This window comes from Mustela putorius, unplaced genomic scaffold (assembly GCF_011764305.1).
Source record: "Mustela putorius furo isolate JIRA1106 unplaced genomic scaffold, ASM1176430v1.1 tig00000127_pilon_pilon_pilon, whole genome shotgun sequence".
NCBI lineage: Eukaryota > Metazoa > Chordata > Mammalia > Carnivora > Mustelidae > Mustela > Mustela putorius.
In genome coordinates, this window is record NW_025421288.1 from 7,670,672 (window position 1) to 7,739,666 (window position 68,995).

The following is a 68,995-nucleotide window of genomic DNA, read 5'->3' on the forward strand; positions in this document are numbered from 1 at the left end:
CACAAGATACCACCCCAGGTCCACCCCGGGACTCCTGGCCCTTGCTAAGAATCTGTCGGTGAGCAGGCCAGAGCCACCACATCTATCCCTGCCCGTGCCGCTGGCAGACATCGCCAGTAAATCCTGCCACCGTCCAGCACTCGCTAGGCAGCCTCCTGGTTTTGACTCTGAACTCCAACCTCCCGTTAGATGGACACAGGGAGACCAGCAGGGGATCTGCCCAAGGTGCCCCCAAGACAGCATGAGAGGCAGGCTCAGCACCGCTGCTCCCCCCTCAGCGGGCCCCTCCGCAGGGGAGAGGAAGCCAGGCTCGGCCCTGCTAACCCACATCCCTGAGGACCGCCAGAGAGGCCTCAAGGGGTGCTCCCCACAGCAATCCCTCCAGGATTTGGGCCTAATCCCAAGCACGAGGGCTGGCTGGGGAAGGATTTGGTTTCATTCCTTCAGCTGCCCAAGCCTTGGCCCGAACCCCAGGGCGCAGGAGTGAAGGCGCGTGGCTGCCCAGCCTCGACCAACAAAGCCTTCCTTTATTAAATAGAGATCGTGTTACATTCCATTCAAAGGAGGAAATCAGCTGTGGTGAGGGATGTGTCCAGGTTGGATCCCGGTCCCCAGTGGGCTTTGAGGGGTGAGGAAGGAGGCCTGGGTCCTGCCTACCCTATCCTGGTCCTGTGTGCAGGGCTTGGCGGCCGCGGCCCCCGTTGTCTAGATGGCCACCCACGGCCAAACAAGACACGGGTATCCTGAGGCCCTGCCTGAGTTTTACTTTGGGAGAAAAGTATCCTAATCCTTCCAGTGGTGGTCGGGGCAGGGCCTCCTGGAGCACGGGGCTCAGATGGGGGGAGGAGGGGGTCAAGTGCGAGGAGGAGGGACCCTGATCCATCTTAAGAACAGTTTGGGGACAGTTCTCAAGCAGATACAGGTTGGTGTGCAAGTCCCTGACAGCCCCTTGGGGCCCCACCACCCCCATAGATGCTGGAGGCAGAGGGCCCTCTGGGGCCAGTCCAGGGAGGCTGCTTGGGAATAGGTGAGGGGTGGCCACCAGGGGGTGCTGGTGGCCCAGAGCTTGGGACCAGAGGTGGGTTTGAGGGGGGGGGGTGTTGGGCAGGAATACCCTGGAGGTCAGGCCACCCAGGTGGGTGTTAGGCCCCTTTCTGAGGATGTGGCAGCAACAAGGCACCTGCAAGCAGCAGCTCCCAGGCCTGCCCCAGGTATCCCCTCCAAGGGCTGAGCCCAAGTATAGGTCCAAGCTCCTTGGTCTTTGGTGCTTTCTTGAAAGTCTCCTGGTATCTGTGAAGACAAGGGTCTGCTCACAAGGTCCTGTCTGTCCCAGGATGAAGGTCTGGGACCAGCTCAGCAAGGCGTCTACGGCCTGGCCATTCGTCCATCTGGTTCAGCTTCTGGCTCAGGGCCGGCTCCAGCACCCTGTCTTCCCGGGCAGGTGTTGGCTGCTGCTCAGAGCCCCCCTCTAGGCCCCGGACCATGCTCTAGGCCTCCTGGGGGAAGAAGCCAAGCTTGGCCAGCGACATCTCCTTCCGCAGCCTCGTGATCTCCCAAAACATCGGCTCGGCTGCAGGTGGACAGAAGATGGACAGCTCAGGGACAGGGTCCCCTCGAACAGATGGCCTGGCCCCTCTTCCCTGGCTTTGGGCAGGGCAGCTGGCCGGCACCCAGGGCTCCCCAGTCCCCCAGCAGAGATGACCTCAGTGGTGCCCTGACCTCTCTAAAGCTCCACATGGAAGCCTTGCACACTTGAGTGCTGCTGAACACACCCTACCCTGCCACGCTGGGGGCCACGGCCCGACACCGATGTGCACAAACACACCGCCACACATTTTCTGGGCTCCATACGCTTCCCAACCCTGTCTCCCCAGGGGCTCAGAGACCCTGAGTGGTCAGCAGAGCCACGGGGTCAGTCCAAGGTCCCCTCCAAGGCCTTGACGCCTGAACTGGGGAAGAGAGGCTCAGACTCCAAATGGGCAAGTCTGGTGAAGAAGCGGGACGCTAGGCCTTGCAGGACAGGGGCAGAGGGGACAACAGGTGGATGGAGGACCTGCCGGGCAGGCAAGGGTGAAGTGGGAGACAGCAGCTGGTGTCAAATGACTGAGGTGTACCCCCAGTGGGGAGGAGGAGATCTACAAGGGACAGCCACCCCATCGTGGAGGGCTTCCAATGCCAGGCCGGTAACAGGGAGCAGTCCCCTCGAGCCCCGGGGCCTGGGAGAAGTTTCTGGGTGGGAGAAGGCAGCGGGGCCGGGAAGAGGCTGGCAGAGTCCTCCTCTCTGTCCTCTGTCTGGGCCACAAAGCTCCTAGATCCACCCCCAACACCGCTGCAGCCGCACCCCCCGCCCCCCCCCCCGCCGCCGCGGGCCAGCACCGCCGGCCACCAGGGGGCGCTCACCTTCCTGCCGCACCAGGCCTTGCTGGATATAGCGGATATAAGTGAAGAAGTTGCACACCGCGGTGATCTGGGGGCAGAAGCAGGGAGGTGTGACCCGCCAGCCTTCACAAAAGGGGTTCCCCCCCCAAGCCAGGGCAGACCAGAGACCAGATCGGGAAACCCCACATCTCATCAAAGCCAGATAATGCTCTCTGAGCTGAACAGGGCTGGGATCTAAAATTTTACTACTGGGTGGCTCTGTCGGTTAAGCACCTGCCTTCAGCTCACTCATAGCCTCGGGGTCCCGGGATTGAGCCCCACATCTGGCTCCCTGCTCAGCAGGAGAGTCTGTTCTCCCCTTCCGTCTGCCCCTCCCCCCGCTGCTGTGCTCTCTTTCTCTCTCTTCCTCTTTCAAGTAAGTCAATCAAATCTTTTAAAAAATACATAAATAAAATTTAATTACAAACAGCGTTATTAGAACTCCTCCCAAAAAAAAAAAAAAACCAGCAGCAACTAACATTTCACCCAGCACAAGCATCCCGTGAGGCAGACATGCTTATCGTCCCCAGTTTACACACGGGGAAAACAGAGACTAAGAACTAAGCTACTGGACCACAATTACAGAGGCCACGAAGACGGTAAGTGGCTGAACTGGAAGGTGAAACCAGGAGGCCTGTGGAAGAATTCACGCTCATCCTGAGGGACCTGCCTGCTCCAGGGACTCAAGGACCTGGCTGCCAGGCCTTGGCCTGGTGCTCCTGATAATGCCAGGATAGATAGGGGGATCAGAAGCTGCTCACGGGGGCTGCCCTGCATCCCCAGGCCTGAAGCCCCTCGCCTGGCCTGAGGCCTGCTCCGTGCCAGGCCCTGTACTGGGTACCGCAGACCCTAAGTTGGCTCAGATGTGGGCCCTTCCACAAAGACTCTCCTACTGTAAGAAAGGGTGCTGCTGGTGCCCTTCTCCCCATGGCTGAGAGTGTCGGCCACTAAGAGCTCATGGGTGCCCCTATGTACCCCCTAAGCTGGCACACCACAGCCAATGACTGGTGTAAAAAAGGCCAGCTCCCTTGCCTCCAGGCAGAACTCCCTCTGGGCTGCAGAGGTCCCACGGATCAGGCTGCAGTCAGACTCCAGCCGAGGCCATGCCCTCTTCTGCTTCCTCAGGCCCACATTCTGCTTCCCTCACTCCTCCTAAGAATGGTGTAAAATCTTCATCTCAGGCTCAGCTTTTAGGGAACCCAACCGGAGACAGAAAGTGGCCAGCAGCTGTGGCCAAAACTGTACCTACTCAATGCCCAGGGTTCCAGGGGAGGGACGCCAAGTGTGTGGGGGCCCGGGGGTCCAGAGTTACAGGGAGGGGACCCTCAAACACACAGAAATACCTGCCAGGAGGACAAAGCATGTGCAGAAGCTTGGTGGCCCGGGCCAGTGTGAGAGAGGGCCGCCCCAGTCAGGGGACCAAGCCCATGTGGCTCAGGAGGGGCTATGAGGAGGTGGGGCAGAGATTGGTGCTGGAGAGGCCTGTGTGCCAGGCCACGGAGTTTCCCAGCAGCCAGTGGGCCCCCACCGCAGGCTGGTGAGTGAGGAGGGGCCGGGAGCAGTGGGGTTCTCTCCCCAGGGCTATGCTTCGGGGATGGAAAGCTCTTCTCCCTACGGATGCCATATGCCTTGGTCTCTTCGAGGTGGGGACTCCTTCCTAAGATTTCACACCGTTTCAAGCTCCCATCCAAGCTCTGCCCAAGGCAGAGACACACAGGCCTGGCAGAAACAAAGTTCTACAGTGTTTTTTTAGTTTTTACATCTACGGATATGGTTTTGCCAGGCACAGAATGGCTGGCGAGCCTCCTTCTATGGAGTCCTGATGGAGATCCAAAAAAAAGGCCCCTGGAAAGGGCTCTGTGCACAGAGATGCGGGGCGGAGGCTGCAGGGAAGGCGGACCGGGCTCAGAATGGGGAGGCCCCAGGTCTAGGTCATGCCCCTCCTTTCTACGGCACAGACTCCCATCAGCAAACGGAGCTCTGCTCGCTGCTGTGGGATGCACTTGGACCACACGCTGGGCACCCTGCGGAAGCTCGCTGGGCCCAGACAAGCTGCCCAGCAACGGGGCCATCTGCCCACTTCGATCCCTTTGAACAGCCTCTAATAGGTCAAGGACAGGAGACGGTTTTCTCCCTTTTCCCCCAGCTCGGTGAGGTCCCCTGACCCAGCCTGGGTCACTCGGCAGGATTCCCAGAGGACTTGTGGCACCCTCCACTACAGGCAGGCTCGAGTAACAGAGAGACCTCAGCACCTTCTCAAAAGTCTAGGGCCAGAGCCTGAGCTGGGAGGTGGGAGCCTGGAATTTAAACCTGAATCCTAATGTCACTCCCATGATTAGGTTTCGGCAAGCAAAGAGGCACCGCAGTCCACCCTGCCCCCAGCCTGAGGGACTGGGTCCTGCCAACAGCCATGGGACCTCGGAAGAGGACCACTATTTCCAGAAAGGAGGCAGCCAGCCTATTCCTTGACTGCAGCCCCTGCGCCAGACACCCAGCTAAGCTGTGCTGACTCTTGCCCCAGGGAGACCATAATAATAAAAGGAGGTGGTTTTAAGCCACTAAGTTTATGGTAATTGGTTCTGTAGTAATGACAAACTAATTCACCAGTCTTGGCTGTGTGGCCTGAGTCGGTCTCCATACCTCTCTGAGCCCTGTGTCCTGCTCTGCAGATCAAGGTTGGGCTCCTAGGCCTGGGGCACTGAGTCCCAGCCCAGGGTGCCCCTAAAAAGCCCAAGACCCTCCCCCTGGATGACTCACCCTGGCCCGGGAGGATGGCGAGATGTAGTAGTGGCTCTCAGAGTCCCCAAGCCGGATTCGGTGGCGACAGGCACGAGCCAGCCCGCTCAGGGCACAGGTTCTAGGGGAAAGCAGAGGGGTCTGTGGGGGCTGGCGGGGGCTTGCCCACCCAGCTCACGCAGGGAGGATGGCAGGCAGAAGGATGCACCAAGGGAGGGAGAGGCAAGCGGACCTGGGGGGCGGGGCCTGGCATCCTCTCCCTGAACCCCAGCTTTCCCAGGAGCCAGGGAAGGAGGCAGCAGCCTCAGAAGTCCCTGGGAGAGACCTTTGACCTATGTTGGATCTCACCCCTGAACCCCTCACCTTGCCCCTAGGGGGCAGGAGAGCTCAATGCACCTCATGTAAGGTATACCAAAGCTCCACTCGCTGTAGCCCCTCAAAACACCCCCTACTTTACTGGGGCCCTCAGACTCAGTCCCGCCCTCCCCAACTAAACAGGAGTCCACTGTCTCCTCCACTTGGTCACCAGGTCCTCAAGCTAGGTCGTGCCAGCAGGGCTTTTGGCTTGAATCCCCTCAGCTCCTCCAACCAGCCCCTTGCCTCCCCTCTCCCCTTCTCCACCTTACAGCCAGGGTCTCCTCCAAAGCCCAGATCAAGCCCATCATCTTTCCCCACTCCTTTCCTACTGCCCAGGAAACCATTGGAGACTCTGGAGCAGAGGAAGGTCAAGTAGGCACTTGGGTTGCGGGACTTATCAGTGCCTTTGTTGCCTCCATGTTCACTGTGACTCTGATTGGACCCGATAGCCCTCTTTTTAGGAAACATCTATTGATGACTATGAAATGCTGGCCTAGTGAGTCAAAGCCTAAACTTCATCCAAGACCCTTTATACTCCGACCTCAAACACTCTGCAGTCTCAGCCCTATCTCCCTCCCCACCCCATTGCTCTGCTCATAAACTCAGTGATGTTTCTATTAACACCCTGGCTTCTCATATCTTCACTCCTTTTGTTCCCTCTGCCTGAAGGGCCCTTCCCTACTCGGCAAACTGCTGTTCGTCCTTCAAAACCTGACTCAAAGGTGCCCCTGTGTGACAAGGCTCGCCCCGTGGGGCTTCCCTGGCAGGTCGAACCCTGGGCTGCCGAGGGCAAGGGCTCCCTGCCTCTGCCCCCGCTCTACCCTGGCTATCTGGTTCTGCTGCGAGCCCTGCTCGATGGCAGCTGAGCCGCAGGAAGGACGCGAAGCCAAGGGCAGCCTGGTTATTTATCAGCACAAGGAGAGTGAAGAGCTGACATCACTTACATGGCAGTTGGGGCCCAGAACCCACTGGGGGAGAGAGGGTGGGGGTGGGAGAGGGATGGTGGTCAGGCCAGCCAGGAAGAGGGAGACACCCGGGAGGGCCTGGAGGTGCAGGACAGGGATCTATGACTAGAAGCAGGAATTTGTGCCAACGTGGCCTCCTTGCCCTGCCAGAGGTTAGCCGGCGTGCCCCTGCACTCCTCCCTAGCCAGGCCTGTGAGCCACACTCCCACCCGCCTCCCTGGGTCCCACCGCAGGACCCCCCGCACAAGGGCTGAGGCTCAGTCCCTGGTTACCCCGTGGGCAGGGCACGAGGCGAGGCGTGGCCTTCTCAAGCAGGCAGCAGAGGGTGAAGGGCACTAAGCTTACTTGGTGCTGCCACACTCAACCGCGGCCACCTTCACCGTGGGCGGTGTCTGCGCAGCCACGGGCTCGATGGTGAGCGTGTTGTCCTCCACGGCGGCCCGGACCAGCGCGGAGAGCTGCGACAAATCAGGGTGGCAGGCCAGGCCATGAGCGGCTGGCCTCGGGCTGCAGGGCTGGGCCCCGGGGCCGGCCACCCTCCGCCCCACCGCACCTCCTGCATGGTGAAGTCCAGACAGGGGCCCACGTCCTCCCGGTACACCCTTTCGAGGAAGGGGCAGGTCTTGTCCAGGGTGGGTGATTCCCGCCAGGCCTGGAACTCTGCGAACAGGGTGGTGTCCACCTGTGGGGGAGGGTGAGCCAGAGGGGGCCAGTCAAGGCGCTGGAGGGGGCCCCACTCGCCCCCGCCGTGGCAGGGACAGGTGGAGCCAAAGCAGGTGGGGACCAGGGAGGTTGAAGGGCAGGCCTGCCAGAGGGGCTGTCCCCAGGGGCCCAAGCAGGGCAGCAGAGCTCCAAGGAAGAAGTGCCTTCTTCCCTTTGCCCCCAGGGGCTCAGAACCCAAACTTCCGTAGCTAGCTGTGCTTTTAGCTTCCTGGCTCTACAAGGTCACAGACGGGTCCAGGGCCTCGTCCAGAAGACCCTCTGCCTCCTATAGGAGGAAAAGCTGAAGATGGGCCCCGCGGGTCCCCCCCGCACACAGACACATGCACACAGAGAGAACACACATGGGGCCACTAACTGCGGGGGGAGGGGGTGGAGACCACAGACTGGTCACCCTGGGCGCATGCGCTGTGAGTGAGGCCGGGCGTGGTGGGGGCAGAGGGGCGGCCCCTCTCCCCAGCCATTACCTGTCGGGAAAAGGAGAGAGAGGTAGTGGAGGTGGGGGCCGCGGGCGGCTCCCCAGGCAGGAGCTGCCAGGCCGGCTCGTAGGTGAGGTGAACAGCTTTGCTGGGGACCACGCAGAGGAGCAGGGAGAGGAGGGGGGGCAGCCCGGGCTGGGAGGGGCGGGGCAGACAGACAGACAGGTGCACAGAGACAGACGGGAGGAAGGAGAGGTTAGTGTTATGGTCAGAAGCTGAGAACTCGGAAGTGGGGGTGAGGCCTCCTTGGCATCCCCTCCCTGGAAACCCCAGAGACAGGGGGCAGGATGGAGCTGGGGGCTGCCTTGGTGTCAGAGACCACAGGACCCCGAGTCCCACGTGGCCCTGGTAGGGCATGCTGGGTGCAGCCTGGAGCTGAGCCCCTGACACCTGGGCTTGTCAGTCCCCATGGCCCCAGGAGGCCATACTTATGTGAGGAAAGGTGAGGCTCCAGCAGGGCCCTTCACGTGTCCAGGAACCCATGGCCAAGGACACCACTGCCTAGCCTGGACCAAAGACCCCAGCTGAGGCTGGGGGGCACAGGGACAGGTTCCAAAGGCTCTGCCTGTCTAGGTACCCTCGCCAGAAGGTGCTGAGGACCCTCGAGTCCAGGGATGTCACAAACTAGACCTCAGGGCTGCGGACATGTAGGGCCCAAGCAGCCTGTCCCCAGAGGCCCAGCAGCGGCCTCCCTAGGTCCAGGGAAGGTGCCTTCCCAAAGAACTCCCCCATCTTCCCCCAGCCCAGGCAATGCTCTCGGGCCCCAGGCCAGCCTCAGGTGCCCAGAACACCACCTACAGCTTGGCTGGGTGTGGACGGGCTAGCAGGCCCCCCTGAGAGATGTGAGGGGTACCACACTGCACTCAGAGCCTGAAGGCCAAACCTCGTATCACAAAAAGGCTGCCCAGCCCTCCCAGACAGAGGACACCGAGGCCCAGAGATGGCAGCACAGGCTCCCGGTCACACTGCAAGGCGTCAGGTCTCCCTATGGGGCCCCATGGCGTGCTGACGCCGGACACCGCCTCTGTCTCCTGTGTCCGCTAGCCGCCTGTGACCCCTCACCTCTTTGCCCTCCTTGTCCGGGGTGAGGGTGTGTCCAGCCGTGGGGCACACAGCGGGGCAGAGGGTGCTGCTGGTGCTCTTATGACGTAAGTGGCCCTTGCGGGGTCCAGCCTTGCTGGGGCTGAGCAGCTGCGGGTGGAGCTCGCGGTTGGGGGAGGCTGGTGTGGACGTGAGGACCAGCGTCTTCAAGGCGGTCACCTCCGCCTGCAGCATGTCGATCTGGCCGGGAAGAGGTGGCCGTCAAGCCCAGTCCAGGGCTAATGTCACTGCGGCTGCCAGCCGCTGGCCACCCCGGCTCAGGACGGCCTGTCCCAGAGGTGACTAGGACCGAACCCCCCTGCCCCCTTACCCCTGAAACAGCCTTTGAGGTGGGGACTGAGAAACCCATCTTACAGATGGGGAAACTGAGGCTTGCCGTATGCCAGGGCTCTGTGAGATGCACCTGTCTGGGAGCTGGCCGGGCCTCACCTTGCCCCGCGCCTCCTTCAGCTGCTTTTCCGACGCCGCCTGCTTCATGTTGGCTTCCCGCACCATCTTGTGGGCTTCCTGGGAAGAAGGCAGGCTGTGCGTGAGCGGAGACTGGCCAGCGCGCAGCCGGCGACCCATTCCCCGACCCATCCCCCGGCGGGCCAGCCGCGGTACCTCGAACAGGCTGGCCGTCAGCTCCTCCAGCTCCCGTTCCAGCTGCTCCCGCACCTTGGACAGCCGCTCGCACTCCTCATCCTTCAGCTTCAGCTCCTGCGGGGTCCAGGGCGGGTGGCCATCAGCCTGGCATGCGGGGTGGGAGAGGACCCAAGCCCACCAACCGGGCTCCACTGCCAGGGTCCTCTTCCACGGGCCTCTGAGCCCCAGCCTCCCTTCCTCTGTCGCCCTACAACTTAGGATGCGTTTCCCACTTGGCTGCCGCGCGATGTCGAAACCCCAACCGTCAGCCTCTCTGAGCGCTCAGAACGGGCCGTCAGAGCAGTCCAACGGCTGGAAATCCTTCAGAAGGCACCAGAACTGGTTTCTCCTCTGTGCTGCCCTCATGCTCGGCACGGCCTCCGTGCGGGTGCTCAGGGAGAGCCCACGGCCCCCTGCGGGGGGGCCCCTTAACCCGCCACCCTCGGAGCCCCACCTTCTGGGCTTTGTGCAGCTCGTCCTTCAGGAACTCGGAGCCCTTCTCCCGGATCTCCATGGAAGAGCTTCGCAGGCGCAACACGTCCAGCTGGGCGGCCGCGGGGCCCTCCTCACCTTGGGCCTCCTCCCCTCCAGGGCTCTCCGCCAGGCCTCCTGGGGACTCCCTGTGGCTTCTGCAGGGGCCCACGCTCTTCCAGGGGACTGGGACAGCTTCGAGGGGCGGCAGGTGGCCCTCGTCTGGGTGGGGCTGGCTGCGGGGCAAACAGCAAGTCCAAGGTGGGGGCCCTGAGACCCAGAACTGAGCCGAGGGACCGACCCTGAGCCATCGCCTGCCACTCGGGGCTTGGTCTGGGCCCATCTGTAAAACATGTACGCTACCCTCGAGGCTGTCACTCTGCTGTCCCACAGACAGAGGGACCAAACGCGGGGTCTCCTGGGGGCCAGGTCAGGGCACCCTCGTCGCTGACAACCACCCTCTCAGGCCTAGAGCCAAGGGCTGAGCCTGGTATACAGCAGGCGCTCAGTTTGGGTTTGTCCAGCAGGAGACTTGAAAATGCGTCAGTGCTGAGAATCTGAGTCTCCATTTCTACAAAGTGGGCACAGTCCTCTGGGCCCTACCTCTGGAGTCACCCAGTGGATCTGATGTGCATAAAACCTTAGCACACAGGGGACTCCTGGGTGGCTCAGTCATTAAGCATCTGCCGTTGGCTCAGACCCTGATCCCGCGGTCTAGGGATCTAGCCCCCAGTCTAGCTCCCTGCTCAGTGGGGTGACTTGCTTCTCTCTCTCCTTTGGCCCCTCCCCTCACTTGTGCTCTTAGCAGGGGACTCTTTCTCAAATAAATAAAATCTTAAAACAAAAACCTCCGCACTGGGTGATTGGGTTATGGACATTGCGGAGGGTATGTGCTATGGTGAGTGCTGTGAAGTGTATAAACCTGACGATTCACAGACCTGTACCCCTGGGGCCAATAATACATTATATGTTAATAAAAAATAAAATTTAAAGAAAAAAACCCTCTGCACACAGGAGGCACTTAAATGGGAACAGCCTTCTTGGCTACTGTTCATGCAAATTTTATGCAAATTATATCCCACTCCCGGTGGGCAGGAGAGGAAGGACCCAGCCAGGGCCCACAGAGCTGAGGAAGGAAGATTCTGCCACACAGCCCAGGCAAGGCAGACGGTCTTCCTGCTCCCTGAGCCTTGTGGGGGACAGGCCCGGCTCTCCGCTGCTCTGCCCTGTGACGACCTCAGGCAAACACCCGTCTCTGGGCCTCAGGACCCTTCTCTCCCTGAAGTCAAAGACCCTAGAGGCAGTGCTGTGGCCAGCAGCCTCCGTGCCCCCCCATCCATCCACACCCCCCACCCTGCAAGAGACCCTGCGGAGGGAGGCAGGCAGGAAGGGAGAGGGCTCGGGGCCCAGCAGCGGTTTGTGCCAAGACAGCACCTCCGGACTCGCTCACTCAGCAGAAGCTGGCGGGCCCCTGAGCCAGCAGCTTCGGGGTGTGATGAGGGGGTGGGGACGCGGAGGGGAGGGGGCTCCCGGGGCCCACACAGGAGGGAGGAAAGCCAGGGCCAAGGGGTCATGGGACTCAGGCTAACTCAGGCACAAGCGTGAAAGGCAAGACTGGGGATCGGTCCCTCCTCCCTGTCATCTGGACTCTGAGACAGTCATCAAGCAGCCCCTGAGCTCCGGCTCCTTCCAGGTAGCACAAAGTTGCTGGGGACCCAGGGGACCCCTCGCAACGAACCTATTCCCAACCCTTCTTCACGTGACCCCGTGCCTGCGCCCAGCCCGGCCTGCCTTCTGCTTTGGGACCGGCACAGTGTGTGGCCTCATGGTTGCTTGGCTGGGTCCTGCCTGGCAGGGACCCGGGGCTCTGACAGATAAAGTGGGAAAACACATCTACCACTCCATCAACAGTGACTATGCCGGACAGGGATCCTTCCTAACACCTTTGTGTGGGGGGTGGGGTGGGGGTGGTCCTCGTTGGCAAGGGTTCCCCAAGGCATGAGCAGGGGCTGTGGCAGTGCTATGGCAGCCCTGGGCTGGGGTCTGCACCTGGGGGTCTCACCCTGGGCCATAAGCCCCCTGGGCTGCTGTGTGCCTGTCTCCTCATTTTCGGCTCTCAGCAGCATTCATGGGACAGTCCCCGTCCTACAGACAAGGGATGGAGTCTCAGAGAAGAGTAGAACAGGCCCAGGCTCACAGGGCTGCTCAGAGGCGCTGGCCAGACAGCAGGGACTTCTACAGTCCAGGCCCAAAGTGCCTCCCCGGCCAGTAGGGGGCGGTGTGAGGGCACAGTCAAGGCATCTGCTTCAGGACCCAGGGCTGTGAGGCTCAGGCGGGCTCCGGAGACTCCTCCTTGGCGGCAGCAGGGAAATCTGACCCAATTCTGGCCCGACTGACTTCTCAGATTCTGCTCCGGCCCAGAAACTGCCTCCCAGGAGGGCAGGCCGGGGCTGGGGGAGCGGAGGCTGAGAGCAGAGGCCAGAGTCGGGCCGGGCCAGGGTCCACACCAGGCTCTGAGCTGGGGTCCACACCAGACCCTGGGAATGTCACTGCAATTCTCTGAAGCCACCTGTGGGACAGGAGTAAAAGCCTGGAGGAGGTGGACTAAGAACCAGGTGAAGAAGTCACGGGATCCAGCACCCAGGAAAGACGGGGCCTTCTGCAACCACACTGCCGTGCCTGCCCAGACTCTGGGTCCCACAGCCCAAACCGCAGGCCCAGGGAGGTCTTCTGGCTGAGACTCTGGAGGCCTGGGGCCCAGGGCCATTTCCTCAGGTAAGAGAGGATGGCCCTCGTCACTTGGGCTGGCCAGGGGCAGCAGACCCCAGCTCAGGGACTGCCTGCTCGTCAACAGGACGAGCAAGAACTGAGGGCCAAGGAGGGGGGCCACCAGCAGGGATGGCACGGGACACAGGGCAGGATCCCAGCTTTTAGACAACCAGCCCTGGTGTCTTTTCCTCTGTAAGGACCACCCCAGACATCACCCACACCCCCGCTGAGGAGAAAAAGACCTCCAGCCCCTCCCACAAAGACCACCAGAGTGGTCACTGACTCTCCTGTTGGTCCCAAGGTCATGGCTGGGGGTACGGCCAGACCGTCCTCCATCATTTTCCCAACAGGCTCTCACTTCAGCCCACTGCTGGGAAGGATGAGCCCAATTTTGCAGCCAGAAGAAATGATGGCCTCCCCACATGCCCCCTCCCCAGTGTAAAATCCCAACTTGAAAATCCTGATGGCAGAAAGCGTGGGAAGAGAAGGACTGCACAGACATTACCAACTGCCCAACGCCTGGGCCAGGGGTTCAGGAAAGATGGGGTCTCCCTGTACTGGGAGGGAAGCTCGAATCTGTAGGCCCTCCCCTCACACTTCAGAGCTGAGAGGCAACTCAAAAATTTCGGAGAAAGGAGGGACCCCAGGCCCCATAGGTCCAGCCCAAGCCAGAACCCTCTATTTTCACATACTCAGCATCCCAGATCAGGGGCTGGAAAACCTCGATGGGAATGCCCGCGGGGCTGCGGAACTCCCTCCTTGGACAAGCATGGACTACTACTTCAGTTCTTCTGCCCTGCACCCCCTCCCCACTCCTCAGTCCAGGTCCACAGCCCTCAGCCCGAGCCTTTTCAGACCCCATTCCCTGCAGAAACAGAGTCCAGAGTCCAGAATATGCTCCAGGGAGGGCCCGTTACAGGACCCACGGCCACTGGGAAGAGATTAGAGGCAGGAGACAGTAAGAGTCAAGGTCAGAGGAAAGTGGGAGCACCCAACATCCCCCATCCTGAAGCAGGCTCTGCTGTCTAGAGCCCACGGCAGTTTAGACAGGAAAGGCCCCACTGGGTCACTTCCCCAGGAAACACACATGGGGGGCGGGGAGCAGCAACCACAATGCTCACCCCCCAATCCTGCCCTAGAAGGGCCAGCAGGGCTTTTGTCCCCATCCACAACAAGAGGCAAGCTGAGAATGAGGACCCCTGGATCCAATGGTCCCAGTAATCCCCACTGGGCCAGAAGGGCCTGACCAGGATCCGGCATACTCTTTCCATCTCCAGCCCACCACCTGCCATGAGTCTCTCTGCCCTTGAATCTCTCCCCACTGGTCCGCAGGCCAGCACCCAGGTCACCTCTTTGAACTAAAGATCCCTGTGTTAATGGGCATGATGGGTTCATTAGAGAAGACGGAAGGAACTAGTTAGGGAAGCTCTGAAATGGGGTGGAGTGGGGGGAGGCTGTGAGGGCACACTGGGAGCGCTCACCCTCTGCCTGGGGCCAACAGGGTGGCTGTCACTGATCTGGTCTATGGGGCGGTGCCACGGCACAGGAGCCCCATTCAGACTTATGGCCCTGCACGCACAGGCATTCTGGTAAGCCCTGAGGCTGACAGCCGAGGGACTCCTCCTATCCAGGGGCCCCGAGGAGTCCCAGCAAAGGTTTCACGCATCAGCTTGTCCTGCAAGCCGGGCGAAGAGGACAGAGAGGGGCTACGTCTTCACCTCTGAACCCTCACAATGTCGCTGCAGGGATATGCTTCCCCGAGCAGGTCTGGACAATGAGGCGCCTGGTGTTCAGAGAGGGATGGTGACCTGACCGGAACACGCAGCCAAGAAGAGGCAGGGTGGGAACAGAACCCAGAGTCCCAGCACTACTGCATCATGTGACCTGTCACCCGGAGAAATCCTGACGGGAGGAAAGGGATGAATGGTGGTTTTGGAGAAGTGAGGCAGGACGCAGATGGGGTTTGAGGAAGTTTGAGCCAGTGCCTGGGGGCGGGGGGAGCGGAGGGGGGGTGGTGGGGGTTCCATCCAAGGCTGTTGCATAAGCCAGGCAGGTCTTGGGCTCAGGAGGGATGTGCGGAGGCGACAGACACACAAAAGACTCTGACGGGGGAATCGAGGGAATCATGGCAGGAACTGGGGGCTGGAGAGGGTGATAGGGAAAAAAAAAAAAAGGCAACAAAACTACAGTAATTAACTAACATAATGAAATGGTGCCTGCCATGGGAACAGGGAACTGGGAGGGAGGCATGTCCTATACAGGTCTCTAGGTGGCTGGGGGGAGGTACCGGGCCGGAGGGAGCAGCTGCAGTCTGAGGGAGCACTGGGGGAGGAGTAACAGAGGAGCCTAGGACCACAGAGCCAGCTGGAGGACCAAGGAACAGCCACCCCAGGGCTGGGAAGGAGAGTTCTAGAATGGAACAATGGTGTCCTATTTGTCACACATGGGAACAGAACATCAGGCTAGTGAGCAGAGCAGGACCCTGGGGTTGGGCGGTGCGGTGGAAGCAGGTAAATCTGGACCACTCCAGCAAGGGGGACCTGGCTGCAGGATGGAAGGCAGGGAGGCTAGAACACCTGAATCAGGTGGACGGGGCTGAGCAAGCCTCTCCTTGTGGGAGCCCCAGCCCAGCCCAGCCCAGCCCTGGGTCTCCACGGAGAGCCAGCACCAGGCCTGGGAGCATAGGAGCTCACTCTGCACACATAGCACCTGCCTCACAGCCACCTGCTCAGTCCTAGAAGGGCCCGACCTCTCGAAAATCCAGCACATACAGAGCAAGCATCTCTCATGTGCTAGACACCCCATCAGCCCCGACCCACCCAATCTGCATGACCACACAGATTTGAGTTGCACTGCCTCTGAGCCCCCTGCGGACCACCACCCTGTTGGGCACAAATCTGGGGCAGAGGTGGGGAGAGTCGAGGACAAGCAGGATTCTCATGAGGGTCTGATAGATAGTTAGGGTAGGATAGATAGTTAGATCAAGGAGGGCTTCCAGGAAGAGAGGTGCGCAAATGCTGGGAGAGGTACGCAAATGTTTCCCAGGCAGGAGACCCACCTTCCTTCCATACTCCAGATCAAGTCTGAGCCTATGAGCCCCTGTGACTTAGGCCCGACAGGCAGGAGCTTGAAAATCCAAGTCCCTCAGAACCCAGAGCAGTTAAGTGACCTGCTCAAGATCACACAGCCCAGCTGCAGCCCCAGGGCTCCCCAGCATCCCGCTCATTCCAAAGATGCAGTCCTCCATCCCTGGGAGGGTAGGGGAATCTCATTTCATTCCTGAGCAGTCCATCCAGCCTGGATCTCTCTAGAGATAGGTAATGATTAGCTTCATCTATCAGAGAGGGAAATGGAGACCAGGGGAGCAAACTAGCCCAGAACTCAATTTCTGGCTTTTGCTGACCAAGTCCCAAGTACCTAGCACTGTGTTAGCTGTAGAGATGCAAGAAGTGCGTCTCAGAGCAGGCCTGGCATCCGAGACTACGGGCATGAGAAGCTCTGGGTGATAGGGAGGGGAGCATCCCAATTTGGGGGGGAACTGCCTCTGAGTTCAGCCTTCAGGGCTCCTGAGCAGGAAGTCCCAAGGAAGAGGGCCCACTTGAGCTCCTGCAGAGTCCTACCACTGCTACCCACCCCAGGGGAGCAGCCTTGGGTCCACGGCCAAGGTGGGGTGAACCGGCACCAGGGCCTAACCATTAGCGGCAACCATCCCTCACCTACAGATAAGGAAGGAAAGTGAGGAAGGAAGCCCCAGAGACACCGACCGCTTAGCCAGGGCCACGGACCCCTGATCCCAGACTCCTCATACTCTAGAATGAAGGACCAAATATGCACCTACCCAGACTGACTGAGCCCCTTGGGGGCCAGAAGCCTAAGCAGCTCAGTTAGACTTACATGGACAAGTAGGACCCCAAGCAGGGTCCCTTCTGGCTCCTGCTGGAGTCTGGGTGAGCTCCTAGGACTTGAGGCGCCCAGTGGATGTTGGTAGCTTGGCCCCTGATCCTTCAATCCCTGCCTCTAATATCCGATTAGGGGAAATCCACAAAAATGCAGAGCTCAGAGTAACCCCAAAAGTCGGCCTCTCACTCCCAGGTGTCCAGCTCCTCCTTCCGCCCCTCGTGCTTTCCATCTGCATTTATAAAGCTCCTACTAGGTGCTCTATACCTGGCTAGGCCCTGGGGTTAGGCTAGGGCCCAGGGATCTAAATGTACATACAGGAAGTGAGTTATAGGGGCGCCTCGGTGGGTGAGTCGGTTAAGTGTCTGCCGTTGGCTCAGGTCATGGTCCCAGGGTCCCCTGGGATCATCATGGGATTCTCGTATCCAGGTCCCTGCCCAGCAGGAAGTCTGCTTCTCTCTCTCTCCCTCTGCCCCTCCCCACTGCTTATGCTAGCTCTCTCTCTCAAATAAAAAAATAAAATCCTTAAAAAAGAAAAAAAAAAGAAATGAGTCATACTAAGGATCATGTGGGGGTCAGCTTGGCTGGTTCATCCAGAAGGCTCTTGAGAATATGGCCGGGAGGCTGGACTGGGGTGGAGGGAGGGGGTCTTCTCCAGGACCCTGAGTCTTTTTGACCCTGTTCTTAAAGAGGACCTACTGGGCTCCCAGCTCTGTTTGTCTGGCCCCAACCTGGATGCCTGCAGGGAAGGGAACTCGGGGCATGGAACAGCTCCCAACCCCTCCTACCCCAACCTACTCATTTCACCCAGAGACCCAGAGAAGTGAGAACATACTCTCAAGATCACACAGCAACTCAGTGACTGTTTCACCTGGGTGACCCCCAACACATGGGGTCACAAGCTTCTTCCAGACTGGGCTGCCCGTTACACAGTCAACCCCACGCAAGACTGTGCTAACCCCATCAGGTCCCACACAACCACTTTCTCCCTGAACTGTCTTCTTCAGGGGTGGGGGAGGACTTCTTCAAAGAACAGGCTCTGCTTCACCTTTCACCCTTTAAGGGGCATGCCTCTTCACACCTCACCCCTACCTGGAGCCCTTTCTTTCAGCACCCCCTGCTGGGGACAAAGCCCACTATTCCCTAGCATCTCAGCCCAAGCTTTGCTAGGGGCCATGGAGTCCAGAGGATCCAGCAGGCATCAGAAACCTCTCCTGCCAGCCGGCACCACCTCCTCCCTCCAGCAGGCCTGCCCTTGCTCCCCAACTCTGGCTGGGAAAGAGCCCCATCCTGGGACTCCCCCCACCCCCCAGCTGGCCCAGTTCTTTACAGGAACACAACCCACCCCACTCTGGCCACAGCTCTTCCAGGACCTGGCCTTTCCAGGCCATGGGGAAGAGGAAGTGTTTGCCCAAGTCCCTGAGAAGACCACAGCCTTCCTGCACGAACAGGGCAGGGGACCCACACCACGGCCAAGGAACGGGGATCACCCCTGAGAGCCAATAATCGGTAATAGGGACTGAGGCCACTAAACCAGGACCTGGGGCGGTGCTTCAGACTGCAGGGAGGTCCTACCGCACACCTCTGAGCCAGCGGATCCACAAGCCCCAGATGGAGGTTCATCAACTAACTAGCGACCTTGGCAGAGACCCAGACCCCTTTTCCAATTGCACTGCTTTCCAAAGGTTCATCCAGGCTGGGGCTGGGCGGGGGGAGGGGGGCTCCTCCAGGTGCACACCCCACACTTACTCCGGCTTGCAAGCCACCCCCACTCCGCCCGCCCCCTTCTCACTCGCGCTCCAGATGAGCCAGGAGTTGGCGCCCGCACGCCGAGAAGGTCCGCCGCCCACCCCTTCACACTCCGCACCCAAGACAGCACCCCCGACCCCTCCCCGCGGGGCGTCCTTCCACCTCCGCAGCGAGTTAGCTCGCGCGTCCCGGTGCTGCAGGGCGCCCCTCCGCCGCCGGCCGGGTGCACACGCCGCGGGGACACCCCCCACCCCCCAGCCCCGGAGGCCGCCGCGGTGCGGGGACCGCGCGCGGACCTACCCGCTCCACATCCCGGCGCCGCCGCGAGCTCCCTGCGCCGCCCCGCGCCGCGTCCCCGCCCGCCGCCTGTCAGGCCCGCCCGCAGCCCCCACCGGCCCCAGCCCGCCCCGGCCCCCTCCCTTCCCGGCGGGTCACGTGGCCGAGGGGGTGGCCCGAGGACACGTGCCCGGCCCCGCCCCTCCGCCCCGGGACGGTGCGGCGGCGGGAGCGGGGGAGGAGCCCGCGGCCCGCGCGCCCTGCGGCTGACTCCTCTCTGGTCCCCAGGCGCCCCGGCGCGGCGCCTCCCGAGCCCTCGGCCACGGCTGTTCAGGAACCTTGGCCGAGTGCTCGGAGCCCGCCGACAGCCCCCGGCGCCCACAGCCGGCCACCGGCCCGCACGCCCCTGCCCTGGGCTCCCCGGGCTCTCTGCCGGTTCCTGGAGGGTGGGAAAGGGGCCAGACCCCAAAACAAGTTTTCTTGGGTTTACTCTTGAGCGCTCATCCCAAAGGAAGACCCACCTTTGGTCCGAGTCTTCAACCCCAACCCTCCCCCACCCGCAGCCCAGTCCCCACCTGGCAAAGGGCCTTCCCCTCTTGTTGGGAACACTCCCTGCGCATCCCTTCCAGCATCTACTGGCGGGGGGAGGGGGGGGATATGCACCCCGACCAGGCACACCTGTCCGGATTTAGGTCCTCTGGAAAACCTAATCCCAGATCACGGGTCTTCCTGTCCCTCCATCCCTCCGCCCCTTTGTCACTGTTCCTCAGCCCTGACTGCTGGCCTCGACTTCAGCCTGCGGTGGGATCCTGTGAGAGTATAGCTCTTCTCTCTTGCCAGGGTCGGGGGCTCCCACCCTCTGTCTCTAGAGAGGCCTAAGAGTCGGAAAGGAAGGAGGTGGTTCCCTTCCAGATGGTACCAGAACTCAGGATACCACTCTTCCAGACCCACAGAGCCGGGACCCAGGCTTGAATGGGTCAGGTCTTCCCTGGGGACACACATTTCTCCCATTCAGTTATCCATTCAGCCTTCCATCCTGTGTGAGCACAAACTATGGATCACATAAGGGCTGGGAATCCAAACTGCACAGACACATGCTCTGTCATCCCAGGGGACCAATATGGTAGGGAGACAGCAGGATGGGAGACATACTCACAAGGACCTCCACTTCTAGGGCCAGTACTCAGAGTACACTCATACTAAGTGCACAGTGTCTTTGTCACAAATAGAAAATGGCACTACCTTCCTAGAGGGGCGCGGTCCATGCCAAGGTACGGAACTTGGTGAGTGGAGAACAGGCTGGATTTCATGCCTGCTTGCTAACTCCCTTGACTGGTATGTTGTGCAGTGAACAACCTAGGCAGCCCACTGTGACGTCCCTTCTGACTTACCAGAATCATTCTGCCCAGTCCTCCAATGCCCTTCACTCTGCAGGGCAACGGTTTCTAAGACTGTGGTTTCCCAAGGGCAGAAACCATCTCCTTCTCCATGCAGTGTTTCTCTGCCTGCCCCAGCCTAGTCCAGGGTCTGGCCCAAAGCAGATGTCCCCACCCTGTTTGTTGACTTGAGTCCTACACCAAATAAGTCTCGAGCAACTGCTGTCTTCCTGGCCCTTGCTCTGTTCATTATTTAGGAGTAGGGGGAGAAGACACAAAAGGAGCTCAGGACAGGGGCCTTACCCTCCAAGACTTCACAAGCCTGGGCAGGAGATAAGACTGGTCCAAGCTGTGGTAACCCAGACTGGTGGGAGATAAGGCACAAAGGTGGTATCAACCCAGGCTAAGGCCCCAGAGGAAGAGTCCTTAGCAGGACAGGGGAGGGCCAGTGGACTTAAGCAAGGCCTCCAAGGATAAATGTGGGGTTACCATTCTGGAAGCACTGACACCCAAATTACTACCCAAAAATACCACATCATCAATCCATCCGATGACCATCGACAGCCAGGCCTCACTAGCTCCTTCCACAGCCCAGTGCGCTCTGCTCCCCAGCTGAAAGGATTGGTCTCAGAGAAGTTCAGGAACCTACTTGATGTCACACAGCCAGGGGTGGTGGGCCTGTGACCTCTTACACCAGTTTTCTGAAAAGACAGCCCGGAAACTAGAGAACTCACTAGAAACTGCAGCTGCATGCAGTCAGGCAAAAAGAGGAGCCTGCTGGGGCCTGGCCAGCCGGTGAGGAGGGACTCAAACGAGTCCCCTTCGCCCCTCTCCACACCATCCCCGGTCCCCACCTGGCAGCCCAGACCACAGAGTCTAGGCTGGAAGCAGATGAGGAACAGGAAATTGCAAGCCCGGATGACCCAGGCCCCAATTCTGACTTCACTCTCTCTCCGCACACCATGTGACCCAGGATGTCTGTTTTGCCCTCTCTGAGCCTTAGACTCTGTGTCTGTCCAACCACCAAGAAAGACAATCAGAGTCACCCCATGGCGCTGACCTTGTAGGAGGCTCATGAAATTCCTCCAAGTTCCATGCCAGTCCCCTGTCAGGAGCCTGGGCTCTTCCTCCCTCCTCCCCCAGGGCCCCTACAAAATGGCAAGCTCTTCCCCCCTCCTCCCCTCCGTGACCATGACCGAGGTCACTGGCTCACCTGTCTGTGTCCCAGGGCTCCTCTCCCAAGTTCCCGTCAAGTGCGGGGCCCAGAACTGATGGGGCGTAGCGGACAGCCCCCGAGCTCAGTGCCAGGAACACGGGGCATGTTCCTCGGGCAGGACACCTGGTGCGCTCCTTGGAGTCATCCATGCCAAGGCCAGCTTGAGGGTCCCTCTGGAGACTGACAGGAAGGCGGTGGCAAGAGCCTTCTCCCCCTCCACCTCCCCCCAGCCCCGCCCCAGGCTGAGCCTCACGCTAACCTTTGCTATCTCTGAGGAGCAGTGGCCTGGGAAAAAGGCTCCTCCCAGCAGGCCTCTATCTCCTGAAACCCCGTAATTATTAACTCCTGTGGCTCAGCGGGCAGCAGAAGACACCAGGGGCCCTCCTTCCTGGGCTCCAAGCCGGGGAAAGGTAAGACTCGCTGAAGGGTCATGGGAGATTTCCTCTGCATGCCCAAGGCCGCAGCTTCCACTAGGCCCAAAGGAGGAGCTGCCTGTCCTCTCCCAGCCCAGGTCAGCAAGGTGGAAAGCCTCGTCCAGCCCAGACTCTGTCACCAACTGGTTGTGTGGCTTTGGTCAAGGACCCCCACCTGCCGCCTCCCCATCCCAAGCTTGGCCTCAATATCCCCTTAAAACTTGGAACCACTAACAAAAAGGCACAATTCGGTGTAGCAGTTAAGCACAAAGGCCCGATGTCAGACAAGCTGGCTGCAACCCCATTCCAGACTGAATGGAATGAGGCTTTGGGCATGTTAGTCTCTGTGCCTCAGTTGCCCTGACCCATAATAGGGAATCTCACCCTCTAAGGCCCCCCCAGGCCAGCTGCTACTGCCCGGACATGCCGGATACCCCCCCCCTTTCCTCCCACAATGCCCTCTGCAGCACATCCTACCCCCTGCTGATAAATTTCTTCTTTGCTTATAACCCCTCCACCAGGAAGCCTTCCCCTGTAGATTTCTTTCCTGAGGGTGAAGCCCTCAGGCATGTGACCACCTTGTGTCATGATGAGTAGAACTGTGGGACACCCCCACAATAACCGAGGGACTGTGTGGGCAGAGGCTGGCCCGCACGCACTTCCAAATCCTCAGTACCCCCTTGTCTGGGCCATGGTCAGCCTCAGCCCACCCAGATGGTTTGAAGATTCCACCCCGTCTCATTTGGCTTGAAATCTATTCCTAGTTCTGCTGTTCCTTGGTTGTGTGATCTTAGGCAAGTCACTTTGCCTCTCTGGGACTCAGTTCCTTCATCTGCAAAATGGGAACAGTTGTCCCAGTGAAGCTGGGAAAGTCACAGCAGGTGACATTAGTAAAGGGACTGCCACACTCAAAATGAGAGTGTCCTCTGCCTTTCTCCCTCGGCTTCCCTCTTCTTTCCTGTCTGCCTCTGACTTCCCGTGGGGGAGAAGCTGCCAGTTCCTGACTTGAAGTCACACCCCACCAGCTCTGCCCCGCGGATAACAATATCTCCCACTCAGGCTTTGGGCTCCAAAGCTCTCAGCCTAATGCAAACCAGATGCTGGCCTGGCCCTTCCTGGCAGTGAATTTTTCATGGCTTGCTCCCACCCCCTTCCTGTTTTTGCTCCTCACTGATACCCTGCTAAATTCTCCCGTGCCCCTACCTTCCTCTGCAGGGCAACCTCTGGGCCCACCTGGAAACAATTAATGGAAAACAGGAAGTATGAAAAGGGGGGAGGGTCTCCCCATCACCCCGATATGGCAGGAGGGAAAGGACCTCAGCGGGGGCTGATGACAGAGTGTATGAGAGTGAGTCCTACCCTCCAAGTCCCCAACCCCCCTGCCCCCTGCTGCCAGGCACCAGCCTGCCCCCTCAGGGAGGAAATGGAGTCAGAGTTGCTCTGAGGAGGGCATAGAAAAAAACTGCTCCTTTCTGGACGTTTAGGCAGAGCTGGGACTTCACGGGGAGCTTATAAGGGCCTTGTCCTTGGCTGTGACTTAGAAAAATCGGAGCCAGAAGAGGCCCAAGTCCCTCCTGCTGCAAATGAAGAAACTAAGCCTTGGAGGCTCAGTCTGGGGGTCACCCGGTGAGTCAGAGCCAAGAGGCAGCCCAGCCCGGGACTGCTCGCCTGTAGCCTGTAACAGCGGCTCCCCAAGTCACTTCCCGGGCTTGCTGTCTCAGCGGCATTCCCGCAGCCCCTCCCCCTCCGCCAGAGCGCTGGGCCCAAGTCTGTCACGAGGATGCTCACGAGGCCACCGGCAGCACCTGGCCAGGCAGACCTGGATCTTCCCCATCAGGGGCAGACACTGGAAGGGAGGCCTGGGGCGAGCCCAGGAGTGGGTCTTAGTCCTCAGCCCCATGAACCTCTTAGGGATCCAGGGCTGGCCCTCCTTGGGAGGACTCCACCATTCCCCCATTCCCATGCAAACAACAGCTCAAGGGCTCCCCCAGAGCTGGGCTCTGGCTGCCCCTCCCTCCGCCAGCTGTGCAGAGTGTTTGGACAACTGGATGGAATGTTTTGCAGCTACAGTCCTCCCTGGATCCCGGAGCTCAGATTTCAAGAGGGGCGGGGCAAGGATGCTGGCTCCAGGGAGAGGGCAAGAGACTCAGGAGGTCAAGTATGAGTCTGGAGCTCACTTCCCCATCCCAGTCCACCCCACCCCCCACAACTCTCTGCTCAGGCCTGAGCAAGACCACCGGTTGTCCAGCCCCAGGGTAGTGGGGAGCTGGAATCAGGCTCCGGCCCCTGGGAGGACAGGACAGCAGATGGAAACAGCCAAATGGTGTCAGAGATTTGGTGGGGCCAACCTGGTGAGGTCAGGCCCCGGAGACAGTCTGGGCTCCGGGAGGGGCAGGGCCCAGGACAGCACTCTGAGAACATTAAGACTGCTAGCTAAGATTCCGCAACATAGATGGGTCCGTTCACTACCATCTCCATTTTACAGATAGAACAGTTGGGGTCCAGAGGGAGTAGGAGATCACCCCAGGTGACACAGCGTGCTGGGGGCAGAGCTGGGCTAGAACCCAGAGCTCCAGATCCTAAGCTCATTCTTCTCAATATTCAGGCTCCTTCCCTTTCACCCCCAGACCCAGACTCATGTACACCAGCCAATGAGCCAACACCCTTGGTCTTCCTCAGAGGACACAGACAAAATAATCTACCTAAGTGGGGTACTCCAGCTTCACAAAGAGAAGGCACAGACGCTAAACTCGCTGCCAGCCTCTGGGAGCACCAACCCACTTGTGGACGGGGTAGAGGCCCCAGTCGCCTGGCTTTGGGCCCCATTTCTCTCTGATTCTGGGGCCAGAGCTCGCCCAGATTCCCCAACACAGCTGCTCAGGTGTCCCAGAGCCCCTTGAATAAGGCTGAGAAGACACACATGTTCTAGACCCAACTATATGGAAGATACTTTGAGCCTCAGTTTACCCACCTTAAAATTGAGAGGGTTGTCTTTGCTCTACTTGACTCACCACCATATTGTGGGTGCTGAAGGCAGGGAGTGGAAGGTTCCAGCGGACGCCTTTGGAGTCTTAACTAGTTCCCAGCAAGAAAACCATTGGAGCTCACTTGTGAAGGAAGGAGGGAGGGATTCCTTTGAGCCCAGATCGGAGCAGGAATCCCATCAAGGTGCCTGGGGGCCTGGATTCCGGGAGGTGGAACCTGTTTGACCACTCCCAGCTCCTGAGGAGGAAAGCGCAGAAACCTAAGGGAATTTGAGAATCAGGAAAACCTTCAGAGGCAGATACGACAAGAGGGAGGGGTGGTGGGTGTCCCCCACCCCACAGCTGGTGGTGACCCCCTTCCAAAATGGCAGGGTGAGACAGGGACCATGATGGGATCTTTTTTAAAGTTTTATTTATTTATTTTTTTAGTAATCTCTACACCCACCATGGGACTCAAACTCACAAACCAAGAGGCACATCCTCCTCTCTCTGAGCCAGCCGGGTGCCCCTGCGCCAGGATGTTTACATTTGGTTGATTTCATTCACCCTCAAACCACCCAATGTGGTCCCTTCGTTGCTTTCTGTTCCCATTTTGATGATGAAAGAATGGAAACTAGGAAAAGGTGAAAGGATTTGGCAACAGGAACAAGTGAAGGAATTAGGATTTTAATCCACGCTCTCTGACTCCGAAAGCTCATGTTATTATCCGTTCACCGTTCACCCTCTCAAAGGGTAAAGTGAGATAGAATGGAAGATGGGCATTTTATGCTAAGGGACACGAGGACCAAAGCCTTGGAGGTGGGACAGAGCAGGACATACAGAGAGAAGCAAACTCTTCACTTCGGCGGGAGCATAAAGCTGATTCGGGGGGATCCTAGAGAAAAGACTAGACAGGCAGGCTTGGGATGAATCATGAAGAGCCTTAGAGGCCAACTTCAAGAGTTTGGACTTTATTCTGAAGGCTCCAAGGAGATAGTTAAACATTTTTGAGCGGGAGAGTGACGTGATCAGAGCTCTGCTATGGGAAGATGAAACCAACAGCAGTGTGCAGAGAAAATAGAAATGAGCACTTATCAAATATCGAGAGGTAAAGGGCTTTCTAAACTTAGATGCATTTGAAGAGACCTCAAAAGAAAAAAAATCAATAGATCTGTTTACACTAAAATTTAAGACTTCTCCATCTTCTTCCTTCCACCAAAAAATAACCAAAATTAAAAGGCAAATAGCCCAGGGAAAATGTTCCCAGCAAATGGCAAAGTGTTGACATCTTTTATATAGAAAGAATTTACAAAAATCAATATGGGCCAAAAAAAAAAAAAAAAAAGGAGCCCAATAATCATGTTTCTTCCTTCCCTCATTCATTTATTCAAGCAACATGTAATGAGCCAGGTTCTAAGAAGGTATTTGTGGACAAGACATACTTAGGAATCTGAGAATAAAAGGGAATTTCATTAAACTGATAGAGTATCCACCAACACCGTGCAGCAAATGTCATTCTTTTTTTTGTTGTTGTTAAAGGGTTTATTTATTTATTTGACAGACAGAGATCACAAGTAGGCAGAGAAGCAGGCAGAGAGAGGAAGAGAAGCAGGCTCCCTGCTGAGCAAAGAGCCCGATATACAGCTCGATTCCAGGACCCTGGGATCATGACCTGAGCCGAAAGCAGAGGCTTTAACCCACTGAGCCACCCAGCGCCCCAGTAAATGTCATTCTTAATGGTGAAATGCTAGAAACATTATTTTAAAATCAGGAATGAGACAGGCATGGCTGCTATCATTGCTCTATACTGTATTGGTGATTGTAGCCAGGGCAATAAGACTAGAAAAAGAAATTTAAGATATAGGGGCCCCTGAGTCGCTCAGACAGTTAAGTATCATGACCTTCAGCTCAGGTTATGGTCCCGGGATCCTGGGATTGAGCCCCACTTTGGGCTCTCTGCTCAGTGGGGATTCTGCTTCTCCCTCTCCCTTTCTCTCAAATAAAATCTTTTTAAAAAAGAAAAAAAAGAAATATAAGACGTAAAGATTGGAAAAGAAAAGCCAGAACTGTAATTTTTCACAGATGATGGTCTACATTTCAAATCTGAAGGACTCTTTTTTTAAAAAAATATTTTATTTATTTATTTGTCAGAGAGAGAGAGAGCACGCGAGCACAAGCAGGCAGAGTGGCAGGCAGAGGTCAACAGAGAAGCCGGCTCCCTGCTGAGCAAGGAGCCCGACATAGGACTCGATCCCAGGACCCCAGGATCATGACCCAAGCCGAAGGCAGTGGCTTAACTGACTGGGCCACCCAGGCATCCCTCAAATCCAAAGGATTCTATAGATAAGTTATTATAATAAGAAGGTTTGGAAAAAAGGTTGGCTTTAATATCAATATAAAAATTATTTGCAGTTCTGTACACTGGTAAAAATTAACAAAATGGAATATATGTATTTAGATAGAATAATGTGTTTAAAAAATACATTGTTTATTATAGCAATAATGACAAGCATCTGTAATAAATCCAAAAAATATGTACAAGATTTATTATCAAGTTTTTATTTTGGATACAAATCTAAAAATCATAATCATTATAGTATGACTGATTATATAAACAAAATTATTTAAATACCAAAATGATACAAATTATAAGACTAAATCTTTCCCCAAAATGTCCATTTTCTCCCATTTGATCTATGGATTCAATGCAATTGCAATAAAAATTCTAACAGGGATTTTCTTAACTATGACATACAGATTTTAAAATTTGTGTAGAAAAGTAAAAATATCTAAGACATCTCTGAAGAGGAAGAATGAGACAGTTGCTTACTCCCTAGCTATTAGGACTTATGAAACTCTAGTAATACAAACAGCCTGATGTTAGCTAAAGAATGAGCATATATAGACTCATGAAATCAAATAGAGAAATCAGGAAAAGACCCACACATATCTGTTGCTCTGATGTTCAGATAGAGTCTTGCTGATCAGTGGAGAAAGGAAGGGACCAATTAATATATTGTGTAGGAACAAGTGATCAAACCTATGTGGATAAAATAATTGGAATCCTATCTCAAACCTATGCAGCAAAATTAATCCCAGATAGATTTAACAATTTAAATATGGAAGGCAAAAGTCTTAGAAGAAATGGTAGAATACCTTTTCTACTTCACAGAAAGGAAGGATCTTTTAAAAAGATTTTATTTATTTACTTATTTGAGAGAGAGAGAGGGAGAGCATGAGAGGGGAGAAGATCAGAGGGAGACGCAGACTCCCCATGGAGCTGGGATCCCAATGCGGGACTCGATCCCGGGACTTGATCCCGGGATTCTGGGATCATGACCTGAGCTGAAGGCAGTTGACTAACCAGCTGAGCCACCCAAGCGCCCCCCAAAAAAGGATTTTTAAGTAACCTGTACACCCAATGTGGAGCTCAAACCCACAACCCCGAGAACAAGAGTCACATGTTCTACTGACTGAGCCAGCCAGATGCCCCATGAAAGGAAGGATTAAAGAAGACAAGACACAAAAAGTGGTAACCATAAGAGAAAGGACTGATGCATCCAACTACATTCCAATTAAGGACTTCTCATCAGCTGAGACCATAAAACCAAGTCAAAATATGAGTGATAACCAACAAAGTTTTAGGGTCTAGAACATAAAAGGGACTCCTATACGTCAACACAAATATATAAAATACTTAGAAAAATGGGCAAGAGACAGGAACATGCATTTCATGGAATCAACCAACAAGAGTTGGAAAAGATGCTCAAACTTATCATGCTGGTTATCAGGAAATTCAAACAAAATCACAATGAGACTCCATCTTACATTTGCCAGGATTGGCAAAAGTTAAGAAATCTGATAATACCAAGTGACGAACAGAAAGTGTACCCCCAGGAACTATAGTGTTGGTAGAAGTGTAAATTGGTAACCACTTTGGCAAACAATTTGGCATTACCGTGTAGAAACAAACATTTGCATATGCTATGACCAAGCCAATGGCACTCCCAGGTCTCTGTGCTAGAGCAAGTCTAGCCCTTTTGCAACAGGAAACATGTACAAGGCTTTTCATAATAGCCAGATGTCTAATGAGCAGGGACTGGATAAATGCATCGTGTTATTGTATGAGTTTCCTATGGAGCAGGTGTCCAATTATCATAAACTAGGAGGCTTAAAACAACAGAAATTTATTTTCCCATCATTCTGTAGGCCGGAAGTCCAAAATGAGGACCTAAATGAAGATGTCGGTTGGTCCATGTGCTAGGGGAGAGTTTGTTCCTTGCCTCTTCTGGTGTCTGGTGGTAGCGGGTATTCCTTGGCTTGTAGCCATACCACTTCTCCATTATATTCCCATCGCCTTCTCCTTTAGCTCCCTCTTATAAGAACATCTGTGACGGCATTTACAACCCACCCTGAAAATCCAGGATGGTCACATGTCAAGATGCTTAACTTAATCACATTTGCAAATACCCTGTTTTTATATAAGGCAAGATTTACAGGATTTGTATAAGATCAGGGATCAGAATTTGATATTTTGGTGTGGGGGGAAAGGGTATTTTTCCCCCCACTTTTCTACCACCTGCCGTCAGTCTGTTACACACACAAAATACATTCATCCCATCTCACATCTCCAAAAGTCTTAACCCATTGTAATATGAACTCAAGCCCAAAAATCTCATTTGCTATAATCAAATCAAAACTCCAAATCTTATCATCTAAACCAGGCTTGGTAAGACGCAGGATATGATCCATTCTTGGGGAAAAATTCTACTCTGTCTCTGGAAATATGAAGCTAACAAGTTATCTGTTCCCCAAATACAGTGGAGGGATAGGCATCGTGTAACATTTATAGACATTCCCACTCCAAAACAGAGAAAATGCAAGAGAGAAAGCTGTCATGGGTCCCAAGTAATTTCAAAATCTGGCAGGACAGATTCCTTTACTTTTCAAGGTCTGGGGCTAATCCTCTGTCACCCACGGTTTCAGCCTCCACATCTGTGATTTTGACTTCCAGGTCCAAGGCTCTGGCCTCTGGCCTAAGGCCATTCCCTTTTGTTATGCTTCCTTTTTCTTAACAGTACGCACATGGTTGAAGTTGAGTCATTTTATAAGCCTATATCCTGCCTCTTGGATGGTGGGGGTCCAACAGCCTTCCTTCATTCCATTCTGTCTCTGTCTCTTTCTATTTAAGATGGCAGTGCTTCTGCCGGTATATATAACTCTGGAAAGTCTTGTGGGTCTCCTGTGTATGACACAGAGATTCACACCGTCCTCCACAGATCTTTCCTGGATAATTGTATCCCTTGCTGGTTTCTGCTGAGATGGTTGAGTGGGTTCATGAGTCACACACCTAATATTCTCAACATTAGCAAAAGGCTATTCAACCACACCCATGGCCTTCTCTCCAGAACACATTTTTCTAACAGTAAATCGCCTAATTTTAGTATATTTCACAATCTGGATAGGCTGCAAATTTCCCCCGTTATCATGTGTTCGTTCCCTTTGGTGTGACAGTTCTTTCCCTGGTATATCTTTTTCCTCTCCCATTTTACAATAATCAACAAGAAGAAACCAGGGCACATCTTTAACATTTTGCTAGGAAATGACCTCAGCTAAAATCCAAGTTCATCACCTACAAGTGCTTCTACTGTGCTGCTCAAAATTCTTCCAGCATTTACCCAATTCCACATTTTGGGGGGTTTGTTACAGCAGCACACCACTCTTGGTTCCAAAATTTGTGTTAGTTTGCTATGGTAACTGTAACAAATTAACATAATCTAGATGGTTTTAAGCAACAGCAACTTATTTCATGCCATTCTGGATGCTGCAAGTCCAAAATTGCTACCATTGTGCCCAAATCAAGATGTGGGGAGATCTGGGGCACCTGGGTGGCTCAGTCGGTTGAGCATCTGCCTTTGGCTCACGTCATGATCTTAGGGTCCTGGGATCAAGCCCCATGTTGTCAGGTTCCCTGCTCAGCAGGGACCCTGTTTCTCCCTCTCCTTCTGTCCTTCCCTGCGGCTTGTGCTCTCCCTCTCAAATAAATAAAATCTTAAAAAAAAAAAGATGTTCACAGGTCCATGTTCTCCCAGAGGCTCTAGGGGAGACTCTATTCCTTGCTTCTTCCAGCTTCGGGCAGCTCCTAGCATTCCTTAGCTCCTCTCCGATTTCTGCTTCCATTGTCACGTTGCCTTTTTCTCTTCTGTCCATGTCAAAAATCCTTCTTCTTCTCTCTTATATGGAGGCATGTGATTGAACCTGGGGCCCACCCTGATAATCCAGGATAATATCCACACATCTCAAGATCCTTAACTTAATTACAGCTGCATGCAAACTATTGTCACATAACTGTAACATCTACAGGTTTCCACGATTAGGATCTGATATCTTTGGGGGGCCAGTTTTCATCCTATCATAGTGATGTCCTTATTATGGAACATTAAATAGCAGTAACAATGAATGAATATTTATATGTTCCTTATTTCTCTCCCTACTCCAGTATAATCTCCATGAGGATAGGGCCTTGTTTCACTCATTATTGTATACTCGGTCTGTGGAAGAGTGACCACCAGGTAATAAATATTTGTTGAATGAACTACCAAAATGGATATTTATAAGAAGAATAACACCAGTAAATAGAACATGTTATGGTATAACATCAAATGAGAAAAAGAGTGTATAAGTTTTTAATATCAAATCATTGTGAGGGAGCCTGGGTGGCTCAGTCGATGAAGCATCTAACTCTTGATCTCAGCTCAGGTGTTGATCTCAGAGTTGTGGGTTCAAGCACCACATTGGGCTCCATGTTGGGTGTGGAGCCTCCTTTAAAAATTTTTTAATAAAAAATTTAATAATAAAAAATTTATTTTAATAAAAAATTTTAATAAAAAATTTAAGTATCAAATAATAATTTTTACATTAAAAATTTTATGCCAAAAAAAAAAAGAACTGGAGATGAAAATGAAAATGGAGTAGGGAACTCCAAGAGTCTACCTCATCCCAAAAGCAGCTTGTAAACTGGCAAAACTGTCAGAATCAGTTATATCAGAACTCTGGAAACAACTCAAAGTTTACATCAACCAGGTGAACACTTAATCAAGAAATAAACCACTGAATCTCAGTAATAAAACTTCATGATAATTTCCCTTATCTTGGCCATTCCCACTGTCCAGCTCTGTGGCTGCCTTGAAGACAATGTTCTTAGTATAAGCTCCTAGCACCAGAGAGAGCAGAACACATCTGCTACTGAAAGCATTGTGGTTGTTTGTTTTGACCTGTCTGGTGGCTCTCTGAATGTCTGGCTCAATGGTCTAGCCTTTATTTTGCCTAATTCAGAACCCTCCCAAGGATGAGGTGGCTACTTCGGGGACATTTGTTGAAACACATAAAAGCAATTTTAGCTTTATTATATTATATTATATTATATTATATTATTATTATTATAATATAATTATATTAGCTGCTGCCATCTAGGACAAGGGATCACATCTGGAGAAAACAAAAGCTTAGGGGCGCCTGGGTGGCTCAGTGGGTTAAGCCGCTGCCTTCGGCTCAGGTCATGATCTCAGGGTCCTGGGATCGAGCCCCACGTCGGGCTCTCTGCTCAGCAGGGAGCCTGCTTCCTCCTCTCTGCCTGCTTGTGATCTCTGTCAAATAAATAAATAAAATCTTAAAAAAAAAAAAAAGAAAACAAAAGCTTAGGAAGAAAAGCTGGGAAATGAAACAGTTTAGGAAACAAGGACTTTGAAAAGTTCCCACATATTCCTGGAATGGAGGTCCACATGCATGCCCAGAGCTGGATACATGCTCAGAAAAGATCTGAGAAGGCCCTAAAATCTTACCTCTACTGATCACCAGGCTCTGGGGGAGCAGGAAATGAGGTCTAAAGCAGAGTTGTCAATTACATGACTGAGTGTTTAAGGAATTTCCCAACACACATACAGAGCTCATCTGCAAAGAATGGGAGGTTTTTGTTGTTGTTGTTTTAAGTATTTAATGAAATCTCTGTCAAATGACTAGCTGATCACCAAGCAAATGAAACAGAGACTTGAGTGACCACAGACTACAAAAAGATAGACTATAAAATTAGTTCCAGAAAAGTCACTAAACTGACAAACAATTTCTACTACACACAGCAACAAGTCAAAACGTGGTAGAAAATACTATTTCCAGAGTTGTTATAATACCCAAAATGTCCAGTTTAGAAAAAAACATTATGGAGTGCTGGGTGCCTCACTGGGTTAAAGCCTCTGCCTTTGGCTTGGGCCATGATGCCAGGGTCCTGGGATCAAGCCATATATTGGGCTCTTTGCTCAGCAGGGAGCCTGCTTTCCCCTCTCTCTTTCTGCCTGCCTCTCTGTCTGCTTGTGATCTCTGTCTGTCCAATAAATAAATAAAATAAAAAAATAATAATAAATAAATAAAAAAGAAAAAAACATTATGATGCATACAAAGGGAACATGGCCTATACATGGGGAAAAAAACTGTCTTTGAGGAAGCACAGATATTGCATATAGTAGACAAGACTTTAATCCACAATTTAAAATATACTCAAAGACCAAAAGGAAACTATGCACACAATACTAAAGGAAAACATGATAATCGTATCTCACTAGACAGAAGCTCTCAATTAGGAGGCAGAAGCTATAATGCAGAAACAGATAGAAATTCTGGATTTGAAGAGAATTTAATGAAATGAAAAATCCACTAGAGGAGTTCAACAGCAGGTTTGAGGAGGCAGAAAGAATCAGCACACATGAAGATAAGTCTATGGAGATTACCCAGTCTGTGGAGCAGAAAGAAAAAAAAGGATGAAGGAAAATAAACAGAACCTCGGGGATTTATAAGATACCATCATGAATACTAACATGTATAGTAGAAGTCCCAGCAGGAGAGGTGGGAGAGAAATAAGAAAGAATAGTTGAATATAATGGCTGAAAACTTCAAAATTTGATGCAAGACTAATTTACACATCTAGGAAGCAGGTAAGGAAAAATCAAAGAGATCCATATCAAACATGATCACACTGCAGTAGGCCAAAAATAAAAAGAATCCTTAAAGCAGGAAGAGAAAAGTGACTAATCACTTACAAGTGGACCTCAATGAGATTAACAGCTGATTACTCATCAGAAAACTTGGGGGTCAGAAGGATATAAATTTGAACAAGATTGTCATAAATTAAGATGCTAATTGTAATGCCCAGGACAACAAATAAGAAAAATGAAATATATCCAGTAATAGAAACAAGAAGGGAATCAAAATGGCACATTAGAAAACACCTAACACAAAAGAAGAGCTGAGAAACAACAAGATACAAGACATAGAGCAAACAAATAACATGGCAGAAGTAAGTTTGTATTAGTAATTGCAATTAAATATAAATAGGTTAAATTCTCTAATTTAAAGACAGAGATTGGGGGTGCCTGGCTGGTTCAGTGGGTTAAAGCCTCTGCCTTCGGCTCAGGTCATGATCCCAGAGTCCTGGAATCGAGTCCCGCATAGGGCTCTCTGCTTGACAGGGAGCCTGCCTCCACCTTTCTCTGCGCCTGCCTCTCTGCCTACTTGTGATCTCTCTCTCAAATAAATAAATAAATAAAATCTTAAAAAAAAAAAAAAGAGATTGATAGAACGGATTAAGAAGGATGCCTAATGCACTATATGCTGTTTACATGAGTCTTTCTTAGGCTCAAAAACTCAAATAGTATAATAGTTTAATAGTTTAACAGTGAAAGGATGGAAAAGATAATCCATGCCAAAAATCAACCAAAAAAAAAAAAAAAAGAGAGAGAGAGAGAGATCAAGTGGCCATACTAATATTTAAAAAATAGACTTTAAGGCAAAAAATCATTTTAAAAAAGTGAGGCATTATATAATGATAAAAGGCTCGATTTGTCAAGAAGCTATAACAATAGTAAACATATATTGAAGGGAGAAATAAACAGTTCAACAATAATAAAGACCTTTTTAAAAAAGAAGATTTTATTTATTTATTTTACAGAGATTGAGATCACAAGTAGACAGAGAGGCAAGCAGAGAGAGGGAGAAGCAGGCTCCCTGCTGAGCAGAGAGCCCAATGTGGGCTCAATCCCAGGACCCTGAGATCATGACCTGAGCCGAAGGCAGAGGCTCAACCCACTGAGTCACACAGGTGCCCTAATAATAAGGACTTTAATCCTTTACTTTTAGTAATGGAGATAATTACTGCATAAAAGATAAACAAAGAAATAGAAGCACTGAAGGACACTATAAACTAGCTAGCCCTAACTCCACTCAACAACAGAATACACATTCTTCTCAAGGGAGCATGGAATATTCCTCAGGATAGACCACGTTTATACTGCAAAAACAGTCTCAATACATTTAAAAATACTGAATGCATATGAGGTCTTTTCTCTGACCACAATGACATGAAACTAGAAATTAATAAAAGATGGAAAACTGAAAATTCTGCATATATGTGAAAACTGAACAACAGATTTTTATGTGCCCAGTGGATTAAAAAGAATTCACAAGGGAAATTAGATGAGTTGGGATGCCTGGGTGGCTGAGTCATTAAGCGTCTGCCTTTGGCTGGGTCATGATCCCAGGATCGTAGAATCGAGTCCCACATTGGGCTCCCTGCTTGGGGGGAAGCCAGCTTCTCCCTCTTCCACTCCCCCTCCTTGTGTTCCTCCTCTCACTGTCTCTCTCTCTGTCAAATAAATAAAAATCTTGGGGCGCCTGGGTGGCTCAGTGGGTTAAGCCTCTGCCTTTGCATGGGATCAAGCCCCCCATCAAGATCTCTGCTCGGTGGGGAGCCTTCTTCCTTCTCTCTATCTCTCTGCCTGCCTCTCTGCCTACTTGTGATAAATAAATAAAATCTTTTTAAAAAAATCTTTAAAAAATTAGGTGAGATGAATGAAAATAGAAACTCAGAATACTAAAACTTACAGAATGCAGTAAAAGCAATTAACAGAGGGAAATTTATAGCTGTAAACACCTGTATTAAATAGAAAAAGGATTTCAAATCAATAATTGAACTTCCAATTTTTTTTTTTAATGGGCCCAAAGAAAATGTACTGAGTCATGTAACTGAATGCCCAAAAGCAGGACTTGTTGTAGACATGGATTATTTCAGGGGCTTGAGCACTGTCCTCAAGATCCCGTGTCTCTCTTGTTCTCTTCCTGGTTTGACTGTATTCTTGGACTGGTGCTCCCTTTTGATAGCAAGATAGTTACAGTCTCCAACCTCATACTGTCATTCAAGACCAGCCCTAAACTTCAACATAAAGAACTTAGAAAAAGAAGAACAAATTAAACTGAAAGTGAGAAGGAAGGAAATTAATAAAGATTAGAGTGGAAATAAATAAAATACAGAATTGAAAAACAACAAAGAGAATCAATGAAAACAAAAGTTGCTTCTTTGAAAAAAGTAACAAAATTGATGAATTTTTAGTTACAATGACAAAAGAGAGAGAGAAAGAAAAGACTCAATTTACTGAAATCAGGATGAAAGTAAGGACATTACTACCAACCTTATAGATACAAAAAGAGAATTATAAGAGAATATGATGAATAATTGTAGATCAACAAACCAGACAACCTAGATGAAAAGAAAATTTCCTAGAAACACACAAACCACCAAGAGTGACTCAAGAAGAAACAGAAACCTGAATAGACCCATAACAAGAAATTAAATAACTAAAAAATTTCCCGTAAAGAAAAGGCTAGGACCAGATTGCTTCGCTGGTCAATTCTCTCAAATATTTATTTATTTATTTATTTTAAAATATTTTATTTATTGGGGCATCCTGGGTGGCTCAGTCTTAAGCGTCTGCCTTTGGCTTAGGTCATGATCCCAGGGTTTTAGGATTGAGCCCCTCATCGGGCTTCCTGCTCAGCAGGAAGCCTGCTTCTCCCTCTCTTACTGCCCCTGCTTGTGTTCCCTCTCTCGTTGTTTATTTATCAAATAAATAAGTAAAATCTTAAAAAGAAAAAAAAAGAGAAAGAAAGAAAGAAAAGAAAAAGAAACCACCAAACTGTTTAAAAGAAAGAAAAGATTTTGGAGGAGGTGGAGATGAGAATTATTGTTTGATGTATATAGAGCTTCAGCTTTACAAGATGAAAGCGTTATGGGGATAGAAGGCGGTGATAGTTGTACATCATGAATACATTTCATACCACTGAACTTACACTCAGAAATGGTCAAAATGGTCAACTTTATGCTATGTATATTTTATCCTAATAAAAAACGTTGGGGAAGAAACCCACCTAATACCCTGGGATGCTTGGGTGGCTCAGTGGGTTAAGCTTCTGCCTTCAGCTGAGGTCATGATCTCAGGGTCCTGGGATCGAGCCCCACATTGTGCTCTCTGCTCAGCAAGGAGCCTGCTTCCCCCTCCACCTCTGCCTGCCTCTCTGCTTGCTTGTGATATCTCTCTCTCTGTGTCAAATAAATAAAATCTTAAAAAAAAAAAAACCCCCACCTAACACCCTTTCATGATTAAAGATTCCTTAGCTTGATAAAGGAGATCTGTGAAAGTCCACAGTTGGGGCACCTGGGTGGCTCAGTTGGTTAAGCATCTGCCATGATCCCAGAGTAGTGAGATTAAGCCTCATGTTGGGCCCCTGCTCAGTGGGGAACCTGCTTCCCTCTCTCTTTCTGCCCCCTCCCTGCTCATGCTCTCTCATTCTCTTTCAAAAGAAAATAAATAAAATCTTCAAAAAAAGAAAAAGAAAATCCACTGTTAATATCATAGTCAATGGCAAAATACTGAAAGCTTTCCTCCTAAGATCAGAAACAATACAAAAATGTCTGGTCTTGTCACTTTTTTTTTTTTTTTTTAAGATTTTATTTATTTATTTAACAGAGAGAGAGAGAGAGATTGCAAGCATGAGCAGTATGTATAAGACTTGTACACTGAAAACTACAAAACATTGTTGAAAGAAATTGAAACAGACCTAAGTAAATGAAAAGATATCCTATGTTCGTGGACTGTAAAGAAAGTAAAGTGATCTACAGAGTCAATGCAATCTCCATCAAAATGCGCACTGCCTTGTCTGCAGAAAGGAGCAAGCTGATCCCCAAATTCATATGGAATTGTAATGGAGCATACATAGCCAAAACAATCTTGAAAGGGAAGAGCAAAATTGGAGAACACTTTCTGATTTCAAAACTTGTTAAAAGCTACACAGTTCAAACTGTGGTACTGGCATAAGGATAGACATATAGATTAATGGACAAAAATTTAAAGTCCAGAAATAAACCCATACATCTATTGTCAATTGATTTCCAATAATAGTGCCAAGACCATTCAATGGGGAAAGAATCATCTTTTCAAGTAATAGTGCTTGGAAAGTTAGGTATCTTCATGCAAAAGAACGAAGTTGGGCTTTTACCTCACACCACATACAAAAATTAATTCAAAATAGGTCAAAGACCTACCTATAAGACCTGGAGCTATAAAACTATAGAATACTTAACAGTAAATCTTTATGACCTTGGATTTGGTAATGATTTCTTAGATAGGACATCAAAGAACAAACAACAAAAGAAAAAATAAACTGAAATTCATCAAAATGGAAAAAAAAAACAACTTTTGTGCATCAAGGACATTCTCAAGGTGAAAAGATGACTCAAAGAATGAGAAAAAACATTTTTTAAGTCCTATCTTTCTAATACATCTAGGGTCCAGAATATATAAAGAACTCTTATAACTCAAGAAAAAGAATATATGGGCAAAGGATCATGGGTAAAAGACTTGGATAGACATTGCTCCAACGAAGACATGCAAATAACCAATAGGCATATGATAGGTTCAACATCATTTGTCATTAAGGAAATGCAAATCAAAACCACCGTGGGATACCACCGCACACACACTAGGATGGTTTTTTGCGGGGTGGGGGTATAGCAAGCATTGGAGAGGAAGTGGAGGAGCAAATCCCTCATGCATTGGTGCAAATGCACTGGAGCAAATCCCAACACCTCATGTGTTGGTGGGAGTATAAATTGTACAGCCCCTGTGGAAAACAGGTAGGTCCCCGAAAAGTTAACCACAGAATGACCCTATGACCCAGGAACTCCACTGCTAGGTCTATACCCGAAAGAACGGAAGACCCGTTTAAAGATAACCTTGTTTTATTCTTTAGAAGGATACTGTTTAGTCTCCATGTATTTGGGTTCTTTCCAAACTTCCTTTTGTGGTTGAGTTCTAGCTTTAGAGCATTGTGGTCTGAAAATATGCAGGGAATGATCCCAATCTTTTGATACCGGTTGAGTCCTGATTTAGGACCGAGGATGTGATCTATTCTGGAGAATGTTCCATGTGCACTAGAGAAGAATGTGTATTCTGTTGCTTTGGGATGAAATATTCTGAATATATCTGAGACCTGTACCCCTGGGGATAAAAATATATGTTTATAAAAAATAAAAAATTAAAAAAAAAAATTAAAGATAACCTTGTCCATATATGTACACAGTAGATTTTTAAAAAATGGGAACAATCCAGATGTCCATCAACGGAGGAATGAATAAACAAACTGGGGCCTATCCATACAACGGAATATCATTCAACCCAGAAAGGAAAGCAACACTGTCGCCTTGCTATGACGTGGATGACCCTTGGAAACGAGATGATGCCAAGTGAATGCAGTCAGACGTAACAGGACCAGTATCATAGGATCCATTTATAAGAAATGTCAAGAGAAGGCAGATCCATAGGGATAGAAGAACAGACTGATGATGACCTAGGCTAGGAGACAACGTTGAACAGGGAGAGACTGCATGGTGGGTACTGAGTTTCCACTCGAGAGACAAGAAAGTTCTGGAATGAGTGGTGATAGATAGTTGAATGAAGTAAAAGTCACTGAGTTGTACACTCAAAATGGTTAAAATTTACGGTATATGAATTTTGCCTCAATGTTTTAAAATAAAAGACAGGAAGGAAATACATCAAAATGATAACCTCTGGTGATGCCATTTTTTTCAAGGCTCTGTATTTTCCCACCTATCTACAATGCACTGAAATCTCTCTTGTCGCCGCGTGAAGCCAGCCTCTCAAAGCTCCGCGTGCACACAGATCTCCCCGGGGGCTTGTGCAAGCGCCGATTCTGATTGAGTGATACCAGGTGGGACCCGAGAGGCTGCATTGCCTACAAGCCTCCCCAGATCTCCCTTGGAGCAGCCGAAATCCGAAAGCCAGCAGCCCAGGGCGCTGGACAGATGGAGTTCGCCAAATCTGCGGGGTTGACACAGAAAAGACACGTGCTTCTCCTTGTCCTCCTCCAGGGGCCTAGGTGGCGTAGGGCAGACTTAACCTAGAATAAGTATTTATTATCTGAAATTCAGATTTCCCTAACTGCCTGCTATTTTTTTTTTTTAAGATTTTATTTATTTGAGAGAGAGAGAGCGTGAGAGAGGGAGAAGCAGACTCCCTGTGGAGCTGGGAGCCCGATGAGGGACTCGATCCCGGGAGTCTGGGATCATGACCTGAGCCAAAGGCAGTCTTTTAACCAACTGAGCCCCCCAGGTACCCCCCCCCCCTTTCTTCTTCTTCTTCTTCTTCTTCTTCTTCTTCTTCTTCTTCTTCTTCTTCTTCTTCTTCTTCTTCTTCTTCTTTTTTCAAAAGCTTCCCTCTATTTCTGTTTGCTAACTCTGAAACCCCAGCCTGGGGTGGGGAAGGATTGGAACTGTGGTTGTTCCGGCAACCTGTGCCCAGCTGGCTTGCTGGTCTTGTGGACCTAAAGGAGAGTGACCAACATAGCCTACTCCTCAGCTGGCTTCCCCCACTGCCCTTGGGCCTGGGTCGCTGAGCTGGCCACCTCCTGGGGAAGGTGACTCTCACCCACCAAGCAGAAAAATCCCCTTTAGGACATAGCTGCCGGGCAACCTTCCCAGCTGACCAATCCATGGTCAGGAACGAAGGGCCAGGGGCCAGTGTGCAAAGTCTCGACTGCAAGGAATTTGCACCAGGCAGATTTAGATTTGAGTGGAGGCTTGGGTGAGTTTACTTAGCTTCTTTCTGGGCCCGGACACTTACTTGTCACAGGTAGCTTCCCTTCCTATTCCCCAGTTCTTTTTTTTTTTTTTTTCCTCTTCTTTTTTGAAGGTTTTATTCATTTATTTGACAGAGATCACAAGTAGGCAGAGAGGCAGACAGCGAGAGAGAGTGGAGGAAGCAGGCTCCCCACTGAGCAGAGAGCCCAATGCGGGGCTCCATCCCAGGACGCTGGGATCATGACCTGAGCCAAAGGCAGAGGCTTTAACCCACTGAACCACCCAGGTGCCCTCCTCTTCCCTGGTTCTGATGATGAGATGAAATCCTATTGAGAAAGTGCTCAGAGCCCTGCTTGGCACCCAGTAAATGCTCAGGATATTGGGGAAACCATTGTTCCTTATCTTTCCCTCCCATGGTGCTAAGCACAGCGGGCATCTGCACGTGCTTGTGGAGTTGAACAGCAGGAACATTCTGGAATAGTGAAGACTCACATGCTCTGATCGAGACAGGGGACCTACTTACACCTTCCAGCTCTGGCTCTTAATTCTTTGTGACTTGAGGTTAAGTCCGTTTCTTTCTCTAGGTCCTCATATCTTTGTCTGCAAGATAAGCATCGGGAGAGCAACAATCTGGATCATCTATCACAGTGTGTCAGGCTGTTAACCTACCCATTCCACAGATGAAGAAGCCCTAGGCTTCTAACTTGTAGTGAAGGTACGTCAGCACTTAGGCCTTCTTAAACCTAGTGCAATTCTCCAGGAGAAGCCTGGCCTGTGATCAGCTTCTCCCCCTCCTCGCCTGCCCGTTAGCCCTAGTTCTGAGCTGGTGGGCTAGGGGGCTTGTGGATGGGGTCTGCGCCTCACCTGGCTGGGCTCGGGAGGGCAGAGTCCATGGGGACAGGGCAGCTCGGAGATGCCAGTGTTCTCGCCAAGGCTATGGTGAATCTTCTTGCCTACTGTCTCTGGTTGGGCTGGCTCTGGCTTAGTCCATGCTATTCCATTGTCAGCAGCAGGACTGGGCGTGGTGAAGCTGGACCCGGTGTATCCCAGCCCCTCCCAGTCCCTGTTGTCTTTTTGCAGGAGCCAAAGCTTATGCGTTCATCTCTTGGGATGTTGAGTCTATCCAGCCTTTTAGGGATCAGGGCCACTGGCCCCAGTGGAGAGATGCTATTGTCTGTGTGGCTTCCAGGTCCCAGGCTGGCAGTGTCCCCTCCCTTGACCAGATATGCCAAGCCCCTTCCTTTTCTCTCTTGGCTTCTGCCCTGTTCTTCCTGTGATTGGCCCAAGAGGAGGCTGTAGGCTGGCAGGTACCCTACACAGAGCCCGGAGACAACATCCAGGGCTCGTTGTCCCACCAGAGGGCTCCCTGCCCACCTTCCCCAGCCAAGCTGGCTCCTCTTCTTTCTGCCCAGCTGAGGCAGGGCCTGGAAGGGCACAGTAGCACCCTCTGTGATGCTCCTGTTGCCACGGTGATCCCAGATGAGAAGGCTGTAGCATTCTGTCCCTGGAACCTCCACCCGTCTTCCCAGCTCTGTTTTCCCTGTCTCTAGAGATGGCTCTCCACTGGTGGCCTCAAGAGCAATGTGTCTTCTATGTACCCCCTATCCCTTGGACCTCCCTTTAACCCCAACAGAAACCACTGCCCTGACTGGTAAGCCTCCAGCCCCCAGAAACTGACCTCACCAGAGAGGTGATAGTGTGAGTCGTGGAAAAGCCACAGGAATTAAAATGAGAAGACCCAGATTTTAGTCCCATCCTGGCCTTTTGGAGCTCTGTGACCTTGGACAAGAGAGGCCTTGAGCTTCAGTGTCCTCCTGTGTAAAATATAGATGAGAAAACCCAACTCCACTCACCCTCAGGACTGCCTCTGTGACTTTGCGTGGGCTTTCCCTTCTAAGTAACACCCTTCCATCCTTCTCAGCACAGGCAAACTCCTACCCATGCCTCAAGACCCAGCCCAAATGCTCCCTCCTCTGTAAATGTTTCTCTGAGTTCTGTGGCCTTGACACACACTTGCCATTTTGTGTTAAAGTTGTTTGTTTCCTTCATTTTTATTTGACTAGGAATTTTTGGACACAGGAATCAGATTAGGCTTAGTTCTGGCATCAGACATGGTTTATTGGATGACTGCTTTGTGGATCAGAAAGCAGAAGAGGCGGACCCTGACCGGGTTGGAGGGTTGGACCCCATTTTTGCAGGGATCAATCCTGGGGCCCTTTGTCCAAGCATGGCTCGGATCAGTCAGTGCCTGTTGCGGCCCTTCTGTGTGCCTGAGACGCACCTGGCTGGCTAGGGACAGATGCATGGCCGGGACCAAGTGGAAGAGACCCTGGCTCATACCTGGGGTCTACCTGTCTTAGCACTTGGGTGTGGCCAGGAACAGCTGCTTATGGGGTGCCCTGGGGCATCTGGGAGGGGAAGGGGACTGGTAGAGCACCATCCGCCGGTCCTCCTGGGACTTTCGGGATATTGACAAAACCCCTGCAGTTCAGGGAAGAGAGGGAGGACTTCAGTTGCCACTGTGTCTTCCAACTCCCTCTCATGGTTCTACAGCTGCTGGTCAGGGTCAAGGAGATGAAGGAGACATCCAGTGTCCGCTCCCGGTTTCCTACAGATTCGGACCACCTAACAGGACTTCCAGGTCCAGAGCCGGCTAGTCAAGGGCGCCCTCCAGTGGTCACCATCGGGGAGGCAGGAACCTGATCGCGCAAAAAGAGACGTCTCCTCTATTCCTTCAACTAACACGGAGTCAGCATCCCGGTGCCAGGCGTGGGGCCAGGCACATGTTTCATTTTTAGTTAAAAAACATATTGATCATCTGCTAAGTGGGAAGCTCTCTCTTGAGTGTTGCTATGATTTGGTGGGGCGGGGGGCAAGGGAATACAAGGTTGGGAATTATTCCTCACAACAGTGATAATCGACCCACACTGGCTGTCCTTTCCCTGGGGAATTTGAGAAAACATCTACGTCTGGCACCAGCTAGCCCAACGGAATCTGGAGGGGTGAGGCAGAGGTGCCAGGGGCAAACAGCCAGGTATGAGAACCACTGGTATGGAAAATTGACTAAATTGTTACCCACCATTCTCATTACTGAGGTACTTGTTATTGTCCCATTCTCTGGATGAGGAGACTGAGGCTCAAGGTAAGGACAAGCAATGGGAAAAATGTTTCCCACAGCACAGGCACAGGGTGTAGCCAACAGTCCTAAAAGGCTGTTGCTGATCTCTGAAAAGATTCCCTCATAACTGGGATGGCATTATTTTAGCTGTGATTAGAAAAGTAATCAGGGTTGTTGTGAAATAATCTTTTCCCCCAGGCAGTGAATTATAACGGCAGAAGTGGAGTGCACAAAAGTCACCTGCAGGGGTGCCTGAGTGGCTCAGCGGGTCAGGAGTCTGCCTTTGACTCGGGTCATGATCCCAGGGTCCTGCGATGGAGCCCCTCATTGGGTTCCCTGCTCAGCCGGGGGCTTGCTTCTCCCTCCCCCTCTGCCTGCTGCTCCCCCTCCTCGTGCTCTCTCTCTGTCAAATAAATAGGTGAAAAATCTTTAAAAAAAAGTCACCTGCAATCTCAGCATTGTTAACACTTCGGAGTATGCCAGGGAGAGTCAGAAAGAGAGAAGGAGGGAGGAGGAATTGGAGAGAGGGAGGAGGAGGAACGGATTTATTTTAAGGCTCGAGGTCATATTGAAAACCAGGGTTTCAGAAGGTCGGATCTGAAGACCACTGGCATCCCAATGCCCGCCCTGCTCATTAGACATGCAGCACCCCTCCCCCACCCTCCCCCTGGGTGGCAGAATCAGACTCTGGAGAAAGATCCCAAGCTGCACGTTTCATATATATTCCAGACCATTCTCATGGCCACTCACTGAAGACTAACAGCCACTGCGGCTTCGAGCTTCCCCAAGAGGAGCCCGTCCTGGATACCCATCGCTTCCAGTGGCTTAGGAGGCCCTCCTGTGTGGACTGATGTATTAAAATACTTGGATCCCGGCTGCCCTTGGGGACCCGGGTACATACTCCCATTTTGCATGGGTTGGCTCCACGCTAGCAGCATCAACAACCGGGTTGCTGTGTCATCCCGCACCAGGCCCCAGCCCCCACACGGCAGCCTCCTGCCCCCGCACCCCACCCCCTTCTTCCATAGCAGTGAACCAACCTACTAACTGGATTCCGCAAGCCAATCACAGCCTGAATCACCTATGATGTCACCATCAGCCAATCAGAGCTCCTCACCAGCATAGGCAGACGGCCTTCACTCTTAGAAAGGTGATAAGGTGTAAAGCAATACCATCCTTTAGGAAAAGAGACGCTGAGGCCTAGGAAGGAGCAGAGGCCCACTAGGGTCACGGCACACAGGTGGCAGAGCCAAGATTAGAAGCCAGGACTCCCAGTGTTCTTCCATACTACCAAGGCCCCATAGGGCCTGGCCCTTGGCTTCCTCAACCTGGGTAGCTTCCTGGCACAGGAGGCAAAGACCAGGGCCGTGGCCCTAGTCCCCACAGCTCTCCCTGCAAGACCTCAGCGGTCAGAAGGAGATCCTTCGATCTCTGTATTTAAGGGCCTGGAGAAAATGGCAGGGTTGGGCCCATGGGAGAGGGGAGCTGCCCCAGATTCTAGCTCTGTCTCAGTGCCCAGTCCCCAGCACCGGCAGGAATTAGGGGGCGCCCCGGCCAGGCCATACTGGCTCCGGCTAATATGCGGATTATGGAAAGGTACCCAAACAAGGCTCCTTTGTGGAAGCCCTGCCTTAGGGAGTCAAGTGACCGCTTAATTCAAGCATGGGCAGGGCCAGCCCCGAGGTGTGGGCTGGGGCACTGGCCATAAGACCCCTAGGAGTCCCCCCGGTCCAGTGGCCAGAACTGTTGTGGGATAGTCTGAGAAGACTGGAGCCCCTCCCGTGAGTAAGGGTCTGCCCAGGCAGGCTGGCTGGGGGGGCTTGGAGGGCCTATGGGGTGGACGGCAGTCCCTGCACTGGTGCGTGAGATGTACACCCATGGGCCGCACGTGTGCATGTGTAGGGGCACCTGTGCGTGTGTGCCGAGTCTCTGAGGTGGGCGTGAGCTTGGTGTGAGGGGGCACAAAGACAGCCAGAGCAAGCGGGGAGAGGCTGGGTGTCAACGCAATTGACAAGCAGTGTCAGTACATTGCTTGCAGAAGTTTTACTTGAGCACTTCCTATGAGAGCACAGCGGGAGCCTCCATTCTCAGGAGGGAATGGTCAGTAAACAAGCAGACATCCTGCAGAATGGAATTTCAAGTAGGACAAGATAAACGCTGTGTAGAGAAATCGACAAGATGAGGGGACAGAGAGTACCAGGGGCACTGGGATGCTATTTACAGGGACAGTGGTTGGGAACAGCCTTTCTGGACAGGTGACCTAAGGTGGGGATGAGCCGTACAGTTAGATGAGAAAGAGCTTCCTCCAGGCAGAAGGATTAGCAAGTGGAAAGGCCTTGGGGGTCACTGTTCAATAGACGTTATTTGAGCATCCCTACCAGCCAGTGATCTGGGCACTGGGGACAAGGCAGTGGACAAGACCCACCAGGCCCCTTACCAGTCTTGCTCCAATTGGTGATTGCGGGTGCTTGGGGGAACTGAGGAACAAGGTGGAGTCAGGACACCACCTGGCTCAGGGGACCAAGTCCATTATGAGGACTTTGCTATTGCTGCTGTCATTGCATTTGTCATACAACTTGAGGGCACGGAGCTGTGCCAAGGCTGTGGGCAGCTCTGGGCTTACTTCCCTGGTTTCCCATGTCCCACAGGCAGGAGGAGCCAAACGGGCCTTTGAGGCCACCTCCTTCCCCTCCTGGTGTGCAGACAGGAAAAGTGAGGCCCAGAGCAGGGAAGAGTCTAGGCTAAGATCATTATGAGGCCCAGACAAGCCCCATCCAAGCCGCCACCCCACCCCAGTCAGTGTCCCTCCCTGTCTGCCTACTAGGACCCAAACCCACTTGCTGCAGCCCAGCGCCCGGCCATGACAGTCACGTACTCAAGCCAAGTGGCTAATGCCCGCTTAGGCTCCTTCTCCCGCCTGCTGCTGTGCTGGCGAGGCAGCATCTACAAACTGCTCTATGGAGAGTTCCTCATCTTCCTGCTCAGCTACTACGCCATCCGTTTCATTTACAGGTGCAGAGGGACAGGCTGGGGCGGGGACCCGGGAGGGCCAAGGCCCAGGAGGGCCGCAGTGGGGCTTGGGACAACCAGCCAGCCAGTCAGTGGGCTAATATACCAGTAGACCTTGAAGGCTGATCTGAGCTCCTGGCCAAGCCTGGGTAGGGGGTAGGGGGGTTGGGGGCTGAGGGTTGGGGTCCAGAGAGGAGGTAAAAGAAGGCAGCCTGGGAGGCAGCTCTGTGCAGGCTGGGAGTATCTTTCCTCCAACCCAGGGAGAGGCTTCTGGAACCCAGGCCTTAGCTGGTCCCAGCCAGCCAGCCTATTTTCCTGAGTCCCACAAGCTCACAGGCCCAAACTGTATTCCCCATCCCCATAAAAATGTTTACTTAAATAAAATAGAGGACAGATATGATCACAGAATATATGAAAGCATTCTGAATGGAAAAAGCACTAATGACTGAAATGGACAGAAAAACTATCAAATACAGAAAATTCTTAATTTCATAATTACAATACCAGTAACAAAGCACATTGGTTTTCTTTGGTTGTTGCGCAGGCACCAACATATGTTGATTTAAAAAAAAATAGACTTTATTTTTTAGAGTTTTAAGTTGATAGACTTGAGCAGAAGGTAGAGAGTGTCCGTGTATCCCCTCAAGCACACACAGTCGCCTCCACTACCAACATGCCACAGCCAAGTGGCACATTTGTCACACCAGCTGAACCCACAAGGACACTCCACCACCACCCAAAGCCCACAGTTTACACTAGGGTCCACTCTTGTTGTACATTCTATGGGTTTGGACAAATGACATTTATCTACCATGACAGTATCATACAGAGTAGGTTCATGGTCCTAAAAACCCTCTGCGCTTAACCTACTCATTCACCTCACCTCACCGTGTTTTTTTAAAAGACCAAACCCTCTTTGTTTGAACCTGCTTTCAAGCTATCTTTTGGATCCCTTAAAAGGGTCAGTGGTGCCTAAAAGTGACTCCTTCGGCAGGACCTTCCTTCCTATAGATCACAGAAAACCTCCTGAGGGTGCCTCTTCCAGCCATGGAGCCCAGGTCTCCTTGGGGTTTGGGACACCAGAGGAGTGGGACCTAGCTCAGGCCAGAGGAGGGGCCCCAGGCAGGGCCAGTGAAAGGGACCGGGAAGTGGTGGGGGTAGCAAAGAGGCAGTCACACTCCTACCCTTGGCCTGGCTGGAGCCAGTACGGGTCTCAGCCGCGTCTTCGCAGGGTCTACACATCCCACACCACCCCCTTCGCCCCGCCCCAGGATGGCCCTCACGGAGGAACAGCAGGTGATGTTTGAGAAACTGACCCTGTATTGTGACAGCTACATCCAGCTCATCCCCATTTCCTTCGTGCTGGGTGAGCTCCCCCTCTGGCGTGTTGGGATCCCAGTGGCTGCTCCAGGCTCCACACAGCTGGACTACAAGGAACTAGCTGGGGGAAGGCCAGTGGTGCGTCGGTGTCTTTCGGCTGTTCAGGGATATGAGGAGACTGCAGCCAGACGGACTTAAGTTAGACATTAGGAAGGACGTTAGCACCCAAGACCCCAGTTTCTGAGGGCAGTGCTGACATAGTCCCTGGAGCCTCTGAGCAGGAGTGGGGGGAGGGGAGGATCTAGCAGGGTCCTGGAAGAGGCAGGGGACCCCCAGGAGAGAGAACTGGAGGCTCCTAGGCCTTCATGCGGGGCTCCGATGGTCTTCCCCTCCTGAGCGTCTTTCAGAAGGATCGGGGCTGGGCCCGCTCCCATCAGAAAGATGGAGAAACGGAGGCATCGCCCTCGCTTGGCTCTGGCCGCAGCCTGGGCCCTCGCCCCCCGCCCCCTCCCCCGCCTCTCCTGCCCAGGCTTCTACGTGACGCTGGTCGTGACCCGCTGGTGGAACCAGTACGAGAACCTGCCGTGGCCCGACCGCCTTATGAACCTGGTGTCGGGCTTGGTGGAGGGCAAGGACGAGCAAGGGCGGCTGCTGCGGCGCACGCTCATCCGCTACGCCAACCTGGGCAACGTGCTCATCCTGCGCAGCGTCAGCGCCGCGGTCTACAAGCGCTTTCCCAGCCCCCAGCACCTGGTGAAAGCAGGTGGGCGGACCCCGGGGCGGGGCCCGGGCGGGAACAGGGGGCGGGGCGGGGCCGGAGCAGATGGGTGGAGCCAGTGCCTCCGGACCGGAGATTGGGTGGGGCCAGGAGCGGGGTGGGATCGAGACCTCGTCTAATTGGGCGGGGCGGAGTCGGGCGCGAGAAGATGGGTGGGAGCGGGGCGGGGAACCGCCTGTGAGGATGGGGTCTGAGATAGGGTTAAGGACCGTTGAGGGATGAGGGAAGAGTGGGGACTGAGGGCGGGGGGCGGGGCGCTGGGAACTGGCGAGAAAGTACCGGTCGGCCTCCCTCTGCCCTTTCCTGCCCAGTTCCCGCGGTTTTCAGTCTGCATTTCTGCGACCTCCGTCCGTGAGACAGACCCTTCTCACGTACGGAGGCCAGAACAGCGCGTAGTGGGCACTCAGTAATTATTTGTTGAAAGAAGATGGCAAAGGAGTTCCGTGGTCCCAATGAACTTGGGCCTAAATCCTGGGCCTCTGCAAGGCCTGGCCAGCACCCAACCCCCAACCCCCAACCCCGCGCCATCTGATCTATGGCTTCTCCTACCCACTGCCTTCTTCACTCCACTCCGCAGGCTTTATGACCCCCGCGGAACGCAAGCACTTGGAAAAGCTGAGCTTGCCGCACAACACGTTCTGGGTGCCCTGGGTGTGGTTTGCCAACTTGTCGATGAAGGCGTGGCTTGCAGGTCGAATCCGGGACCCTGTCCTGCTCCAGAGCCTGCTGGACGTGAGCTCACCACACTGCTGGGGCTGATGCGGAGTGGGGGTGGGTTGTACCCCAGGTGGAACAGCTTCCTTCAAAGACAAGGCTTGAGGCTCTTTCTAGAACCTGCCTTGGTATTGTAGGACTTTGACCAACAAGGATTCCACAGCCCACTGTAACCCCTCTCCCCAATTCCCCTCCCAATTCGTCTCTAAAGTGAGCCTCTTCTCAGAGGCTCCTTTTTGATAGATGTGGAGGCTGATGTCCTGGCTCCTTTTTGATAGATGTGGAAGTTGAGGCACAGAGAGATTAAGTGAGTGACCACATAGCCAGGGCTGGGCCATGAGTGCCGGTCCCTGGCCCCTGGGGGAAGAGCTGGGGTTGAGCCTAGGAGAGCAAAGAGCAGTCAGAACCCCAACCCTCCCTCCTGCTCCCCAGGAAATGAACATCTTGCGCACTCAGTGTGGACATCTGTTCGCCTACGACTGGATCAGTATCCCGCTGGTGTACACGCAGGTGAGGACGAGGGCAGTGAAGCTGTCCCTTAGGGAAACAGGGACTGGGAGGACTCAGGAAACAGCCTGTGATGAGAAGGGCTCACTTAGGGGCTAAGAGGCTCATCCTGGGAGTTAGGTGTGGACTTTGCAGCTTCTGACAAGTTTGAAGAGTCCAGACTCCTGTCTGGTTCAGCCCAGTGGAGGGAATGTGATTATCCCCATTTTAAAGTGATCGCGGAGACCCAAAGTCACAGGAGTGTGCAAATCAGAGTAAGGACTTGTCCTCCCAGGCTGGGGAGCTTCCTGACTCCAGGTTCCCAGCCGGCCCATTTCTGCTGCCACCTACCCACCACCCCCCGCCCACCCAGGTGGTGACCGTGGCTGTGTACAGCTTCTTCCTGGCTTGCCTGATTGGGCGGCAGTTCCTGAACCCAGCCAAGGCCTACCCTGGCCACGAGCTGGACCTCGTTGTACCTGTCTTCACGTTCCTGCAGTTTTTCTTTTACGCCGGCTGGCTGAAGGTGAGAGTCTGCGATGAGAGAGAGAGAGATGGGCTGTGGTCGTGGCTGGAAGGGTCATGGCTGGCCAGGAAAGGAGAGTTTCAAATGTGGAAAGCAGAGTGCTGGGCCTCCACCACAGCCCTCTGGTCTGCTCCTTCCCTGTGTCTTTACATATGAAGACCCTGAGACCCAGAGAGGAGTGGGACCTGCTTGAGGCCAGTCTGATCCCAGAGCTTCACCTGAGGCCTTGAACTTAGCAGGCTGGACCGACACAGGGAAAGCTCACTTGTCAAACCATGGGCTATGTCCCCTCGAGAGAATGTTCCCCAGATGTTTGTCCGGAACAAGGGAAATGCACAGAAGAAGAACAGCAGTCGCAGGCCCTGCTGGCGAGGCAGCCCCTTTGGGCCCGGCGATGAGGCTCTGGTTCCAAATTTGTTCCCTCGGCTTAGTAAAACAGAAGTCCTGATGCTGACTACTCCAGCCCCCATCCTTCCAAGGCAGATTAACACCACCTCTTCTCTCTCAAGATATCCATCTGTGATGGGGGTGGTGGCGGCGGCGGCGGGGGGGGGGGGCCTCCCATCCCTGTCCCAAGTGGCTTTTCCAAGTATTCCTCCCACTACATCCAGGGCTCCTCCTAATAGGAGTTCTGAAGAACACAGTTTTCTCCGCATCCCTATTTTTCCTCTGTTTCTCCCACACTCTCTGTCTCTTCCTCTTTTCCTTTACTTTTTGGTAGTGGTGGTGATGGTAGGTGGCCCCCTCCCTCCCTCTCATCCACATTTCACATGTGTGTGAAACACACACACACACACACACACACACACACAGATATTCCCTCATCCCTGCAGTCATCTTTGGTTTCTAAAGCACAAACCAGATCACACCATTTTTCTGCTCGAAATTCCCTAGTGGCTTACAGGAGGTCTCTTGAACCCTTAATGCAGCCCCTCCCTGCTGTGGAGATTTGTTCAGGGGGCCTAATGCAGAGATTTGTGGAGTTCCAGGGAAGGTACAGGAAGGGGAGGGACGGGGGTGACTCTACTAAGTGACAGGCTCAAGGACAGCTCTGGGTGTTGAGGGAGCAGCGGGCATAGGAGAGGGGCTCAGGCTCGATGACCTGAAGGGAGGGGGACTGTGTGCGGGGGCCTATGAGCGTGGGTGGCTGGAGCCCTCACATACGGGCTTTGAAGATGGTGGGCAGGCAGGAGGGGCATCGTGGCGGGGGGGGGGTGTGGAAAGGGCAAGAGCCGAAGTTTAAGGGCGCGGAGCAAGGCTGCAGGGAGTCTGCCTGAGGACTTCCAGAGCCCCCTCCCCTCTCTCCAAGGTGGCAGAGCAGCTCATCAACCCATTTGGAGAGGATGATGATGACTTTGAGACCAACTGGATTGTCGACAGGAGCTTGCAGGTTTTTGGGGAGAGAGGGAGCCTGTCCTGTGGACCTTCCCTGAACTGAACTCAAGGAGGGGGCCGCACGGCTCTGCAGGGAGGCCTCCTGGTGAATTGCTCTCCCCCCCCTCCCCAGCCAACCATTCACCCCAGCTTTTGAGGCTGCATATAGACATCAGTCTGTCCATTTCACAAGTGAGGAAACTGAGGCCCAGAGAGAGGGAAGTGATCTCTCTCTGACCTTGGGCTGACCTTGCTTTTTGGGCTTCTTCTCCTTCTGTGCCTGGGAACCAGGTGTCCCTGTTGGCTGTGGATGAGATGCACCAGGACCTGCCTCCGATGGAGCGGGATATGTACTGGAATGAGCCGGAACCACAACCCCCCTACACAGCTGCTTCTGCCCAGTCTTGTCGAGCCTCCTTTTTAGGCTCCACCTTCAACATCAGGTGAGCAGTGCCAGGGAACCACGTTGGTGGGTAGGAAAGCCAACGCACGAGAACTTGGAAAAGCTCTAGTTAATATGTATTGGATGCATGCTGAGTGCTGGGAACTCCACTAAGCTCTTTATATAAACTAGTTTTTTCTTCCCCATAATCCTGGTTTGGTATCTTGAGTTTTCAGATGATTAAGTCCAAGTTCAGAGAGGTTAAATAGGTTGCCCAGCCCAAGGTCACATAGTTAGCAAGTGGAGCACTGGGACCCGGTGTGTCTGCTTCTACCTCCACACCTGCAATCCTTACCCTGTACTGCTTAGTAACTCCTAATCTATAACCTATAAGTAACCTAGTAACCTATAAGGGCTTTCAGATGCCTCCAGCCTAAGCCTCCCATGCCCAGACTTGGAAATTGAGGCCCAGAGAAAGAAGGGACTTACTCAAGGCCTGACAGTGATCAGTGATGCAGTTGGAATGGCAGAGCCTGGTTCCTGACTCTGGTCCAAAGCTACACTTTCTGATAAGCCAGGATGTTTAGATGGGGAGTGAAGGGGCAGGGGGCGGTCCCCTAGGGTGGGGGTGGGGCAAGCATGTACCAGCAAGAGGCTAATTCATCACAGGTACCTTCTGGGTAGTGTCTGTGCTACAGTACAGGCCTTGGGTCACCCACAGCAGCCGAACTTTCCTGCACCTGGGTCCCGTTTCTCTGATTCGGTCTGATTCCCTTGTGAGCTGCAGCTGGGCCACATTGTCCTCTCTGCTGTAGGACAGTGGAGAGGACTGTTCGGAGAATCCTCTGTGTGTCAGGGTCCTTTCCATCCAGGTTTTCTTCCACAGCATTGAGTATATTATCTTTTAAAAATCAAATACCCTACTAAGCCATAATTTGAATTAGCTAGAGTTCTTCGTGGGTGTGAGGCAGTTTCAAAAAAGTGATGAAATGAAGGGTGGAGGCTTGCTTAGGTCAGAAACATTTCTGGAAGTTGCTTTTGAATTCCATATGATCTGTGCTCTAATGGCTGAGGGTTGGGTGGGGAACAAAGAATATTATACATAGACCTTGTCTCCAAGGAACACACAATTTAGTGAGGAGGCTCACACCCAAGGCCCAGACTCTGGACACAAGGTACACGGTAGTGGATGCCTGGGAGAGACAGGACATAGGAGAGAGACCACCTTTGGCCTGGGAGGGGGCCCTCCAGCTGGACCTGGAGCTGGGCCTCGAAGCATGGGGAGAATGTGGACCCCGGCGACAGGCCACGTTCTGGGATAGTGGGCTTTCTCCTGCAGAGTAAAGGCTTTGGGCTCCCAGGGGGTCACACTTCTCTTTGTGGATGCTGTTCCCCAGCCTACCCAGAGTCACTCCTGGGCCTGATCTCACCCACCACACCTGGGGTCCAGTAGTTCGGGTCGCTTGGAGGGAGGGATGTCGGAGAAGATGGAGACGAGGAGAGAGCCCTTCACGAGCCAGGCTAGGGAGCTTCGCGATTGTGGGCAAGAGGGGGCCCCAGAACAGTGAGGTGAGCTGGGCTGGGAAGGAGTAAGAGGGCAGTGCAGTACAGGACAGGTCAGGAGAGAGGGGAGTCCAGGCATTGTGACGAACACTGTGTGTTCTTGGCTTTGGGTCAAAAGGAGGGAAAAGAGGGGTAAAAAGAAGTCGGGTTTGGCTTTGGTCCTTTGTGCCCTACTCAACCCCGAGTCTTACACTTCTTTCCAGTCTGCACAAGGAGGACATGGAGTTTTGGTCCAACCCACAGGAAGAGGAGGAGGAGGGCACACACACTGGTATCATTGGCCGCTTCCTAGGGTTACAGTCCCACGACTACCATCCCCCCAGGACAAACTCAAAGACCAAACTACTGTGGCCCAAGAAAGGAAGCCTTCTCCATGAGGGCCAGCTCAAGAAACTCGGGGGTACCAGGCAGAACTCTAGGGACCAGGAAAGCAGCAAGGCCTGGAGGATTAAGGAGGAGGATGCTTTTGAGACTGCTGCACTGTACGGGAGGTCAGGCTACCACAGTGCCCCACAGACACCCCTCAGTCACACACCTATGGTCTTCCCACCTGGACAGTCAGCACCCTCAAGCCTTCGCAGAGTCTCAGGTACAGACGGTGCTGTCAAAGACCAAAGCCTACAATCCCTGACTCCTGGGACAAAGACCAGTTTCGAACTGCTTCCAGACAGTGCTGGGTTCTCAGCAGAGCCCCCAGAATCGGGTCACCTGAAGAGGAAAACTGTCGAGTTTAACCTGACAGACATGTCGGAGACCCCTGAACATCATTTCAAAGAAGCACATTCGGACCAATCAACTAACCTACACACTATACTGAAAGGTCATGAAGATCCCTATTGGGCCTTGGAAAACAGGTGTGTCCTCTCTACCTCACTTCACCTCCCCCCACCGCCATGGGTGGGAAGGCCCACCTGACCTTCCCTTGCTTTGACTGTACCCTTCTACCTTCCTGGGAGCCCATTTTCCTATGGTGCCCTCACCACCAGAGCATGCTGTACTTACCAGCACTGGCTTGGGGCACACACCTGGCCACTTCAGCAAGAGCCCTAGAAGATGAGAGCTTTTGACATCACTAGGGAAGAGCTCTCTGGGTCCAGGGTGAAGGGAAGGGGAGGTTGCATGGACAGGACAGATGGCCGGTGGCCACCAAGCCAGGCTTAAGCGCTCAGATGTTCTGCCTGGACCCAGCTTACTTTTGAGTAGCAGATGCAAAACCATGAGGCAGAGCGGGAGGGGGGGAGGGTTGTGGGGTGTTTCTGGGCTGTAACACAAGGACTCCACTCACTGCCCAGGGATCGTATATGAAGACTCCCCCATAACCTTAGTGATCCTGAATTACTTCCAGAAAGTGTTACACCCCCGGAAGCTGGCAGATGGTTAAGGTAAGGGTATCCAGGTCCCTTGGGATACCTCACTGCTTTGGGGTACCCAAGACTTCTGAACATAAATGTGCTTTGTGTCTCCTTGCGGGCAACCCACTGGGGTCACAAAACCATTTCCCCCCATTCTGGATCTCACCGTTAGATCCACTCTACCCACTACACACCTATCATGTGAGAACTGAACTTCCTGTTTTCTGGATTTCCAAGCAGTCACTGCTGTGGTTGAAGTAGTTATGAAAAACCTGAAAGAGCTAGTCTTAGATCTAGCTCAACAAACTTCTACCCATCACTGCAGTTTGTCTGGGAAAGGATGTGAACACAGTCGTTAGCAAGAAGAGTTGGCTCCGCGGGTCCCAGAGACTCCTCCTTCTGTATTTGAGGGGTCCTAACCTTTGCTGTTAACTCTCCACTTAGCATTATCTTCCAGACTCACATTGTAAACCCTTCTCCCATTCTCTCTAGGGATGAAGCACATTCTTAGCCTGCTTCCCAACAGGGGATGCTTCACTGGCCTGGTCCTACCTGCACGTACACCAGCGGGACACTGATCCAGTCACAGCCATACAGCCGTCCACACTGAAGATTGTGTTCATAGGACAGCCTGAACTAAATGGTTAGCTTAATGGGTAACAAAATCCAGTTTCAGGACTTAAGCTTTTAAATGACTTTTATACATAAAAATCATGAAAACCTGGAATGAACCATTATACATGGAATCAGGAGTCCTTAAGTCCTGTCTGAATTTAACACACTCAGCCTTCTTATCTTTTCCAAACTTAGGATTTTCCTCCCAGGCATTTCATGTTGGTCACTGTGATTCAACTTCCAGCACTTGAACAGATATTCTTCGCAAGGACGATCTAGATACATTTCCAGCCCAAGAACTCAAATGACAGTAACTGGGTACCAAATTACTTTATTTGAAGGAATGGTACAAATGAAAGAGTTAAGTAGATGTTTTGGTACAACTTATAGAAAAGGTAAGGTAACCCCAACATGCATGCATGGCCTCAGGGACCAGGTGGCTCGGGAGACAGCCTAAGGCTTAGCTCTCACTATCACTGTTTCCCAAGGTGTGCTTGTCAAAGAGATACTCTGCCATGCCAGATTCGGGGGCCCCCATCTTGCGCAGGTTGGTTACGTGGTCACCCAATTCTTTGATGGATTTCACCTGCTCATTCAAGTAGTGAGTCTCAATGAAGTCACACAACTAGAAAACAGAATGGGGAAGAAAGTTAATGGTTAAGCTTTCCCAGCCCCCAAGGGGCAAATGACTCCTTCCAGTCCGTCTCCAATTGCTAATACTCACATGGGGGTCATTTTTATCAGTGGCCAGTTTGTGCAGTTCCAGTAGTGACTGATTCACACTCTTTTCCAAGTGTAATGCACACTCCATTGCATTCAGCCCATTCTCCCAATCATCACGGTCTGGTTTCTGAAAGAGGAGGTCACATCAATGCATCTGTAGCTTCTACCGATTAATCCACTAGTCAGCAAGCACCTAACATGTCAGCAAAAGGGACATTCAAGTTTCTCCAACAGTTTCCAACTTAACATCCTTGCCCATTACCCTTCACCTCGTTTAGCTGAAATGAAAGGCCTAAAAAAAAGCACAGAACCCAAAAGTGACCCCATTTTGTAAGGCCAACTGCTACCTTGGTCATTTCTGACACCTGACGACTGCTAGATAAATCACGAAGCAGGGGCTTCGTTCACCTAGGAGCTTTTGTTCACCTTGATATCCTGAAGGAAGATTCGGCCACCTCGTTGGTTCTGCAGCTTCATCAATTTCTCAGCATGTTCCCTCTCCTCATGAGATTGGTGGAGAAAATATTTGGCGAAGTTCTTCAAAGCCACATCATCACGGTCAAAGTAGTAAGACTGAATGGGGTTCATGAACATGTTTGTTAGGAACACCCAAGAAAGGCACTCTGCCACCTCGCCTCTCTCAAAGCTCAGCAAGAAAGGGGGCTGCACTGAAGGACACCAGACGGGGGTGGGGGATAGGGGGCAGCTGGCTGTGTTCCCGAACTGAACACAACACTAAAATTAGTCTGACTAAAATAAAACTTGGGTCCTTGAAAGGAAGTTTACTACAAGGAACCTTAGGAGTATCATAGGGCATTGTCCCCAGCGTGGAATTTAAGACTGTTATTAATGTGTTCTTCTCGCCAGTGTCAAATTTGATCGGAGACGGTGTGGGTGCTATTTACCCTGCACAAATAGTGCCTTCTCTCCCCACTCCCTGATTAACCCGTGTCAGAATAGCTTGCCAGCTTAGAGCAGACCATGGATTTCTAAAATTAACCCATTAGTCAAGGTGACAACTGTTGCCAATGCTGGGATCTACCAAAAAAAATCGCCAGCAGAAAGCAAAAAAAATGTTTCAGTTTTAGATAGTTGCTCTATTCACCTGTTCCTGAAATGCAACGGCAGTCGGGGAAATCCAGGCCTGTTTTCAAACCCATCTAAAACTTGTCTATTCTCGGACGATTTGCAAAATCGTAAGACAATTCTAAGCAAAACTCCCACCACCCCGCCTAATAGAATTTTGGAAAACGGATCCCACTGATCAGTGCGTGGAGAAATTCTTTGCCCAGTAACCGTTGGTGTAGTTTATCTAAAAACCAAGGGTTCGATTAGCAGGCGATAACTCTCAGGCACAAAAAGGACCAAGCGCGTGCGTGCCCGGGCCAAAGGACAGATGACTAAGACAGCTGTGTCCGCAGAAAAGATTTCCACGCTTCAATTCAAGTGGGACTCAGAGATAAGCACAACAGAGGGGTGGCGACGGCTGCTCAGAGAGTGGTCGGCCCACGAGAGATAAGGCACTTAGCACCAGCTCCCCACCCCCCTCAGCCATCTCGGTTGCCATTCGATACCATTTCCCAGCAGGCTCCGCCATAGGGGGTGGGAGGGGGAGACGGGGGCTGGACCACTTCGCCCCCATTACCCAAGCAAACGGATGGCCCCGGATCACGTGATCGACGCAGGCGGGATGAAAACACAAAAAACCACTTTCCTAACTGCGGGATTGTACAGGTTGCAACGGCTCCAACTCTGGGATTCCAGGAGACCAGGCTCTTTAAGTACAGAGCGATGCGCAGAGGCGGCCCTCGCCAGAGAGGGAGCCCTCCCACGGGGCAGTGGGAAAGGGCGGGCTGGAGAACTTCTGCGCAAATGCTGGGAGGCCTCGAGCACCGTCCATTTTCCAGCAGGACGCGCGGAGGCGGGACGGCCAGCGCCTTGGCCACACCCCCGCCCCGCCCCGCCGCCCGGGGACACCGCCCCCGCCCGCGGGAGAGCGCTCACCATGGACAGGTAGACGTAAGAGGCGTAGAGCTCCAGGTTGATCTGGCGGTTGATGGCGGCCTCCGAGTCCTGGTGGTAGTTCTGGCGCACCTGCGAAGGGGACGCGGTCGTCATGGCGGCGGCTGAGGAGAGGCGGCGGCGGGCAGCGGCTGCGCGGCGCTGGAGCGGCGACGGGGGGCCTTGGAGCGGTCCGAGGACGCTGTGAGGAGATGGCGGAGGGCTGGCTCTGAGCGGCCGGCCGGGGCGAGGGGACGAGCGCCGGGTTCCGTCCAAGCACTGTTGAAGCAGGAACCCGCGGCGACTCTCGGCGGAGATGTGGCGCAGTCGGCGGCGGCGGCCCCTACTTATAGCGGGATCGGGCGTCAGGCTCATCCGGCCAATCAAGCTGCCCGCCCGCCGTGCGGAGCCCCGCCTTTTCCGGTGGGCGCGCGGCCCCGCCTCAGAGCCATGGGGGAGGGGCGGCCCCGCCGCGGGAGGCTTTGCGTGTTCCGCTGCGCGTGGGGCTCGGCGGGTGTCCTTTCGAGCCCTGACGTCGTCTGTGGGGCCGCAGGGAAGACGTGGGGACCAACGCGAAGCCCAGCCCCGAGCCCTGGGCCCAGGGCGTCCTGGGTCTCGGAACCGACGGAAAGTGCCCTTGGCCCTGGGGGCGTCGGGGCGAGTCTGAGCCCATCTTGTCCAAGCGCATGTTAGGAATCCGAGCGGTAGGGCAGCAGTTACCGCACCCGAGGTGATTTCCTCGTCTTGTAAATCACAAAGTGGAAACCTGGGCCCTACGAGGTCGTGTGAGTCATAGGTGGAGCTGGGAAAGGGTTCACTTTCTCTTCCTCAAGGTCTAGCTGGGAGCAAAACGCGGGCGGACAGTCCCCCGCCCCTCCGATTCCCGCGACCCTGTCCGCCTTCGGCTGAAAGCAAATATGGCTCCTTGTGCTGCTTATACAACAAAGGCTGGGCGGGCGTGTGTCCCGGAGACACGAAGAGCGCCTTCCCGGAGGGAGCCGCGGGGGTGAGCCCCTGGGCTTCTGAGAAAATCGGGAGAGCGGGGGTTAGAATTGAAAGGAGAAGCCACTTGGATCGGGAGACAAGTCATGAGGCCTTTCTGCAACGGCCGCCATTGCCGGCCCCAGTCACGGGAGACTCAGCTGAGGGGCCTTGGAGGGAGCCCCCTCCTAGGGTTACCCTTGGAGAGAAGCTGATGGGGCTGAATGTGCCACAGGCTTCCCAGGTGCAAGAAGCCCAGGAAGGGCAAGGCCACCGAGCCTGGCTTGCAGCTGCGTCCCAGGCACGGAGTGGGTGTGAATTCGAGGGTGGCAGAATTGCTGCTAGGCCCGGGCTCCTTTCTTCCAGTTCCCCCCAGTCGGCTGGCTTCCAGGCTCCCTCATTACCAGGCCCTTCCACACAGGGGGGCGACCTGTCCAAGACCCTTTCCACGGTGTTCTCAATCATGAAACTGGAAACTGAACTTCCCAACCTTAAAAAAGGAAGGAACGCTACTAAAATACTAAAAGAAGTTTCTGATGGAATAGTGGTGATTTCTCTTTCTTGGGTCTTTGCTATATCATTTCAAAATGAACATATGTTGCTCTCAGGGGAAAAAAAAATTAGTGGGGCTTGAGCTACAAAAAAATAAGCAGAAGGCTGCTGGGAGAGTGTAGACAGGGGGTACCTTAGTCTGAGATAGAACGTCAGGAAGGCTTTCCTAGGAAAGTGACAGTTGAGCCAAGTTTGAAGAAAAAGCTGGAAGGGAGGTAGAATGGAGTAGGAGATAGGGGAATTCGAAGTAGAGAGAACAGCATGTACAAAGGTAAAGGTATGGAAATGCATGGCCTGCCCAAGGTACCTTTAAGAAAATGTGTTGGCCTGGTGAATGCTGGAAAGATGATACAGGATTGTGTACCATAAAAAGGGTTTACATTTTATTCTGGGGAGCCTGGAGACACTAAGGGATTTCTAACCAGGGAGTTACCACATTTGTTTTATTTCTAGAAATCGTGCACTCTTAAGGTAAGAGTACAGAGTCATCCGATGCAGAGCTCTTCTATATAACCATGAACACCAGTTAGAAAATGTAATGAAAGAAAAATATTTTTAATTTACACTGGCAATAAAAGCTTCAAATACCTAAGAATGAAGTGAACAAGAAATAGATGAATATAAGAACTATAAATGTTTGCTGCTGGACAGAAAAGACTTGCATAAAGGAAGAAATGCCAGGTTTCTAGATAGCCAACCTCAGTTTTGTAAAGATGTCAAAGAAACTCATACATTCAATGAGATTTCTGTAAAACCTCATGGTGTTTTTTGGAACTTGACAAAATGATCCTTAATTTTTTTTTTGGAAGAGTGCGTGTGTGGAATAGCTGACAAGCATCTGGGGGTTGGGGGGAAGAAAAGGTTATGAGGGTAGATCTACCTTCCCTGAGATTAAAAAAAAAAAGTAGCATAAAGTACTCTAGGCAGTTGGTACCAGCACGGGAAGTGTTAACAATCCTACCCACAAACTTTCAGGAACTTGGTGGATGCTAAAGTGACATTTTGAATTTGGGGAGAAAAAGTGGATTCAACACGATGTTGAAACAATTGATAGTCATGTGGGCAAAAAATGACTCACTGAATTTCAAAACATATTCCAGACAGCTTAAAAATTCAAGCCTTAAAAAAACAAAGCAAAACACCTATGAATTTACTAGAAGAATGTGTAGAAGATTATCCTTTAGAATTCTGGGGTAGGGAGTGTTCTTTTGAGGTTGTCAAAAGGCATAATTGGGCGGTTGGCAGATTTGACTACCTATAAAAAATGAAAAGTTGGATGACCAGGAGGTTCAGCGACACAGAAGATGGGAAAGAGACTGTGGGCCACACAGGAGCCTGAGTGGTACCTGGCCACCCTGGGATGATGGCAGAGGACGACCAACTGTAGGATTGTGCCAAAGAAAAAAGCCAGAGTCTTCGAAGAGAGAGAATCTGCCAAATAAGAGAAAATCAATGACACTACAATTTCTGAAAGAGTTCCAAATCGTAACAAGTTTGCAGAACTGAATTACCAGATCACCTTGGTGACTGGCTGTACTTGATTACCGGAAGGAGGTTAATTTAGAACAGAATCGGGCTGTTGGCAAGAGGAAAATAAAGAATCCAGAATTTCTGGTATTGAAGATAGAACTGTTTGTCTTTTTCAACTGGTAAAAAATAAAATTGAATAATACTTTGAGTAACAAAGGCTTATTATCGTGAATCCTCAAGACAATGACCAAATGAAGGATATGGCTGTCACACAGTTTGTGAAAATGAATTAAATTGTTCCTAGTAAGTCCTTTCAGTTGGACAAAGCGCTTAGACAAAAGAACAGGGGGTATGGTTCTACAAAAACTTGATAAGCCCAAGATACATGTCGTTAAATCTTTGAGGGAAGCATACCTAGAAGAAAAATTGTAAGTATAACTATAGGAATATGGAGCAGACTTGAATGAAGTAGGTAAAAAGCCAAAAAAATTGTTTTCTTTGCAAAAATGCATGATTTTTTCAAAATGAATTACAACAAAATGCACAGAATCTTAGATGAGTTTTGACCCTTGAGTACAGCTGAAATAAGATACAGAACATTTCCATTATCCTAGAAAGTTCTTTGGTATCCCTTTTTAGGAGATTTCCCCTGTACCCTCACCCAAGACCACCACTCTTCTGATATTTTTCGCTATTGATTAACTTTGCGTGTTCTAGAATTTCATATAAATGGAATCCTACAACAACAAGCTATAGGACAAAGATACCATAAAGCAAGTTAAAATACAGATGATAAACAGACTTGGTATTTGTGGCTCCGTAAGTAGCGAAGATGCGTAACTACGCCAGATAATATTTATTTCTATGGGTAATTATATTTTCTATACACACAGGTCAGTCTTTGATTGTCCTTCCTGCTACCAGATACCATAAGCTCCCGGAGGGCAGGCGTGTTTCCATGTTCATCATCTTGTACTTTCTGCATTTTTCAAGACGCTTGTTACTGGGGCTCTGTATTCACTGCGTCAACAGATAGCTTCAGGATTGAATGTAAAGAATGGATTACAGTCAGGCCACAGGCTGGGTACCTGTTGGGAGGCAGCAGCCTTGGTTCTCCACAGAAGAGACAGCACAGACAGGATGCAGTGGCAGATGGGCTAACATGAAGCATGGAAGTGAGGGGTGAGAGGTGGGCGAGAGAGCCCCCCGAGTTTCTGGCCTGGGAACTGGACAGCTGCTGCCATTCACTGAGAAATGCAGGACAAAATGCAGGTTGGGGTGAAGGTGAGCTTGCTTTTGCACCAGATGTGCTGAGTTTCAGAGCCTCCAGAATATCCAGGTGGACAGATCCTGCAGGGAGTTGGACCCATCCGAAGGTGGTCAGTTGCCAAAAGTCGGTTTCATGAATCAGTATTGGCTCCGTGCTTGGATAGAACATACACAGTGGCAGTGACCCTCAAGGCAACACTGAGGGACAGCTCTGGCTGTAGTTGGCCATTGGAGGAGGCTGACTGGGGAGAATGAAAGAGAAATCTTGTGCTGGGATATGTGTGTGTCTGTGTGTGTGTGTGTTTCTGTTTGCTTGGACCATTCCCCACTTTCTGGGACCCCTGGGTGTTAGAACTGCCATTTCCAAGCTTCTAGATTCTTCCAAAGCTGTGACCTGCTCTTTGGACCTTTGCTGACCAGTAATTGGCCTCCTTCCTCTCTAGCCCCAAGCTCCTCGTGACTTCGAGGAGGCGGGGAGTTTGGCTGGCCTCCCGGGAAAGCCACCTCCTGGGGCTGGGAGCAGTGCCACGGGAGGGACGGCAGGCCAGAGAAAAGCCAGGCTAGGTGGGTTTTTTTGTTTGTTTTTTGGGGTTTTTTTCCCCCTTTTTTTTTTCTTTCTGGAGGACACTGGCTCTTAGAGCTGAAGGGGGAAGAGGCGGGGTGGGGGGGGGGAGGCTGTGGTAGGCAGCCACCATGACTCAGCAGTCTTCTGAGGGGGAGGGTTTTGAGCTTAGACTCCAAAAGTGCTTTGTCATCAAGGGGCAGGAAAGACTGCAAGTCTTGGAGGGCTGTGGTTCCCTGTGAAGGGCGAGTGGGCCGGCCAGCACCCCCATTTCCTAATGTGGTGGCTGCCTAGGTTAGACTGAGAACAAGGGGGTCCGGATCACCCATCCCATTTTTGCTGGAAGGGGGTGAGTGATTATCACTTCTCCTACCTGTTTCTTCCTCAGTGTCTTCCCGCCTCACGGTGAGGTCTCTCCCTCCCAGGGACTGTTACCCCAAGGTTACAATGTAGGATTGCACAGCTGGAAAATTATAGACACTTGCAGCACTAAGGCTTGGAAATGAGTTTCCACGTCACTATGTGGAAATAAATAAAGAGGTGAGAGAACTGTAGAAGGCCAGGCTGGCCCAAGGCCATCGTCACGGGCAGAGACGCAGGCTGAAATGTTGAACAAGGCGCCAGCTGGAATACAGCATGGTTGTTAGAAACAACGACAAAGTTGTTGCTAGAACGAGGATGTCAAATGATGTTATGTGAAAAAGCAGAGCTTGAAATAAGTTCGTGCAAAGCTGAAGACAGTGAAGACACAGTCCAGGGCTAGAAACATCTAAGGTCTGGGAGAGGCTGCGTTGATGTTTTAACTGAACAGCTCGTGTTCTAAGTGTCTGGGATTCGCCCTGAGGTTTGGGAACGTGAAGCGTGCAAGAAGTTAGAGTTCAGAAAATTCTAAACTGGAAAAAATGACCCTGAAACAGATTCAGGTCCATATTTGGATGATACAGCCGTGATTCAGAGAACCTGTCCTTAAGCCACTTTTTGAAAACACAGGAGGCAATGTAGACTCAAAGGTAGGGACTCGGGAAACCCCCTTCCCAGGAGATTAAGGTCAAGAGCCATGATCCTGGATATTGAGGATGATTGACAGCGGAAAGCCCCCATGCTTAAGGCAACACAGGCTCTCCCGTTTCTGTGGGAGTTCTGGCTGGGAGAGCCCAACGCGCTACTCCTCTCATCCCTCGGGCCTGGCTGTTGTTTGCTTGTCTGCTTTCCCAATGGACTTTGAGCTCTGTGTTGCACTGTATCCCCAGACCCCAGTACAGCCCAGGGGCCCTTCCAGTTCTAGCAGCTTGCGGCCCTGGAGCTTTCTTCTGGAATCATCATGCCCAGCAGACAGCTGGCCTCTGTCTTTGGACTAGAGGCCCTTGGAGGTCAAGGATCTGGCCTTCAATGATGTCTTTCCACACGATTCCCTGGGTATCTGCCCCCAAACTAGGCACTTTGGAGAGGTCACCTGGCCTTTCTGAAATTTACTGCCTATATTTATCGACAGTATTTGGAGCCAGCCGTCCTGCATACCACCCTGACTGTCCCTCCCCTCCCTTGGGATCCCCTTATCACCACAACTCATGTTGCACCCCATGACCTGGTACCCAGCTGCATGGGTGCCCCTGTTACCCAATCCCGGTCCAGCCATGCATACCCCCGTCAAGCCAGGAGAGGCCGTGCTGAGCAGAGGTAGGAGGGAGCAGCACCAGCAGCCTCAGAAAGAGGCACAGAGAAGGGGGAGGCCCTTGCTTTGGTAGGAGCCAAGCAGCCTCGTGGAAGTGGACATTTGCGCTGGCCTTGGCATTGGCCTTGGCCTTTCATGGTGTCCACATTTTGCTGACCCCTGGAGGAGGCTGTCTTGCAGTGACCGTTGAGGAGTTGAGGCCTCAGTCTTTCTTGCCTGAGGCTCCATATTTCCTGCCTGAGATCCCACCTGTAGCCTCGCTCTATCTCTTATCTGCTCTTCCCAGCTTTATGAAAGGGAAGCCCCTTTATGCAGGGAAGCGCCTCTCGCCTCCCCTTATCTCTCCAAGGGCTCTCTACTGCCCTAGGGATAAAAGTGTGACCCTTTCATCTAAAACTAATACAACAACTATACTTCAATTAAAAAAAAGAAAGAAACGGGAGACTCTGCTGTGTGGCTCCCACTGGCTCTCCCACTGCCTGACACTGTCCTTCTCTGGGAATCCTCTCCAGTTTTTCCCCATGGCCCCATGGCAGTGCCCTCACACCTGGAGCACTTGGCATTTCTGCCTGAAAAACAATCCAGTGTCCAGAAGCCAGCTCACATTCGCTCTAAGAGTCTTCCCTCACTCTTAGTGCTTCCCTTGCTCTATAGTGCTCCCCATGGGCCTGAAGACTTCTGCCCCTGCCTTGTGCCCTCCTGCGGCTGAACGTTCCCCCAGGACCATGCTGCACCGCAGCGACCTGCTCTCTCCCTGCCTCTCGCACCTGAGGGGAGCCCCTGCCCTGTTTCTCCTGGTGATGTTTCTCCCTTGCCCACCTCGGTACTTGGCAAAGCGCCAGGCTCACAGAACCCCCCCCGGAGCACCGGCTGCTGGAGGTCACAAGAGGCCCAGGTAGACAGGTGGAAGGATCGGTTCTCTCCCCTAGAAAATGTGCTTGTGCTTCCTGGAAATGGGTCTAGAGCATTCTTGGCGTTGTCATCCTGTGACCAGAACATGCCAGAGAGCTTACAGAGACTAAGTGGACACCTTATTGTGGCTGAAACGGCAACACCTCAGAGGAGGAGGAAGGGGAGGCAGCCTGGCTAGAAGCGGAGACACAAAGGGCGGGGCAGGAATGGTCAGGGCTGCTCACCAAGGGTAGCACCGCTGGTCAGAGACAGGGCTGGGGCTGGAACCCGGAGTCTGACTGTGGGATGGTTTTCCCAATCTGGGGCCCTGATGCATCCCTTGAAATTCTGAACATCAGTCCGTGACCCTTAGTCCCAGGGTGTGGAGGAAGAAGATCCATGAAATTGCAGTGGTCTGGGGCCCGAGATACCCCTTGAGGGGGAGAACAGCTCCCGCAGCCCCAGATCCCAGGCAAAGGCGAGGCAGCCCCCGCCTGTGACCAGCTTCAGCGCTTCCACATGTACAGTTGGCACTTTCAAGGGAATTCCCATGATTTCACCAGCAGCAAACTGGTGATTTTCAAAATCAATAGTTTGTTTAATACCTGGAGTCTGTTTGCTTGGTGGGAGTTTTAGTTTGTGGTTGTTTTTTTTAAGTAGGCCACACCCCTAGCATGGTGTCCAACACATGCTCTGAACTCACAACCCTGAGATCAAGACCTGAGCCGAGATCAAGAGTTAGATGCTCAACCCACTGAGCCACCCTGGTGCCATGGGTGTTTGTGATTCCTTAGAAGACACAAGTGGGGATCCTGTCGCAGGGGTCAGGCCGTGGACTTGGTCTTGAGTTCTCTCCTGAGCTTGGCGATAGTGGCTTCCAGGCATAGGAGACGGGAAGCCTGGAGACCCTTGGCTATTCAGCGGAATCCCTGAGCAGGGCAGCTGGGTCCAGCCCTACTCCTGAGACCTGAGGGTACTTCTAGAGCGTACTATTAATAGGGACCAAGGCTGGGTCCTCAGACCTATAATGCTCCCCATGGGCCTGAAGACCTGTGCTTAGCACTGGTGGACACACCGGGATTGGAATTTGTGGGTAATGTCTCCTTCAAAGGCTCATCACTCCTTATTCCAATGTATGATGTGAGCATCAGGCTAACTTTCCTAAAAGAGCCTCTGGGTGCCTGGAGCTAAAGCTGACCACTCATTAGGGCACATAAAATGCCCCCCTTCCCAATCTGGGCAATCCTCCAACCTCACCAGATCCCTGAGCCCACCCTTAGCTTTCTCAGTTGAGGACTTGCCTACCTTTCTAACAGAGCTTGTGAGCTCTGGGCCAGCTGCTTAGAAGTCAGACCCAGGAAAGCCCCCCCAGAGGAAGGCAGCTCACCTGCCCTTTTTCCTTCCCTATGTCTTTGGTTCTAACTGCATATCTGATATTTCAATGCCCTGTCAAACATCCCTGCCTTTTATAGTTCTCTGGAATAATTGGTTGGAATTAAGTATCTAATTTGCTTCCTACCTGCCTACCGGTCTAGCTGTTCTTTCCATCCTGTGGGTATCTATGTGGTACCAGTGGCAGGAATCCAGATTCTCTGCTTTTCTCTGGAATTGGTGATTCTTCCAAGATTTACACCTACTTCCTGACATTCACCACCTCCCCTTCTGGATAGACTACATCCAGATTCTCTTCTGGGGAGCCATTTCTTCCTTTCCTGCCCCAACTTCTGTGCCATGATTAGAAAGTCCTTTAGCCCCAGATTCAGAAATAGACCTGTTTTCTGGAAATTGCAATACATTTTCCAATCAGTTTGCCTTTACCATCTTCTCAATGGGAACAGATTCCTTCACGGGTTGCAGAGTTTTCACGCCCGCCATGTGTCCCCTTGAGATGGTCTCATCTAATACTTTCATTCAGTCACTCAGCTAACAAAGCTTCGTTCGTAACTGGTCGGGACACATTCCAAGCGCCTTACGTTTCTAACGAGGAGTCAGACAGAAGGAAGCAAGAGTTGGAATCAAAGGAATGAGGAAACCTGTTGAGGGGCCATCCAGGATCCTTACCCTTCTCCCAGCTCCCCCTTGTCTTTCTGAGTGACATCCACCTTTGAGGGCCAATGCCACCAGCAGCCGCTCCTGTGTGCCGGGCACAGTGGCCTGACAGGTGGTGGAGCGGGCTGGGGCTGCGTGAGGTCTTACTCCCTCCTGTTGTCGCTCCTGCGGGTCCATTTAGCTCTGTGTCATGTGAGGGTCCCCAGCCCCGTCCCCTTGCATAAGTCTTTCATTCCCAGAGCTGTCCCCTGCCACATAGCAAAGACCTACGCTTCATGCAAACTCCAGTCCAAATTCTGCCTGTGCCAGGAGTCTTCCAGGATTGGAACTAATCTCTTTCCTCCTCTCAGAGTGGTCCCTTCAGCCTTTACTGAGAGATGGTGGGCACTCCTGTGTCATCATTCCTCCACTGCCACGGGGAGACTGACGGCTCAGAGGACATTTGAACCTGATTGTCATCTCTGCTCCCAGTACGCAGGCCCAGGTCCTGGCCTGTGATAGGGCCACCAAGCAAACTCTGGGTGGCTGAACTGAGTTGTGGAGAGGAGGACTCCTTGCCCCCAAAGGGTCTTCCTTACACTTAACTAGGGGTAGGGAAGGGCCCCTCCTCCAGCTTCTTCCTAGGACCCCTGAATGGGAGCCTCAGGAGTCAGACTTGGTCTCTGGAGGGGAACCTGGGTGGTTCAGAGAGTTAAGTGTCTGCCTTCAGCTCAGGTCATGATCCTGGGGTCCTGGACTGAGTCCCACGTTGAGCTCCCTGCTCAGTGGGGAGTCTCCTTCTTCCTCTGCCCTTCCCTGTGCTTGTGCTCTCTCTCTCTCTTGCTTGCACTGTCTCTCAAATAAGTAAAATTAAAAAAAAAAAAATTTAAAGGGGTGCCTTGGTGGCTCAGTGGGTAAAGCCTCTGCCTACAACTCAGGTCATGATCTCAGGGTCCTGGGATCGAGCCCCACATGGGGCTCTCTGCTCAGCAGGGAGCCTGCTTCCCTCTCTCCCTCTGCCTGCCTCTCTGCCTACTTGCGATTTCTCTGTCGACTAAATAAAATCTTTTAAAAATTTTTTTAAAAAAGAAAAGAATTGGAAA

At 52.3% G+C, this 68,995-nt stretch overlaps 3 protein-coding genes and 1 long non-coding RNA gene across 9 annotated transcripts; 2 read left to right on the plus strand and 2 right to left on the minus strand.

Moving 5' to 3' along the window:
- Positions 1-507: 507 nt before the first annotated feature.
- RAB3IL1 (RAB3A interacting protein like 1) lies at positions 508-24,641 on the minus strand. Of its 6 annotated transcripts, none has more exons than XM_004770322.3 (11): positions 24,539-24,641; positions 9,855-10,107; positions 9,380-9,475; positions 9,206-9,283; positions 8,738-8,956; positions 7,664-7,810; positions 7,030-7,158; positions 6,822-6,934; positions 5,176-5,275; positions 2,401-2,467; positions 508-1,570 (listed from the first exon to the last, which is right to left on the minus strand). In XM_004770322.3, the coding sequence occupies exons 2-11, from the start codon at positions 9,912-9,914 to the stop codon at positions 1,488-1,490; spliced, it is 1,092 nt and encodes a 363-aa protein (XP_004770379.1). In that variant the 5' UTR covers positions 9,915-10,107; positions 24,539-24,641; the 3' UTR covers positions 508-1,487. The 6 variants fall into 6 exon arrangements, with proteins under 6 accessions (XP_004770379.1, XP_004770375.1, XP_044919330.1 ...); XM_004770318.3 differs by lacking the exon at positions 24,539-24,641 and adding an exon at positions 21,152-21,401; XM_045063395.1 differs by lacking the exon at positions 24,539-24,641 and adding an exon at positions 18,587-18,641.
- Positions 24,642-41,904: 17,263 nt separating this feature from the next.
- LOC101673825 lies at positions 41,905-43,331 on the plus strand. Its single transcript, XR_200739.2, has 2 exons — positions 41,905-42,157; positions 43,060-43,331. It is a non-coding gene; the product is annotated as an uncharacterized LOC101673825 (long non-coding RNA).
- Positions 43,332-45,620: 2,289 nt separating this feature from the next.
- Positions 45,621-56,338, plus strand: BEST1 (bestrophin 1). The gene is made up of 10 exons (XM_004770317.3): positions 45,621-46,636; positions 47,905-47,999; positions 48,483-48,716; positions 49,309-49,463; positions 49,878-49,955; positions 50,305-50,457; positions 51,767-51,847; positions 52,123-52,274; positions 53,980-54,630; positions 55,621-56,338. Exons 1-10 carry the CDS (start codon positions 46,485-46,487, stop codon positions 55,637-55,639), a joined length of 1,770 nt encoding a protein of 589 aa, XP_004770374.1. The 5' UTR covers positions 45,621-46,484; the 3' UTR covers positions 55,640-56,338.
- Positions 56,059-58,804, minus strand: FTH1 (ferritin heavy chain 1). The gene is made up of 4 exons (XM_004770459.3): positions 58,471-58,804; positions 56,893-57,039; positions 56,468-56,593; positions 56,059-56,368 (listed from the first exon to the last, which is right to left on the minus strand). Exons 1-4 carry the CDS (start codon positions 58,582-58,584, stop codon positions 56,204-56,206), a joined length of 552 nt encoding a protein of 183 aa, XP_004770516.3. The 5' UTR covers positions 58,585-58,804; the 3' UTR covers positions 56,059-56,203.
- Positions 58,805-68,995: the final 10,191 nt, after the last annotated feature.

Excerpts from the sequence above, each read along its gene's own strand:
- FTH1 (XM_004770459.3), bottom strand. The coding sequence starts at position 58,584 with ATGACGACCGCGTCCCCTTCGCAGGTGCGCCAGAACTACCACCAGGAC. Across the intron at positions 56,594-56,892 it reads TCTTCCTTCAGGATATCAAG|AAACCAGACCGTGATGATTG; the intron begins GTGAACAAAAGC and ends CTCCTCTTTCAG. Across the intron at positions 56,369-56,467 it reads CTGATAAAAATGACCCCCAT|TTGTGTGACTTCATTGAGAC; the intron begins GTGAGTATTAGC and ends TCTGTTTTCTAG.
- BEST1 (XM_004770317.3), top strand. The coding sequence starts at position 46,485 with ATGACAGTCACGTACTCAAGCCAAGTGGCTAATGCCCGCTTAGGCTCC. Across the intron at positions 50,458-51,766 it reads TTTACGCCGGCTGGCTGAAG|GTGGCAGAGCAGCTCATCAA; the intron begins GTGAGAGTCTGC and ends CCTCTCTCCAAG. Across the intron at positions 51,848-52,122 it reads TTGTCGACAGGAGCTTGCAG|GTGTCCCTGTTGGCTGTGGA; the intron begins GTTTTTGGGGAG and ends CCTGGGAACCAG.
- RAB3IL1 (XM_004770318.3), bottom strand. The coding sequence starts at position 21,303 with ATGGATGACTCCAAGGAGCGCACCAGGTGTCCTGCCCGAGGAACATGC. Across the intron at positions 7,811-8,737 it reads CGGACAAGGAGGGCAAAGAG|CCCGGGCTGCCCCCCCTCCT; the intron begins GTGAGGGGTCAC and ends CGCCCCTCCCAG. Across the intron at positions 2,468-5,175 it reads CGCCATCCTCCCGGGCCAGG|ATCACCGCGGTGTGCAACTT; the intron begins GTGAGTCATCCA and ends TTCTGCCCCCAG.